The sequence below is a fragment of the Ranitomeya variabilis genome, chromosome 7 (genome assembly GCF_051348905.1).
Source record: "Ranitomeya variabilis isolate aRanVar5 chromosome 7, aRanVar5.hap1, whole genome shotgun sequence".
NCBI lineage: Eukaryota > Metazoa > Chordata > Amphibia > Anura > Dendrobatidae > Ranitomeya > Ranitomeya variabilis.
Window position 1 is genome coordinate 230828667 of NC_135238.1, and position 70801 is coordinate 230899467.

Genomic DNA, 70801 nt, shown 5'->3' on the forward strand with positions numbered 1-70801 from the left:
CGTCTGAGAGCTTCTCTTTAATACCTGGACAATGTAGAGAGAACTAATGAAGGCCTTGTTTCTACATATTTTGACTCCTTTACGTCTTAGACAGTTGGAGCTTGTGCCGCTCTACGTTCCAGCGCTGCCTAGATATCATTTCCTCATATTGTTACAGAGCTGCGGTTATTACGCTCCAGTGTGATATGTAATAACTAAGATATTTTTGTAATGAAATGGCTTCATAATCAGATATAATAAAAAGTTCTGCAAGTTTCTAATAGACTTTTGTGTTTCAATATCCAAACATTTTCAAGCTGTCGGTTTACGATCAGTGACTTAGAGAACCGGTGATCAGGATCAGGCATTATAATCAGGTGTGGGCATCGAGGCGCGGTGCTGCTGTTTAATAGGTTCCTTCCATGTAGAAGTCCGCACCCTCGTTATTCATTAATCAGCATTAGAAGTCTTGGTGCAATTAGCTGTTCATGCATCAGGGTGGGACTGTGGGCCGGGTCTTTATCTCAGACAGGACCCCTCAGTTGCCTCTGGTGTAAGTATCTACATAGTTTCCTCGTTGGCACCATCCTAGCCACGGACGACGCTTGCGCTGATCAATCTGCGTGCAGGCTTAAAATGGCGCCAGTGTTGGTGCATGAGCAGATTGAGATCTTGGCTCAATGATTAACCAACCTGCACATGCGCCGCCACCATTTTACCGAATATGAAGATAATGGTGCTGACTAGGGTTGAGCGACTTTTGCTTTTTTAGGATCGAGTCGGGTCTCGTGAAACCCGACTGTCTCGAAAGTCGGATCGTGTGAAATCGGCCGATTATTGTGAAAAGTCGGGGGCCAACCGAAACCCAATGCAGGTCAATGGGGATCTCTCTCTCTCTCCCTCTCTCTCCCCTCCGTCCCTGCAAAGTTTGTGTTTCACTGTGCAAATCTCTATACCCCAAACGTTAAGATGGCGGTTTTACCCCCTGTGACGCCGCACAAAGCAAGCCGGAACCTATGTCATCACGCTGCCCACACTCCTTCATTGGCTGAAAAAATGGTGGGGAAAGCGTCATATGAAACGCGACTTTGGCGCGAAGATCGCCGACCGCATGGCCGATCCCACAGTGGGATCGGGTCGGGTTTCATGAAAGTCGGCGACTTTTGAAAATGTCCGATCCGTTTCGCTCAACCCTAGTGCTGACAGATGGCCGTATTTCTCGAATCGCAATCCTCAGACTGACAGTCTGCTCTCCTGACCTGAGCGTGCCAGCGGCACAGAAATGTCACGCTGTCACACTCAGGTCAGGAGAGCCAACTGTCAGTCCGTGCACTGTGATGAGGTCATCACATGAGAAATACGACAGTCTATCTGCACCCTGTGTAATCCAACAGATTGTACCAGTCTTATTGAATGCTGTCAAGCAGCAGCGATCAGATAAATATGCCTTACCGCTCCGATTCGGTGGTGGTCTGACCTTTAGTGGTGGTCTCACCTGAAAATTAGGTGACCACAGTAATGTTCTAACTCCTGATCTTTTTCACCATTTTTCTTTGCGCAGCGGCGTTCCGACCACCTATTGTATGAGAACTCCAGCAAAAGATTCACTACAGTTTTTGAACAATGTCGCAGTCCCTTCTTTTTCAGTATCAGTTCGGGTCCCAGATGTTGGACCCCCATTGATCATAAAGTGAGGTAGTACCCTAGAGGATGTGTACAAAAATGGAAAGACCCCTTTTACTTCTGACTGAACCAACCCATTGCTAATTTTGTTTTTTTCAGGGACACTCAAGCTAGAAATAGCATTAGCTCCTACTGCAAGACATCGATAATCGCCATGAAAATGACCCCAGGCGACTATCAGTGTTGCACATGCCGTGCTGCGTGATCAGTACTAGGCTATTTGTAGCTACAGTGACCTGAGGATATTTAAAAGGGTCAAATCCTAAAAATTAATTGAGAATCCGGCTGTTCTGCTTTGCTGTGGAAATAGGGCAAGCTTCTTTATGGGAATGTAAGAGCTTGTCATCTATCAATTTCTGCTGCACAGGGGTCTTCTACAGCCAGGTTCAGAGGCTCATATTGAAAAATCGAGGTAGTCGCAATGGCAAATTGCGGACGTGACTGGCACCTTACTTACGTAATATCCCCCAAACACTACCACTGATGGGGCGATGAACAGGAACAAAAGGTCGTTGCTGGATTCCCTTTTGCCGTTTTTGGCCTTCTGCTCTGGAATAAACGTGACGGCACAAAAGACGTTTGACATTACAGATAATCCATTTTAATTAGAATTATACAACGGTACAAAAGATGAAATATACATTTCTATACAAAACACTGCAGATGTGTTAGTGGTGCACAATGAACCTATGTAAACCCACTGATCCTGTCCTATGTAATATACTCAATGAGCCGAAGCATAAACTTCTGCAACCGCTCTCATCGCCCCACAGAATCCAACATAAAAAATGTAGTAACTTTGTAAATGTTCTGAATGTTAAATATTGTACTGTTTTGTGTATACAGCTCCTGTGCAGACCTGTGTGTCTCCATGGTTAAAAAGGTACAAGCAAACCCTGTGTAGTTTGATCCTTGCTTTACTCCACGCCTTCTAAACTGGTAAGAAATGGAGACATCAAGATGAGACTACACGCTGGATTTGTGAGACACATAGCTCTGCATAGGAGCTGCATACAAAAAAAATAAAATAAATTGTACAATTTTTTTTTTTTATCAAGACTACTTGCAAAGTTGCTTTATTTTTTAACTGTTATTGTATTGGAGCAATAAAGAAAAATGGTTGCAAAAGTCCACATACCCATTAGAGTCTTATCATATAGAAGATCGTAAAAGAAAGTTTCTCCAGTGTCGAGATCCATTATATTTTCTGATGATGTCAGATACGGAAGAGACGATGAGCGATCCAGCCGATCCTTCATGATGTGCCATCTGGACACATCGCTGCTCTCCAAGTTCAGTGCAAATTCAGGAGCGAGCAAAACCATAATATATACATCAGTATTTACAGACACTGAAGGGCATACGGAGCCAGACTCACTTACACGTGGACTATGGACGGATACATGGCAGCCCGAAAGGAGAATAAAGCTTACACCTAAAAGGAAATTAAAAAGAATTTATTAAAAACACTCAAATAAGAGCACTTCTCCTAATAATACATAAGAAAAAAAACAAAGATTATTCCTCTCTAAACGGAAATAAATGAAAGAGGTATTCCAGTAATCAGAAGTGTGATCTAATACAGAGGAAAGGCAGCGATACTACATATTAGACCTGTGGGGGTCCGACTGCGGAGAGCCCACCAATCACCAGAAAGTGGGACTTTGGTCCCCAGTTTGATTGGAGCAGCACTGCACACGTTGAACACTGCACACGTTGAACACCGCTCTATTCACTCGATGGGACCTCCGGAGACAGCACCATGCTGTCCTCTTCATGGTGCCTGTGTTTAGGGAATAACTCATTACTAGTGATGAGCGAATATACTCGTTACTCGAGACTTCTCGAGCACGCTCGGGGGTCCTCCGAGTATTTTTTAGTGCTCGGAGATTTAGTTTTTATTGCCGCAGCTGAATGATTTACATCTGTTACCCAGCATAAGTACATGTGGGGGTTGCATGGTTCTAGGGAATCCCCACATGTACTTATGCTGGCTAACTGATGTAAATCATTCAGCTGAGGTGAGGAAAACAAAATCTCCAAGCACTAAAAAATACTCGGAGGACACCCGAGCGTGCTCGTTAAATCTCGAGTAACGAGTATATTCGCTCATCACTACTCATTACCAGAATACTTTTTTAAGAAAAGTGAACTTCCTTTTTTAAATTGGAAAAAAAACAAAACAAAAACACACAAATTCAATAAACACTTCCTTTTTTTTTTTTTTTTAATTAAAAAAAACAAAAAAACAATACTTCCCCTTTAAAAAAAAAAGACTACCTTTAAAATACAAAGGTTTTTTTTCCATAAAAAGACAAACACACATCGTGATTCAACGGCCACAGAATTCCTCTCTAGTGAATAGCTAGCAGGGTTTACATTATTTTCATGCACCAGGATGCCCTGGCTGTGCAATCCTCTAAGTCATATATTTGCGTGCTGGTGTGCTTTGGATTGTGTGTGGGTTCCGGGGTATCATTAGGGGTTTGCACAGGATTAGGGAAGAGTTAGATGGCTGTATAACTCGGGCGAGGATTGCAATGCAATGCTCGGACTTGCCGGCGGCTACCCTGACCCTGGTTTAATATCTGCATAGAAATACGTGCAGTCACGCTCGGGTCTGGAGAGCTGCCGGTCAGTCTGAGCATTGCGATCTGTGTCCAAGTGATACAGCCGTCTGACTGCACCCCAAGAAAAAGGAGATTTTTGTTTACTTACCGTAAAATCTTTTTCTCCGAGCCACTCATTGGGGGACACAGGACCATGGACCATGGGTGTTATGCTGCTGCCACTAGGAGGACACTAAGTAGACAGAAAGATTAACTCCTCCTCTGCAGTATACACCCCTTCACTGGATACAATTTCAACCAGTTCGGTAGTAAAGCAGTAGGAGCATGAACGAAGACAACTATGTCAAAACCAAAGAAGTAACAACAAGCCAAAACAGGCTAACAGGGTGGGTGCTGTGTCCCCCAATGAGTGGCTCGGAGAAAAAGATTTTACGGTAAGTAAACAAAAATCTCCTTTTCTCCTACGCCTCATTGGGGGACACAGGACCATGGGACGTACAAAAGCAGTCCCTGGGCGGGGAGCAATATGCTAAAACCCCAAGTACCACTGGCTTACGGCTTAAGGAACTGCCGCTTGCAGAATGCGCCTGCCAAGGGCGGCGTCTGCAGAAGAGATAGAATGAATGTGGTAATGCTTGGTAAAAGTGTGCAAACTGGACCACGTCGCAGCCTTGCAGACCTGCTGTGCTGACGCCTGGTGTCGAATGGCCCACGAGGCGCCCACTGACCGAGTAGAATGAGCCTTGATCCCAGCTGGGACAGGAACACCTTTGACACGATAGGATTCTTGAATGGCTGACCGAATCCATTTTGCCAGAGTGGCTTTTGAAGCAGGAGAGCCCCTCCTGGGCCCCTCTGGAAGTACGAACAGGGCGTCTGACGTGCGGAAGGGAGCCGTCCTTGAGACGTACCGACGAAGAGCCCTCACCACATCAAGAGTGTGTAGAGCCTTTTCGATGCGATGGACAGGAGCCGGGCAGAACGAAGGCAGAACAATCTCCTCATTGAGGTGGAAAGAGGAGACGACCTTGGGCAAAAAGGTGGGAGAGGTCCTCAATACCGCCTTGTCCGGATGAAAAATGAGAAAGGGAGGGCGGCAGGAGAGCGCAGCCAACTCCGAGACCCTTCTGATGGATGTGACGGCTACTAGGAAGACTACCTTCCAAGAAAGGAAGGTCAAGGAAACGTCCTGTAGCGGTTCGAAGGGAGTCTCCTGAAGAGCTCCGAGAACTAAGTTGAGATCCCACGGATCCAAAGGTGACTTGTAGGGAGGCGCCACACGGGAAACTCCCTGGAAGAAGGTTTTCACCGGCAACCTGTTGGCAATCTTCCGCTGGAAAAGGACTGACAATGCCGAAACCTGACCCTTCAGGGAGCTAAGAGCAAGTCCCGACTCTAGTCCGGACTGAAGAAACTCCAGTATGGAAGGAATAGAAAAGACTAGAGGAGATCGACCCTGTGCATCGCACCATGAGAAAAAAATTCGCCAGGTACGGTGGTAACTACGCATGGAAACAGGTTTCCTAGCTCTGATCATGGTGGAGGACACCCTGGAAGAGAAACCCGCTTGGCCTAGAATCCAGGACTCAACGGCCAGGCCGTCAAAGACAGGGCCCTTGAGTTCTGGTGGTAAATCGGGCCCTGCGAAAGGAGATCCGCGCGATCTGGAAGACGCCAGGGGACGTCGGCCACCAGCTGAACCAGTTCGGCGTACCATGCCCGACGCGGCCAGTCTGGCGCGACGAGAATCACTGGTACCCCCTCTGCCCTGATCTTTTTGATGACCCTCGGTAGTAGGGGGAGAGGAGGAAAAATGTACGGGAGGCGGAATTGGCGCCAAGGCAGGACCAGGGCGTCTACTCCGAGGGCCCGTGGGTCGAGGGACCGAGCAAGGAACTGAGGAACCTTGTTGTTCATCCTGGAAGCCATGAGATCCACATCCGGGGTCCCCCAGCGACGGCAAATCTGCTGGAAGACCTCCGGGTGGAGGGACCACTCTCCGGAGGCGATGCCCTGGAGGCTGAGGAAGTCCGCCGCCCAATTTTCCACACCTGGAATGTGGATCGCCGAGATGGGCGAATGGTTCGACTCCGCCCAATGGAGGATGTGAGACACCTCGAGCATGGCCGTCTTGCTGCGAGTTCCGCCCTGACGGTTGATGTATGCCACAGCCGTGGTGTTGTCGGACTGGATTCTGACTGGATGACCTGCCAGAAGTCGGTGAAAGTGAAACAATGCTAGCCTGATAGCTCGAATCTCGAGGATATTGATGGCGAGGCGAGACTCTTGAATGGACCACCGCCCCTGGGCTGTGTGATGGTTGAAGACCGCTCCCCAGCCTATGAGACTGGCGTCGGTGGTCACCACCAGCCACCGTACTGGGAGAAAGGACCTTCCCTGGGTTAGGGAGGACGTCAGCGTCCACCACCTGAGGGTCTTCCTGACCCGAGGGGACAGGATGAATCGGCGGTCGAGGGAGGAAGGGTTGCCGTCCCAAGCCGACAGTAGCGCATGCTGCAGGGGACGGAGGTGAAACTGCGCAAATGGAACCGCTTCCATGGTCGCTACCATCTGTCCGAGAACTCGCATGCTGGCGCGAATGGAGTGGGATACTGGACGAGAAAGACGCTGGGCTCCCTGCTGCAAGGCCAAAGCCTTGTCTTGAGGGAGTATGACCAGACCGCGGGAAGTGTCCAGTATCAGCCCCAGGAAGGAGATTTGTTGAGCCGGAATTGGAGAAGATTTTTCGAAGTTTATCTTCCATCCCAGGCGAGAAAGAGTATCCATCGTGAGAACGACGGACTCTTCGCACGCTGGGTAGGAAGGACCCTTTATCAGTAGGTCGTCCAAGTACGGAATTACCACCACTCCCCTGGAGTGAAGAATGGCCATGGCAGCCGCCATGACCTTCGTGAAAACTCTGGGAGCGGTGGCGAGACCGAAGGGCAAGGCCACAAATTGGAAGTGTTCCCCGCAAAAGGCGAAGCGAAGGAACTGCTGATGCGGAGGGAAGATCGGTATGTGTAGGTAGGCATCCTTGATGTCTATGGATGCCAGGAATTCTCCCTTTTCCATAGACGCGACCACAGAACGGAGGGATTCCATCCTGAAGTGTCGGATCTTTATGAATCTGTTTAGTAGCTTCAGGTCTAGGATCGGACGTAGTGATCCGTCCTTCTTTGGGACCACGAACAGATTCGAATAGAAACCCTTGAATCTTTGTTCTAGGGGGACCGGAATGATGACTCCGTCCCTTTGTAGTGCCCGTATTGCCTGGAGAAACGCTGTGGCCTTTGACCTTTGAGGGCAAGACTGGAAGAAGCGTGTAGGGGGGAGGGAGGAAAATTCTATTTTGTATCCGGTGGACACCAGTTCTCTGACCCACTCGTCGGAAACGACTGAGAGCCAGGCTTGACGGAACAAGAGTAGACGTCCGCCTACTTTGTTGGAGTCCACCGGATGATGCAAGGAGTCATTGGGCGGAGGATCCATGGGATGCGGATCCCTTAGGCCCGGGAGGTTTGGGCCTGGGTCTCCAGTTACGATTAGGTCTGTAAGAGACCTGGGTGCCTCGGCCACCGCGCGAACCTCGTCCTGATGTGGGGGTAGAGGATGTAGAAGACCAGTTGGTATTGGACCGAAAAGGCCGAAATGGAGGTTGCTGCTGGTACCGAAAGGACCGGGTGGGCTTTTGCTGGGGGAGAAATTTACTTTTCCCTCCGGTAGCATCCAAGATCATTTGGTCCAATTTTTCTCCAAATAGCCGACCAGCCTGGTAAGGCAGGGCTGTTAGAGAACGTTTAGAAGCCGAATCTGCTCGCCAATCCCTGAGCCACAGGGCTCTCCTGATGGAAATTGCATTGGCGGCTGCCTGAGCAGCGCAATTGGCTGCGTCCATAGAGGCGTTGACTATGAAGTCTCCGGCCTGCGCTAACTGGTTAACCAGGATGCTGGCTTCTGGAGGTAAATCACTGGCTTGGATGTTAGAGGAAAGAGTCTCGGTCCAAGAGACCATAGCCTTAGCCACCCAAGAGGCGGCGAAGGATGGGAAGAGGGACGCTCCTGTGGCCTCGAAGGCGGAGCGAGCCAGATAATCAATCTGGCGATCGGAGGGATTCTTAACGGAGGAACCGTCCGAAAGAGACAGGATGGTCTTGGACGCGAGGTGTGACACAGCAGGGTCAACCGAGGGAGACTGCAGCCAGTCCTTGACTAATTCCCGAGAAAAAGGGTATTTGGCCTCGATGGACTTTTGTCCTATGAAGCGTTTATCTGGGCGATCCCTATGTTTTTGTACGACCTCCTTAAAGTGAGGGTGAGTGACAAAAACATTTTTAACACGTTTAGTCTTTTTGAAAGACACCACATGTTCGGGTTCCGAAGTGGAGTCCTCAGTCACCTTCAGGGTCTGGTTTACCGCCTCAATGAGAGAGTCGAGAGACTCTTGGGAGGAGGGGGGGTCCTGAACGTAGGAAATGTCGGACTCATATTCAGAGTCATCCGAGTTTGGGGAAGGGGACCTGGAAGCAGAGCCTGCAGGCACTGAGGGACCTGCTAGCTCATGGTCAGGGGATGAAACGTGAACACGTTTTCTGGAGCCCCGGGTAGAAAGTGACCGGGTACGCCCCCTGCTGGTAGAAGAATCCATACCGTCGTCTGAATCCTCCACGGTCCGACCTAGAGGGGGACCCCGGAGGGAGTCAATTGCCCTGGCTAGGGAAGCCACAGATCGTGACAGAGAGGTTGCCCACTCAGGGGGGCTAGGCTCTACCGGGTCGACGGCTGCGGCATCGGAGACGGTACCGGCGTCGGCAAGGGGCGGCTGCACAGAGGGCGAGACGCAATCTGCACACAAATGGCTAGTGTGAGCTCGGGGCAGAGCCGCATTGCAAGTGGCACATACAGTGAAAAACACTGTGTGCTTCTTGTTACCCTTTTTTGTCTCCTTGGATTGAGACATAGTGCCTTAGGGACAGAGCGGGCAGTATACAGCAGAGAAAGGGTTAAGCTTTCTTGAAGCAGCTTACCCACGGTCCTGTCTGTGTCCCCAGAGAGAGATATGGCGGTTCTGTGTCCAGGAGTTCTCCTTGGAGCGCTGTAGAAGCGTGGGCTCCGTGCAGGGAGAGAGGAAATATGGCCCCCGAGATTTGGAGGGCGCCTCTCGTCCCAGACGAGAAGCACCGATGTAGGGGGCGGAGCTACGGCCGTGGGAGGAGATTTTTCCCCTGCGGCCTACTCCGGCTGAAGAAGCCGGGGACTAAATTTTTGAGGCCTGCCGACGATGTGCGGCGGCGGCCGCGACGGAGCGCCGCCGAGCACCGCCGACCCCCGGTCGGCGGTGCCTCTCCCTGGGGACCCGGACCGCATCGCTGCCGCTGAGGAGGGCTGCACAGAGGGCGAGACGCGCAGGGGGGAGTCCCCCAAAGGTACTTACAGCCACTGTCCCGGTTCTCACAGGTCTGCGCTTCTGTGAGGGTGTGACTCAATCCATGCACCCTGGATGGGGATGGAGAGGCCCCTGATGCATCATGCTGCTATAGCAGAGGGGGGCTGCGGCACAACATCCCCTCCGGACTGCATTCTTCTCCAGTTACATTGCTGTAATGCAGGGTCCTGGAGGGGGTTGGGGGAAATCGGGACCAAGAGGAACCGTTGCCCTGGCGCAAACTTTCCGTGCGCCATACGTCGCAGGAGAGGAACGGGGAGGTATACTCGCCGTGCTCGCCTGTTGTTGGTTCGGGGGAGAGCGGACCTTATGAAAAAAAAAAAAAGGACCCGTCGCCCCCTTCACTCCGTTAAATAAAAAATTTAAAATTTACATAAAATTAAAAAATCAAAAATTAAAATCAAGTTGGGGTCTGGGAAAAAAGACCCAAGTGCCTCCTAAGGCTACTTTCACACTAGCGTTAACTGCATTACGTTTCAAAACGTCTTTTTTCAGAAAAAACGCATCCAGCAAAACTTTTTGCTGGATGCGTTTTTTTCCCATAGACTTGTATTGGCGACGTATGGCGACGGATTGGCATACGTCGTGTACGTTTTACGACGGATGCGTCGAAATTTGGCGACACGTCGTCTCAAAAAAACGTAGATTGTAACGTTTTTTGTCTCCGCCTAAAAAACGTGTCGCGACGCATCCTGCGGCATACGTCGTTGGCTGCAATGGAAGCCTATGAGCGACGGATGCGTCGGGACACGTCGTACGACGCAATGCAGCGCTGCAATACGTTTTTTTTACACTGAGCATGCTCAGAAGAAGTATTTTGTTGCCAATTGGTCAGACACCCCCAAATCTATATAAACCTGGCCTGGGCCTTGAACCCCACATATGCCAGCAAGACACAGAGAAGCAAAGAAGCCTGCCAGCAAGAGCCAGCCTGCCACAAGACCCCAGCCAAGCACAAGACCCCAGCCAGCCTGTCACAAGACTGCAGCCAGCCTGCCACAAGACTCCAGCCATCCTGCCACAAGACTCCAGACATCCTGCTACAAGACTCCAGCCACCATAGCCAGTGTGAGTATTGCAATTTTAGTGTGCATCTGTGTGCCTGTGCATTTCTGTGTGTATGAGGTACTACTGACTACAGCAAGAGCTTAAAACCTGAAGAGAACCTGAGGCCTGCCATCGTCCTGCACCAGCCAGTGCCATGCTAGAGTCCAGATCCACCATGATGCCAGCCACTGTGAAGACCTGCTGCTTCAGCCAAAGGATTGTCAGCCTTTTGTATGTGTGTGTGTGTATGCGTCTTCTGATTGGTTTCACCTTTCTGCCTTTGTTGTACATATGTGTATTTGCATAAAGCTATGTGCGTGCATGTGTATGTGTGCATTTTTGGACGGCTGTGTGCTTTTGTACCATGTGCCTGCACCATATTATGCCTTTGCCAATTTTATGCCTGTTCATGTGGGAGGGTATGTGTCCATGTGCAGGATTGCATCAGGATGTGGTCAGGATTTTCCATCAGTATTTGTACGCCAAAACCAGGAGTGGGTGATAAAAGCAAAAGTGTGCCTGTTTTCGTATTATACTTTACCTAATTTTTACACTCCTGGTTTTGGCTTACAAATACTGATGGGAAATCCTGCCCAAATTCTGATGCGATCCTGAATGTGGACACATACCATGCATGTTTTTTGGGTACGTCTTGTTGATGGCATGTGCATTTGTCCATGCTGTATAATTGGTTATTTGCCTTTTTCTGATGTATTGACTGTATAGTGGTCTGTGCAGCATGTGGTTTAAATTTTTTTTTTTTTTTTTTTTTTTAAATCTGATGTGTTTTTTAAAAAAGTCTAGCGGTGTGCAGCTTGTGGTTTGAATGTGTGAGTGTGGGGTTTTTCTATTTAATAAAAGTGTTGAATTTTTTTTTATTACAGTTATAACCATTTGCAGTTGAAGTACTTGTATTTAAAATAAAGAGCATGTCAGCTCCTTGTGATTTTTAAAAAAAAAAGTGCAAAAAAAAAATTATAATAAAATGTTTATTAAAAAAATGTCCGTAGTATTATTTCATAAAGGTAAATTTAAAACTGGTGTATGTACCAATGGTTACACATGCAATACAGGGTTGGTTGAGGGCTCATTTTTTTTAATAAAGGTTAACCTGTAAAGTATTTTTTTTTTTTTTTGGGGGGGGGAGAGGTTATTTATTTTAAATAAAATGTGTCAAATATATTTTTTCATGGTGTTAACATTAAAAAATTTTGTTTTTTGGGACATGGAAATGAATGGTATAACGTGCAACTTTTTTGGGGGGGTTTTGGTGTTCACCTGTATGAACATTTCTGACATCATTTTAGTAGGGTGTTTATCATTGAACATTACCTAGTTCAGGGGGTGGTCTAACTATAGATCCATTATACATATAACAGATAAACCAGGACCGCAGCCGCTGCCCACCAGGACACAGCCGCTGCCCACCAGGACCACAGCTAAAGAGCTAGAAGTAAGTTTTGAAGACCCCAATCTGCTACTTCAATGTGTCGAGCAGATTGCAAGTGTGTCTTTAACTTACAGAACCACCAGGACACAGCCGCTGCCCACCAGGACACAGCCGCTGCCCACCAGGACACAGCCACTGCCCACCAGGACACAGCCGCTGCCCACCAGGACCACAGCTAAAGAGCTAGAAGTAAGTTTTGAAGACCCCAATCTGCTACTTCAATGTGTCGAGCAGATTGCAAGTGTGTCTTTAACTTACAGAACCACCAGGACACAGCCGCTGCCCACCAGGACACAGCCGCTGCCCACCAGGACACAGCCACTGCCCACCAGGACACAGCCGCTGCCCACCAGGACACAGCCGCTGCCCACCAGGACACAGCCACTGCCCACCAGGACCACAAAACGATGTCCTCTTCTGACAGCCCTCCTCCACAGCAACAGCGTGTATCGGTAAGTTAACACAAAATTTTTTTTTTTTTTTAAATTTCTTTAAATTAAATTTTTATGGATAACTACATGCATACATTATGTTTCAACAGGAAGCTGAATCAGATGAGGAGCTGTCAGAAGGGGGCGAGACAGGTGGAGAGATGCAAGTGGAGGAGGAACCAAGTGTAAGTAGTGGTGAAACAGTTGCTTCGCACATCACACTGCACCATACACAAAACAGATTACTAAACACCTGCCTACCTTAACTGAGAATTTGTTTCCTTCATTTCAGGCTGCTGCTGCTGCTCCTGCTGCTGCCGCTGAAGGCTCTCCCAGACAGTCCCAGAGTCGGCGGACTCGTCGCCACGGTCGGCCATCAGTGAGTTTTTTTTTTGGGGGGGAGGGGGATTCTATTGGTACTTTAGTATTTCAGTGTACTAATTTGTTTGTTTTCCTTTTTTTTTTTTTTTTTGACACAGGCTTCACAGCGTGCTCCCGCAGAAGAGGAGGATGATGATGATGACATTGACATCGATTGTCTCATCGAGGAGGTTCGCGAGCGGGAGCCGCTGTGGAACATGGCTGACCGCAGGCATGCTGATACCGGTGTCACCCGTCGGCTCTGGGACGAAGTGTGTCGCAACCTGTTTCCAAGGCGGGAGAGCCTTCATCCTCAGCAGCAGAGCAAACTAGGTAAGTATTCACTTTCCAGTGATGTTTTGAGCTGACTGTAATGTATTGCATTTACCAATTTTTGGTTTTTTCTTTTGATTCTTGTCTTCACAGTTGGAAAGATTAGGAAGCGGTGGCGGTCACTGAGGGATCGCTTTAAGAGGGAATTCAATGATGAGATGAAGGCCCCGAGTGGCTCTGCAGGAAGGAAGAGGAGCAAATATAAATATGGCCAGGCCCTCTCCTTCCTGAGGCGAACAATGCTAAGCAGAGTGTAAGTATTCTACAGCCCACTAATAACCATGTTAACCTGTCTACTTAGTTTGCTTTCAGTCAGGGCTTTTTCATTCCAATGTATTAATTTCATTTGTTTTTTCTTTCACAGCACCTTCTCCAGCCACCGGGCGCCTGCATCTTCCTCTGCGCCCTCTGGAGCGATCCCTCCTGAGTCCGCCACTGAGGGCCACGTCGGTAGGCCCCACACCTCTGTCCCCTCCTCTGACCCCTCTGTCCTCTCCTCTGACCCCTCTGTCCCCTCCACTTCATCCGCCCCAAGCAGTGGAGCATTATTGCAGGCTTCATTGCTCGCATCTGATGCTGAACAGTTAGCGTTCCCTTTACCCCACCCCTCTGATCCTGCCACCTCGACACCACCATTAGGTTCGTGGCGGCAGCGCCAGAGGGGTCAGGAAAGGAGCTATGCTCCTGAGTTCTTACACCTGAATGCATCCTTCCAAGGCTCTTTCAAAATTTTGGGAGAGCAAGTGACTGCTGGTTTCAACATGGTGCAATCACGCATCAGTGAAACAAGCCAGGAAACCAGCAGTCGCTTGGATAGGCTGCATTCAGCTGTAAGTCCCGATCCGGCCAACCTTTTTTTCCAATCCATGCTCATGAGCATGGAGAAGCTTTCTTTTGAGCAACAGATGCGGGTAATGAATACCTGCCATAATGCTGCACTGCAGGCCATTAATGAATCGACCCACACACCTCACCGCACCTCCACTCCAATTCCACACCAGGCCCCATTTTCACACCATACCCCCCATTACCAAACCCAGCCCCAATACCCACACCAGCAGCATTACCAAACCCAGCTCCAATCCCCACACCAGCACCATTACCAAACCCCACGCCACTCCCACTACCCTACCCAGTCACAATACCCGACCCAGTCCCCACAACAATCCCGGCCCCTAGACCAAATTACTTCCCCAATGTTTTCCTTACTGAACTTTTCTCTTCCACCTACCCCAACACCACCCCCCTCTGGTCAGCCTCTTGGTTTAACCCCCACTTCCACTGCACCCCAAACAAGTAGGGTTTCCCCACCTATCGACGTGGTCCAACCTTCCGGCACATCCTCCTCTCATATCTCCACCCAACACTTTGAAAATTTGTAAAGTGTGTAAATAAGATTCTAAAAAATGTTCTAATTTTTCTATAAAAATGTTGGAAAATATATATATATTTTTTTTGCAAAACAAAAAAAAAAAAAAAAAAAAAGAGTTAAAATAAAATTCGGATTACAATTCTACTCTTTGTGTGTGTGTGTGGATTTATTAAGGTAATATAATAAAAAAAGGTTTAATAAAAACAAACACCAGACATGTAAAGGGTATAACATAATGGTTTTACTAGCAAGAAAACCACGCTTTTGGGCCTTTTTTTTGGGGGGGGGGGCAGAAACACTTTTTTTACATAACCAAAACACATGGGAAACAGGTTACACATGGGAAACAGGTTACACAATCATGTCTTGCCACGGGATCCGCCCGACAGGTGAGACAAAATAATCGGCAAACTGGTCCCTCATCCTTGTAACTGAACTTGTAGAGCGAACCGAGCTGCTGCGGTAGTCCCACAAGGTGGTCTCCAACTCTTCATCATCCAAAGAAACGGGCTCCTTTGACAGGACAAAGTTGTGGAGCACCACACAGGCTTTAACTACCTCGTCTATAGTTGTTGTTTTCAGCTTGATAGCCGTCAGCAGAACTCGCCACTTCGCCGTCAATATGCCAAAGGAACACTCCACTACTCTTCGTGCTCTAGTAAGCCGGTAATTAAAGACCCGCTTGGTATGGTTTAAGTTCCGGCTACTGTACGGTTTCAGTAGGTGCAGCGACAGTTGAAAGGCTTCATCACCTACAAAGACATATTCCAGGGCTGGGTCATTTGTTCCTGGCAGTGGTCTGGCTGGCGGGAAATCGTAGCTCTCTCCATAAAGGCAACGACCCATCGGAGAGTTTTTAAACACTTGCGAATCATTGGACCGTCCATACGCTCCAATGTCCACGGCAAGGAACCTGCAGTTGGCGTCTGCAATAGCCATAAGGACGATGGAGAAATACTTCTTATAATTATAATACTCCGATCCTGTTCCTGCCGGTTTCGCAATCCTTATGTGTTTCCCGTCAACTGCACCCACACAATTAGGGAAATTGCAAATTTGCTGAAACTCTTCAGCACTTCGCAACCAGATTTCCGTGGATGGTTGGGGGATATACTCTGGTTGCAAAGTGGTCCAAACAGCCCGACATGTGTCCTTCACTATTCCAGAGATAGTTGAAATGCCCAGCCTGAACTGATAATGGAGCGAAGTCATAGATTCACCCGTAGCTAGGAAACTTTATAAAAAAAAAAAAAAAAAAAATGTTAAAAATTGTTTGTCTGTGCAATTTTTTATAATATGGCACTGTTAATTTTTTTTAAAATGACAGGAGACCCAATAAAACCAGCATGAATCCGGTGTAAAAAAACAGTGGAATGTCCGCCAAGAAAACCCAAATTACATGCTGCAGAAAATAGTGCGCAATATGTCAGCGCAGTATTGTCTGCAGCATGTAATATAACATTCAAAATGACCAATGACAGGAAAAAAGCAGTTGCATGTCATCAAACCCAAAAAACCCAAAAAAAAAAAAACTGCAGAAAATGCAACGCAATATTTCAGCGCAGTATTTTCTGCAGTCTGTTATCTAACATTCAATATGAGCAATGACATTTAAATAAAGCAGTTGAATGTCCGCCAAGAAAACACAAACTACATGCTGCAGAAAATAGTGCGCAATATGTCAGCGCAGTATTGTCTGCAGCATGTAATATAACATTCAAAATGACCAATGACAGGAAAAAAGCAGTTGCATGTCATCAAACCCAAAAAAACCAAAAAAAAAAAAAACTGCAGAAAATGCAACGCAATATTTCAGCACAGTATTTTCTGCAGTCTGTTAACATTCAATATCAGCAATGACATTTAAATAAAGCAGTTGAATGTCCGCCAAGAAAACCAAAACTACATGCTGCAGAAAATAGTGCGCAATATGCCAGCGCAGTATTTTCTGCAGCATGTAATATAACATTCAATATCAGCAATGAAATAAAAAAAAGAGGCTTACCGCAGGGTCACCATCAGCCGCTCCGCCGGTGTGATGGCAAGCCTCATCCTTGTATCCTGTCTTCGGATGACATCCTCCAGTTTTGCAAGCAAAAAATCAAAATGTTCAATCCTCATCCGCACGTAGTTGTGGAATTTGTGTGGATTGTGCCGCAACTCCAGGTACAGAGTGGACTGGACACCCCGGGTCATCCGTAGTTGATTAATCGGATGAATCCACATTCGTCTTCGTCTCCGTTGCTGCAGAAGCATCCTACGCCTTTCCGCTGCCGCCTCCTTCTCCCGCACTATGATATCCAGGCGATTTGTCTCAAAGATAACGTCGGTAACCAAACTAGCAATCCTCCCAAGAACACCTTCCATCGCTGCCACAAAACTAAAACCCACAAAGATGGGCTGTAAATACAGTACTATATAGTTTTTCAAATTTTCCAGTAGCCAATCAAATTTTGGGAGCCTCCCCTTTTAAAAACGGATCCGTCGGAAAAACGGATACAACGGATGGTAAAACGGATACAACGTATGCAACGCATACAGTATTTTCGACGGAAACGTTTAGCGGATTTGCGACGGATCCGTCGAAATGCTGGATGCGTGGCATACGTTTGTCACCGTTTTTCAATTTTTTGACGCATCCGTTTTTTCGGCAAAAAAACGGATTTGCGACGTAATGCAGTAAACGCTAGTGTGAAACTAGCCTAAGACACTAAGCAAGAACTGGTTGAAATTGTATCCAGTGAAGGGGTGTATACTGCAGAGGAGGAGTTAATCTTTCTGTCTACTTAGTGTCCTCCTAGTGGCAGCAGCATAACACCCATGGTCCATGGTCCTGTGTCCCCCAATGAGGCGTAGGAGAAAACATGGGTGCTTTCTGCTAAAACCAGCACCCCACCTGTGCACAGGTTGCGAGGTATCACAGCCAGTGCCATTCACTTTCATGTCACAGATCTGTAATACCAGACGCCACATCATGACAGGTGTGGCGCTGTGTGAAAGAAAGCAGCCATGTGTTTCCTATAGATGTGGTAGTCGTGAGAGGAGATGACGAGCAGAAGCCATGTGAGTATAGAAAACACAAACCTTCTGCGTTTGTGGTGGGAGCTCGTCTTCAGAGCCTTCCTCTGGCACGGTCTCCGGATGACGGCTGCTTTGAGTATCTTCGCTCCATCCACCCATGGGCTGGCGTGCCAAGTTAGATGGGGCTCTCTGCATTGATCCAAAGTCTGTAAAAAGTATATAAAAAAAAAAGAGACGATAATCAAAAATGTAAAGAGCCTGTGTCCTGAAACGCATTAGCTGAAGATCTAATTGCAAGACCTCATTTCTACACGATCCATACCTGTGCTGGCACTGAACCTATGGGCACTGATAGGCGGCATCCGATCCTCCCGCAGCATTGCAGACGGTGAGGGGCAGCTGGCAGAGGTGGGCAAGTTTGATGTAGTGTTAATTAGTCCGTCCCCCGACACACTGTCTCCGCTCTCATCGCTCTCCTGCCGGTGCCAGATGTGTCGGCCCGGTGCCATACGAGTGTGCTGCTGGTGTAACTAGCGGACAGAAGGAAAGAGTTCAGGAGTCTTCTTTGCACTGAGGGTACCATGCAGCAGTAGGGTGGGAGTAGGATCATAGCAGTCATAGTGTAGTGCTGTACAGGGCCGGACCAGGACCAACATTCAGCCCCAACAGTGAAGCCAAACAGGCCCACTTGTTGCAATTTTTCATCTTTTTATTGCATATTTTTCCAGGCCCTTAAGTGTTGGTTTGTGTACTGGTGTTACAACTCCGCCGGCATCACTGCATGGCCTCCCATCCCTCACACACCATCTTACTCACTGCTCCAGGTCATGTTGTGATTTCTGTCTGCTGCCGGCTCCATGTTCTGTGCCTCTGCTCTCTGCATGCTTCCTGGCTGTGTGCATAGGGGGACGGCGCCAGAACTCTCCGGTTCTTATGGAATCAGGGTGCACCTGTCTAATCTGTTCCTGACTAATTACCAAGAGGCCTCCAGTATTTAGGGCAGCTCCACCCTGTGGACTGGGCCTGTGCAATGTGTCTAAACTCAGTTAGGCTACTTTCACACTTGCGTCGTTTGGCCTCTGTCGCAATGCGTCGTTTTGGAGAAAAAACACATCCTGCAAAGTTGCCCGCAGGATGCGTTTTTCTCCATAGACTTGTATTACCGACGCATCACGACGTATGGACACACGTTCCATACGTCGTGCACTGGATGCGTCGGTATTTGGCGGACCGTCGTAGTGAAAAAACGTTCAAGGGCACGTTTTTTCGTATGTCGGATCCTGCATTTTGAACTGCGCAGGCGCGGCCGGAACTTCACCCCCTCCTCCCTGGGACTTCACACTGCGTCCGCTGCCCACGTTGTGCAAAAAAATCACCACTGTCCGTCAGTACGTTGCACAGACGCTTTGTGACGGCCCCTTACCGACGGAAGTGTGAAAGAAGCCTTAGTGTTTTGCTTCTGAGCTGCCAGGCCTTGCTCTGTGTTTTGCCTTCTCTGGAGGCTTTTTTCTCTTTGCCTTGCCTTGATCTTGTTTGTCTGCCCTCCAGGAGGCTGTATATCCTGCTCTCAGTGTCTTTGTTCTAACCTTGCTTTGTACTTGTCTGTCCGCCCTCCAGGAGGCAGAATATCCTGGTCCCTGTGTCTTTGTTCTTGTACCTTGTCTTGTTCCATTACCTTGTCTGAACTTTGTCCTAAATCTGTCTGCTTGTCTATGGCTTCCTTCCCTGCTGTGTCTTTCCTTGTGTTCTCTCTGTACCACTTTCTACCACTGCTCCGCACTCCTGCGGTTTTGCTCCAGTCCCCTCTGCTCCGCTCCTGCAGAAATCTTTTGCTACAGCTCCTCTCCGCATACCTAGCGGTTCCGCTCTGCTTAGCTTCTGTTGCTGCACAATCTCTTGCTGCTCTACCGCTCTTATCCGCAGCCTTGCGGTTCACCTCCTGTGTGAACAGGTCCCAACCCGTTCCGTCATACATCATACCTTCCTGCTTGTATCCGTATCTGCACCTCCTGTGTGAACAGGTCCCAACTAGTGATCAGCTGAATGATTTACAGCTACTAACCAGGCTGAGTACATGTGGGGGTTGCCTGGTTGCTAGGGAATCCCCACATGTAATTAAGCTGGCTAATAGCTGTAAATCATTCAGCTGCCGCGATGAAAACAATCTCCGAACACTAACAAATACTCGGAGATCACCCGAGCGCGATCTGGAAAACCAGAGCAACGAGTATACTCGCTTATCACTAGTCCCAACCTGTCCCTTCATACTTCACTCACTGTCTCTTCCAGTACTAGCATCTGCTGTGTGTCTCTACCTGTTCCTTCATACACACCAGCCTGCCCTGTATCTCGGCCGTGCCTGCCTGCTTACTCGTCCGAGTTTCAGCCGTGCTCTTCTGCCAGTCCTGCCTGTCGCCCGCACCTGTCCTAGTGTTCCTGTCTCCCAAGTGGGATCAGCAGCCACAGCCAGACACCGCCCTGGAGTAGCACCTGGCTGCTGTCTGCCGCACAAGCCTGACCTCACCATCAGAGGCTCCAGCGAACACCAAGGCAGCTGTCCTAGTCACGCCCCGACCAGGGTAGTTTGGTTTGTGGCACAGTGGGTCCACAAACCCCCTGGCTCATGCCCACCAGTCAGGGCGTGAGTGTGACAACTGGGGTGTCTGTCCTCGTGGGGTGCACTTATATAGTGCTGGGCAGTCCGCCTGATCTAATACTATGGGTGTCATCAGTAGGCTTTAGACACGATGCATCACACGTACCTGTGTGAATGGCGCCCTATGCAAGCCTCATCTGTGTGCAATTATAATACCAGACAGCCACCCCCTTCATGAATGATAGGGGTGCGAGTGTTTGCTTCATCAGTATTTTGTGCTGCCCCCGCTGTTATCATGGGGGTCTCCTACATGCTGCTAGTGCATTAGTAACCTGATCTGGTGTTGGCGAGGCTGTTTCTTTTTAGTATTCTACTTATCAGCAGCCGCCTTCAGCTTTTCCGATGCCGCTCTGATAGCAGCGCCATCTTGTGACTGCAACGTCTGACTGAAAGCCAGAGGTAACAGTCACAAGTGCTCAATGCACGTCTATAAGAGCCTCGTACTATTGGAGACGATCATATAAGAATCGGACGAGTGCTATAGCACTCAACTCCATGTTATTCTATGGGGCTGTGCATATGGACGATTTGCCTCTGAAAATCGGATGTCACTCGCCCTTTTAGGTTCGTGGGAAAAAAAAAAAAAGATGTATATGCTGGAGCGGTGCTGTAAGATTATATTTATCCAATGAAGAGCATTATTGCAAACTCAGCTCTATTAACATTACTTTCATCAAAACCTGCTGAACTCTTCTAGTCCATCACTGCGAATGTAACACAAGAGGCGAGACACCAGAGTCAGTGGCACATTGGAAAATGCCAGAATTGGCAGATGGCCAGTCCAGTACGGCCCTGGTACAGTAGAATAGTAGAGTAGTAATGTAATCATAGAAGTACACTCAGAAGTGCAGATAGAACAGATTAATCGTAGCAGTGCAACAGTAACACAACGGTAAATATGAAAATAGTAGTAGTGTAGAAACAGCAGTATTGTAAGTGCAGTAGTAGCAATTTGTGCATAAGTAATAGTCTTCTAGTAGAACTGCAGTTGTGGAAATATGGTTGTAGCTCTAAAATTGTAATACTGTAGTAATAAGCATTATAAAACCACTTACTTCGTGCATGTACAGCGCGTGCAGACTCATCTCCATTGAGGCGTATTCAGACAGGGGCCCGCTGGTCATAGGGCCCTCCCATAAACTGCTTCCGAAGCTGCCATTCCTAAGATCAAGGCTACAAGGACATAAGATTGGAACACACAAAACTTTACGATCAGATGATTCAGCCATAAAGGAGTCCATTATTTACCAAATTTAGGATTAGGGCTAATTTTTGCACAGATGGGTCTACAAGATGCCACAAGTACATAGATGGGTCTAACACAGGGAAATAGTGCACTCATGGAGCCATTATAACCCAGAGTCACCAGCCTGAGACTTCTGTACCGTTTGCTCACCCGCTCTGGTTTTGAGCCATGTGACAGGACTGCTGCGGTGACAGGGAAAGCAGAGCTGACGCCACCTCTGACACAGCAGAGACGTGTGGAGAGCAGAGGACATCCGTGTGTGGAGGCATCCCTGCCGGGGACATCCCGTGGAACATGTTCGCCTTCAGACTATGAGGCTGCAACACAGAACAGAAGAGCAGCGGATGCAGTGACATAGGATTCACTCAGCTCCAAATAATGGCATTTGCCCATAAATAAAAAATGGGCTCACTGCACCGATAAGCACCTCAGACTCAGACTGCAGAGACAACCCGGAGCCGAGCAGGGGGTATCCAAGTCCGGGGGGGTTTTTTGGTGTCGCTCCTCCGCTGTCTTTCTGGACTCGCTCTCGCAGGTGCGTCAGGAATGCAGAACATTCCCGCGGAGGCTGCCAGCGAGGATTGGTGATGGCGAAGTGCATGAGGGACAGCTCGGTCTTCCCATCCTCCGCCTGCTGGTAAACTGAAGCCTCGGTCTTGCCGGCAGACATCCACTGTAACACAGGACACACCCTGGGATTAGGTGCTTAGGTGACAAGTGCTTAGGTGACACAGACCGAGGCCAACTTCATGCGTTGCTTCTGCTGTACATTTTTGCTGCAATTTTCCAACCAAATTTTAATTTACGGTATATTAAGTAGATTGGAAAATTGTCACTATATTTTTCACAAAATATGAAACAAACTTTGCTTTTAGTCCTGATTAAAACTCTTCTACCGTTTTGTGTATGCAGCACCTGCACAGACCTCTACATCAGGATTAGTGGTAACTTTCCAAGTGCAAGTTGCCCTGCAGACCTCCTCCTACCTGCCAGCATCCCCTCTTCTGATCAGCAGGCCCAGTGCATGCCATCATTGTGCTGCACTTGTCATGGACTTACTAATTAGAAGAAGCGTCGGGGAATCCATCCAGTAGGAGAAGGGTTTCAGGGCTCTGGTTCGACAGCCACGGACTACCAATGTGCACGCTGGACAAGCCTTTTTGCTCAGCTCTAGCAGTCATTTCTGTACATTAGCCATTGACTTGCAAAAAGACATCCATCTGTGTACTTACTGCAGGATTGCCGTGCTGACGGACATCCATTTGTGCAAAAGAACAGGTGTCCCCGACTCCCACGACTTCGACTGTGAAGTTTCGGAAAAAGTCGATGATTTCCAAGGACTTTGGACGCAGTCGAAATATTAGTACGAGAGGCGTCAGCAGCGGACTCAGGAGCTCCTCCAGAATAAAGACCTGCACATAAGAAGTAATGGAAGAATTGGCGTTCACTAGATCTGAATGGAGTATAAGTAATTACCGTATGTGCAATATTCATTAACCCTTGGAGTCTAATATATGACCCCAGACCACCTGCGCGATCATAATATAAATATACATGTATATAGGACACTCATGCTCATGCAGAGCTGTATTGGTGAAAATCTGCCTATGTAACACTCACCGCTTTGTACTGAAAAAGTTGTGCAAACTCTCCGCGAGTTTCTGCCCGGTGAGCGCTGCGCTGCCAGTGGTCGGGCATGTAATGAATATGAGCCAGAATAACTTTTAGAAGCTGCTCTGGACAGAAAACCAAGTGCTGATCGGGAATGAACGACCTAAGGAACAGAGATGGCAACAGTGAGGATACGTTAGAGATTACATCATTTACAACTTGCACTCTTGCCATGCACCCGTAGAGAACGATGCATTGCTTTCTAAAAACTGTCTGAGACCACGAATAAATGATTTTAACAAAATCAATATTAATTACGTACAGAAGTATGGAAAGAAAGGGAGTGCATACTTCTGCAACCATGTACACTCCAATTTATACAAACACTTTGCACAAATTACCATTTATTGTGAATACAGCTTTTCTGAAGACCTATGTGAAACTTACCGTATATACTAGAGTATAAGCGGAGATTTTCAGCCCATTTTTTTGGGCTGAAAGTGCCCCTCTCGGCTTATACTCGAGTCATTGTCCCAGGGGGTCGGCGGGGGAGGGGGTGCGCAGCTGTCACATACTCACCTGCTCCTGGCGCGGTCTCTGCATCTCCGATGGTCTCCGGTAGCTCTTCCTGTGTTCAGCGGTCACGTGGTACCGCTCATTAAAGTAATGAATATGGACCCATATTCATTGCTTTAATGAGCTGTACGATGTGACCGCTGAACACCGGAACAAGCTGCTGGAGACCATCTGTCACTGACAAGCAGGGTCCGCGCCGGGAGCAGGTGAGTATAACGGGGGAGGGTGAGCATTGCGCAATATTCACCTCTCCCCTTTCCACCAACGGGCGCCGCTCCGTTTTCCACGTCCTCTGCCTGTGACTGTTCAGGTCAGAGGGCGCGATGACGCGATTAGTGTGCGCACCGCCCTCGGCCTGAACAGTCACTGCGGAGGACACGGAAGACAGAGCAGGGGAACGGGGAAGGTGAATATTGCAAGTGTCGGGGGCCTGAGCGACGAGAGGAGAGTATGTGATTTTTTTATTGTAATTGCAGCAACAGCATATGGGGCATAATGTATGAAGCATCTTATGGGGCATAATCTATGGAGCATCTTATGAGGCATAATCTATGAAGCATCTTATGGGGCATAATCTATGGAGCATCTTATGGGGCCATCAACCTTTGTGCAGCATTATATGGGGCACATGTTTCTGTGGAGCATCTTATGGGGCCATTTGCAACCTTTATACAGCATTGTATGGGGCACGTTTCTATGGAGCATCTTATGGGGCCATTCTTAACCTTTATGCAGCATTGTATGGGGCATAATCTATGGAACATCTTATGGGGCCATCAACCTTTAATAAATAATAATAATCTTTATTTATATAGCGCCAACATATTCCGTAGCGCTTTACAGCTTTGAGCATCATTGTATGGGGCAAATGTTTCTATAGAGCATCTTATGGGGCCATTATTAACCTTTGTGCAGCATTGTATGGGGCATATTTTAATATGGAACTGTCAAGGTGAAAATATACTTCCTTATATACTTTTTGTACTTTTATATCTTATACTGTAAAACAATAAGTTTTTCCTATCTGCTAGCTAATGCATATGTAATTGTATCTAAAGATGGCTGCCAGTGTTCATTCTTCACCTCAGTTTAGAATTTGAAGGGTTAAGTATATTTCTCCTGAAAAGATAACTCTGGAATGTGAAGAAAGAAGTAACCACCAGAAGACGTCCAGCGAATCAGGAGGAGATTGAGCACTAGACGTATGCTGCTTGAACTCCGCCTATTGCATTCCCTTTTAGTATTGTGTATTTTAAAATAAAGTTCAGTTGCTGTGACGGTTACACACATGTGTGTGGATCCACGAGCATGCACTAAGATTGAACCAGCTACCTGTCTGACTCATTCTTACCCGGTACCACATGCTTATAGTTTAATTTGGAATGACTGGTGAAGGAAGGGTATTTGTCGTTACGACCCCGACAGAACATCTTATGGGGCCCATCATGAACTGTATGGAGCATTATATGGGGTGTATTTTGTTTGGAGCATCTAATGGGGCCCATCATGAACTTTATAGAGCATTATATGGGGCTCCTGATTCAATATGGATATTCAAAAATACTTGACTTACTGATGTCTCAATTAATTTTACTTTTATTGGTATCTATTTTTATTTTTGAAATTTAGCAGTAGCTGCTGCATTTCCCACCCTAGGCTTATACTTGAGTCATTAAGTTTTCCCAGTTTTTTGTGGCAAAATTAGGGATCTCGGCTTATACTCGGGTCGGCTTATACTCGAGTATATACGGGTAGGTTACAGACTACAAACAAACACCGATACTGGTCCTCTCCGTCCGCAATGCGTCGCTCTCTTCCTCTTCTACTGGTTAAGAAAAAGAATGGAGACAGAGGGAATGGAGCAACACAAGACTGTATGATCAGACCATGCTCTGGGTTTGCACATAGCATTTATCCAAGACAATGAATAACTCTGCAGGGGAGCTGTGTGTGCACAATGCCTTTGCAAGTTTGCTTCTATTTGTTGCTGCAATTACAAAATAATAAAAAAAAAATTGCAGAAGCATGCACACCCTTAAAAAAAATTGAAGATGAATCAAAAAACTTGGCTGCTTACAAACAAAAAAAAAAAAAGAAAAAAAAAAGAAAAAGAAAATGTAATATGGTGTATGGTAACATTAGTGGTGCCGTTTAGAAAAAAGCTACCTGTTTTTATAATCTTGAACAACGACTTTAATTAAATTGTCGTCTATGTTGTTAGTACGGACCTGCTGACTGTCACCACCACTCCCAGGAGCGTAACAGCGCTCAGCACGTGCTCCACAGCCAGCACGTCCTCATCGTAGACCGTGAGCGCTATCAGTACTGCCAAGATGGATCCCGCCAAGAATCCTAAGTGTTTGGCAGCCACAGCCAGGAGCGGGGAGAGGAAGCAGTTCATGTACTTGCAGGCAGGCTTGTACGCTCGGCTTAGCCTCGCCTGCAGCTGATGATCCAGCTCATTGAAGTGGCGGAGATAGCAGCGACCATACAGGGACCAGCATCGGGCTCCGAGGCTCCCAGGCTCTCTGCGCAGGACCTCTGTGTAGCTGAAGAAGGCATAGAGAATCTGCCAGACAAGGACAAGTGGGCAAAGAACCAGGTTGGCGAGCCCTATCCAGAGAATTCGCTGAGACAGCTTCTCCGCCAGCTCCAGACGCGCTCCTGCTCTCTTGTACTCGGGCTTTAAATTCCACTCGTTCTGGAAGAGGCAGCCAGGACCCCAAAAGAAAATGAGTTGAAAGTTGTATTTGAGTCCGCGAGTGTAGAAGACTGTATCGCCCAGCAGAGGGAGCCGATGCTGAAGGGGCAGGAGGTTCTTATTGACCATGGCGACCATGTAATTCTTGAAGCGCAGGATTCGATGGGACACGTCCAGTTCTGACAACTCCTTCTTGTGGATGCAAATCTGATGCTCCTTCTGGATCTGGACGATTCGGCTCTGGATTTCCTCCCAGGTGTAATAAGGGAGATCTGCCTGCAAATGTTGTAAATAAAATTATATTTTTGCAAGTTCATGTTTAACAGCAAATAACTTAGTAAATAAGTCCGTCTGGTTATTTCACTCATGTAGACACCAATTATCGTATTTTTCAGATCAAGATGCACTATTTTCCCTCCAAATTTGGGAGGAAAATGGAGGTGTGTTTTAGTCCAAATGTAGCTTACCTGTCTCTGTGTGTGTGCTCGTGGTTGCTGCTGCAGGAAGCCAGCGGCAGCAGGAGTGGGGATATGCTGTAGGCTCTGGGCTTAGAGGAGGGGGGTGTCCTGGAGGCGGGGGCAACCTTACGGTCTCCAGCAAAATGGCGCAACTGCATGCACAGATCCCAGTCTGCGCATGCGCCTCCTTCAGTGTCATTTTGTTGGAGAATGCAGGGATGTGAATGTGCGCAAGTGCTGATCGATACATGGGAGGCGCTATTGCAAAATTTTAAAAAAGGATATCCATACAACAGCTGAGGGGCCACAGCAGAGACAAAGACCCTACCCACAGTCCCGCACCAATGCACGAAGAGGCCATTGCACTAAAACTTGTCCAGCTAGCCATTAAATCAATATTTAATTTTTTTCTTATTTTCCTCCTCTAAAAACTAGGTGCATCTTCTGGTCTGAAAAAAAAATGGCAAGTTACAAGCACTAAAATTAGAAAAAAAAAAAATGGGACCAGACTGGCACATACGGCAATATTTTTCCTCGTGGTCCATGTGCACTGCTAACACTGGCAGCACACGGACCGAAGATACGTTCATGTGAATGTAACCAAAAGATGAAGGTTAAAAAAAAAAGCAAGGATTGGATGCTATTCTCATCTTGGCTGTGACTTGGCAGCCAAGCATCAGCACATTCTCGTTCATTATTGATGCCTGGTACACACCATAGGGATACGCAGAGCTTGAATGTAGAAGTTGTAGATCTCCCAGTAGCAGCAGACATTGTAAATAAATTTAATGAGTCTGTGGATCCAGAAGACACCAGCGATGACCAGAAGAACTACGAGGAACCAGTTCCCTTCAATGCTGGAAAATAAAACATAAATAAGCAGATTTGTGAATTGCGGGGGGGAATCTGCACCTTAGGATTTTTAGGCCCAATAGACAAAAGATGATTGTGATATTAAAAGTTCCAAAACTTTCTAACAAACTTTGTGGACGATTACTAATAGACCATGGTGTGATAGGAATAATATACTGACCGGTCCCTGCAGACTCCGGGGGGCAGGAAGGCATCTGGCAAGGTCACCTTGTTGTTTTCACTCTGACTGTGATTCACCATCTTGTTTGCAAAAAGGATGTCATAATCCACACAGCTCACCAGGAAGGTGGTGAAACTGACAACGAAGATGAACTGCCTGCAAACCAATTGGGAATGGGGGTTATAAGAGGCCAAAGAGCAAAATCTAATAAATCCCCAAAAATAGAAAATGCATAAAACTGCCGAGAAACATGAGACATCAGTGTGCTTCTGTGGTCAAAGAGGGAATGAGACGATAAAAAGGTTTCCCAACAACCCTCCACTTTATGGAAGGCTTCAGGACATTTTTCCAGGCAAGTATGAGTTAAATGAACTCACAATAACTCGAAGATCTCCCCGATCAGCATGCAGGTGAATCCGTTCTTCTGGTGCAGGTTGTATACCTGAAGTGTCAGCGATAAGGAACACACACATACAGATCAGATGATCAGGAGCATAGCCCATTTACTTGACCGGAGGAAAAGAATAAAGGGTGCTGACACATTGTAACACATTGCAGCTGTGCGACAGTAGGACTAAGCCAGAATGTCTTTATCTAGGCTCGTCCTCTGTCACCAAAACACTGAAGCAGCACAAGTCCATTTCAGGCTCTGGGCTGATACACTGTAACAAACCAGAGAAGGAGAAGATTTAGTGTATAAAAAAGTCACATTGTGAATAGCTGCACGGAAAGGATACTCTAGAGAAGAAGAGATCCAGGTTCTCAATGTGATTCCACGGAGCTGAAGAGAGAAGAAGACACAGGTCATACGGTATAACATGGGTATTACCAAGTCATACTGGGGCCAAAATTAATCATTTAAAGATCCTCGTGTTGTCAGACACATCAAACATACTGGACAGGGGCAAGTAGTTATACCAAATCAGATGACTATACAGAACCTTCTGTTCAGGAACAGACACAGACTTCGCTAGGAAGTCCATATTACTGTTCGGGTGCAGCCCCCCGAACATAGGGTGTTTGTTGCACTGTTATGTGCATGACAGCGTGGCAAATACTGCTTCTGATTATCACCTGACAATACAAAAGGTGACATCAACACCACAACTATGAACCCCACTTGCCACCACTACAGGGCAAGTGGGAAGAGCCGGGAAAAGCACCAGAATTTTCTGGGCAGCTGCGGGCTGCCATTTTTAGGCTGGGTAGTGGCAATATCCATGGCCCCTTACCAGGCACCTGAGAATACCAGCCCCAACTGTCTGCTTTAGCTTGGCTGGCTGTCAAAAATGGGGGGGACCCACAACAATTATTTAAATAATGTAAAAAATATGGCGTCGGGACAATTCTATTCTTGATAACCAGCCTTGCTAAAATTGACAGCTGAGAATTGCAGCCCCCAGCTGTGAGTTTTGCCTGGCTGGTTATCAAAAAAAAATACAGGGGAACTCATGCCCATCGGCTGATGGGAACAGTAGTCTCATCAGCTGACACCAGTGACCAGAGGTAAACTTTAGGGAAAGTTCACACAGGGTGTTTTTGCCTGCTTTTGTATGCCAATTTTCAGCTGCTTTTTACAGTACCAGCAAAGCCTATGAGATTTCAGAAATCTCATGCACACACATTGTTTTTTTGTGTGATCAGCATTTTGTGCTTTGCTGTGTTTTTTGGACACAGAGCATGTCACTTCTTTCAGCGTTTTCCACCTATTGACTTGAATGGATGGTGAAAAAAAATGCGGCAAAAACGCAGGTTGACTTTACTTGCAGCGTATTTGCTGCAGAAAAGTAAAGGACAGCCGGATGTGACGTCATACTCGGCTCTGCTACATCTAGATGGCATTCATTTGAATGGGGGGGGGGGAGGGTCTGACATTACAGTGTTTGACACGCTGTCATATGCATGACAGAGCGGCAAATACCGCTTCTGATCGGCGGTGAATTCCTACCCGCCGGTCAGAGAGCCGCGGCTCCCACTCTGCCAGAAGACAGCGGGAGTGCTCAGCTGTGATCGGAGGTATAAACTGGTGTCAGCTGATGGGACTATTGAACCCGTCATCCAACACCTACAGCCGCTAATTACTGTGAGAGCAGGAGCGGCAGATAGGAGTTTTCATCTGCCACTCCTGCGCTATAAATAATAAAAAAAAACAACGGCGTAGGTTCCCCCCTAAATTTTGATAACCAGCCAGACAAAACTCACAGCTGGGGGCTGCAACCTCCAGCTGTCAGCTTCAGCAAGGCTGGTTATCAAGAATAGAGTGGTCCTCACACTTTTTATTATTTAAATAATTTAAAAAAAACGGCGTGGGGTCCTCCCCTATTTTTGACAACCAGCCTTGCTAAAGCTCACAGCTGGGGGCTGGTATTCTCAGGCTGGTAAGGGGCCATTGATATAGGCCCCCCCCAGCTGCCTAGAAAAGGCACATCTATTAGATGCGCCAATTATGGCGCTTTGCCCGACTCTTCCCACTTGTCCTGTAGCGGTGGCAAGCGGGGTAATGAGGGGTTAATGTCACCACCTTACTGTTGTAAGGTGACATTAAGCTGGCTTAGTAATGAAGAGGTGTTAATAAGAAATTCCCTCTACATCAGTTTTTATTAGCTCAGCCATTTCTTGGGAGTCTCCTGTGATATAATACAGGCATTATAGTAAGATCTTAGTAAGGTCTTAAGTTTATAAAATGGTGCATGTAAACCAAGACATGTAATGCAAGGCGTTCATGGGTTATGTTGCACAGTGACAATGAGGAATCACAGTCCTCGTAGATAAAATGTCGCCACCTTTCAGAAGTTACTAGAAACTATTATAAACAGATGGATGGTGCAGTATATGACACTGGACTACTCACATTTACTTCCCTCCGGTACATGCACCAGGAGGTCATCCTCCCCCAGAGGCGAATCCGTGTATGAGGCCTCTAGCCTCTGGTAGGGTGTGTCCAGGACCGCCATGTCCCCACAACCTCACATCAAGAGGTCAGCCTTCAAAACGGAGGACGTGCTGAACATAGAAGAACAAGAGGAGAAACTGTTATATCACATGCACGAGTGAGTACGGGATGACATTGATTCAGCAGCAATAATATCAGACGATAATCACTGCCAAGTCATCATACAATGAGGAGACGGATGATCCTGGAGCAAATGGGCAGCGGAGATAGGAAAGTTGTGTATCCAATGGTTTCACCAGACTCCGCTTTCCTAGCACTACTGCCTTGTTCTAGTGTTTGTCAGGGATGACAGTGACGGCAAATACCAGCTGTGGATGTAATACAGACAGAGTCCAAACATGGCGACTTACACGCAGACACTGCTTCCAAGACCCACAAAAAGGTCACCTTTTCCGCTATCATCTCCTTGGATTCACAAACAGAACAAATCTTGACAGTACTTGAAATTTACTTCTCAACACGGAAGAATGTGGAACATGAAATAAGGAAAGAAAGAGCAATTACAATCACTATAATACTGCTCCTATGTACAAGAATATAATTACTATAATGCTGCCCCTATGTACAAGAATATAACTACTATAATACTGCTCCTATATACAAGAATATAATTACTATAATACTGCCCCTATGTACAAGAATATAACTACTATAATACTGCTCCTATGTACAAGAATATAACTGCTATAATACTGCCCCTATGTACAAGAATATAACTACTATAATACTGCTCCTATGTACAAGAATATAACTACTATAATACTGCTCCTATGTACAAGATTATAACTACTATATAATACTGTCCCCTATGTACAAGAATATAACTACTATAATACTGCTCCCTATGTACAAGAATATAACTGCTATATAATACTGTCCCCTATGTACAAGAATATAACTACTATAATACTGCCCCTATGTACAAAAAATATAACTACTATAATACTGCCCCTATGTACAAGAATATAACTACTATAATACTGTCCCCTATGTACAAGAATATAACTGCTATATAATACTGTCCCCATGTACAAGAATATAACTACTATATAATACTGCCCCTATGTACAAGAATATAACTACTATATAATACTGCCCCTATGTACAAGAATATAACTGCTGTAATGCTGCTCCCTATGTACAAGAATATAACTACTATAATACTGCCCCCTATGTACAAGAATATAACTACTATAATACTGCTCCTATGTACAAGAATATAACTACTATAATACTGCCGCTATGCACAGGAATTATTAGAGATTTAGCGGCAGCGCGAAATGGCCGTCGTCTTGTGGAATCACGTTTTTTCCCTGATTTATCCTGCCTTTTGACTACATGTCACAATAAACAAGTGGATTTTACGGATGGTGAGTGCTCGCATTTTCTATAAGACTGTTGAACTTTAGGTTTTGATTTTTTCACTGTGAGCACCCGATATCCGCAAGGGCATTCACACATCTTGAGGACATTGCAAAGTGTGTGTGCAGGTGATACAAACCAGCTGTTGGTGCGGCTTCTTGCTCTCTTTTTTTAGTTATTATTAGAGATTTATAAGGGTATCAGCAGACATACTCACTGTGTGTGACCCCCGGGGGTCTTCCGGAGTCTTTAGCTGTATGATCTCTCCGCTTTCATGGTCAATGACATATCAGAGCTGCAGAGAAAATGAAACTAATCTGTAACCCCGTCTGAGTCACGCAGCTGCACCTATCTTATGTCAATTATTTCCAGTGCAGTTTTAAAGGGCCAGAAACTTTTCTTCTTCTCATAGTACAGGAACGTTAGAAGAGAAGCAGCTCATATCAATGACTCTTAAGGACAGAAATGTCTTTGTGGGTTTCTTGGCACTAAACATAAATTGTAACAAGGCAGGACACAGTAGTACAATCAGAATGTTATTCAGTGACAGCAAGCAGTGAGCTTGAAAACGATTAGAAACTTAAAAAAAATAAAAATAAAGTATATAGGAAAGTTGTAGAACTTATAAATTATATTTGATTATGAAGCTGTGTCATTATAAAAACATCTTCGTTATTACATAGAACACCGGAGCGTAATAACGGCACCCATGTAACGATACACATTATTACAGCACATATCACAGAGCAGGATCATCATGACACGGACGATGTCCTCACAGACGGATACAATGCACACTTCTCCGCTGTCCATGGTGATGAATTAATCACCAATTGTTGATACAGGATGTCTCTTCCCTCAAAGCAAACAAGAACATTCTCCCCCATAGTATAAAACAGAGAAGGTGAATATCATGGCGCGGACACACAAATCCAATATAAATGCACCATGTAAACACACGGCGGGATTATGCTGATAAAATAAAAATGCTGCAATCGATCCATATTTACAGTCATGGCCAAAAGTGTTAGCACCCTTGAAATTGTTCTAGAAAATGAATTCTTTCAGAAAATTATTGCAATTACCGTACACGTGTTTATTTCCTTTGTGTGTATTGGAACATGACAAAAAAAGGGCAAATTGGACAGGATTTCACACAAAATCCCCAAAAATGGGTTGGTCAAAATTGAGGCTAAACAACTTCGTTTCAAGCATGTGATGCTCGTTCAGACTCACCTATGGCAAGTAACAGGTGTGGGCAATATGAAAATCACACTTGAAACCAAATAAAATGGGGAGAAGTTGACTTTGCATTGTCTGTCTGTGTGTACCACCCCTAAGCATGGCGAACAGAAAGAGGAGAAGAGAACTGTCTGAGGACTTGAGAAAGTCCTGCGAATCGATTTGCAGAAAGTCAGTATTTGGCATCAGCATTTGTAGCCAAAACCAGGAGTGGGTGATAAATACAGAAGAGGTGACGGGTTTCTATTAGACTTTTCCTCTGATTGTTCCTCTCCTGACTTCGGCTGCCAAATAGTCATGTAAAATCCTGAATGTGTGAATGAGGCCATTGCCAAAAACCAGAAGTGTTTCCAAAGCAAGGAACAAGTGTCAGTCTTTCAATTGAAGTTTTACTCTGTAAATTCCACTCCTGCTTTCAGCTCACAGACACTGATGCAAAATACTAATGTGTGAAGGAAACCTTATGTAGTGCGAGTGATCAAATGATCGCAGGGTCAAGTCAATGCATAAATTCTGTATCTCTGCATCCATCGATGTCCAGTCTATGAAAGCATAAAATTATTTAGCCGTATATTAGGTAAAGATCAAGTAAGAGAAAACGCTAAATTCACTTATTTTTTTACGGTTATCATTGCCTTTAGCTAAAAACATTATACAGTATGTACCCAAAACAAAACCCATCAGCTCGCAACAAACAAGCCCCCGATGCCGCGCCAGAACGATAAAAAAGGGAAAAATAAAAAGTAATCACTAACAAAAAAAATTCACAAATTCGGTATCGCCGAAGAATCAAATATACAGCAAAATAAAGGCTGTAAAAAAAATGTAATAAATAAAGCGCCAAAAAATAACAGCAGAATTGCATTTTTTATTCACCGCACTGGGATTATTATTATTTTTTGCTGCATCGCATGATAAAGTAAATGGCGCCATTCGAAAATCCCAAGTTGTCGCCTTTATCCGGCCGCGCGGAAGGAAGAAGAACACAATTATGGCGCTTGGACGAAGGCGAGGAAAAACGGAAGGGGCGCAAAAAAATGAAAAAGGCTTGGACAGGAAGGGGTTAAGGGGTGCAGCCTGGCGGATGAAAAATGGCGCAAAAGTGATGAGGTAAAAATGGTGAAAATCTCATCGCCGTGACAGAGGACGGCGGCGAAGGTGACAGGGGCGCAAAAGGAATGGCGCTATAGGTGAATGTGCCCCAAACATACAGAATCCCATAGAGAGCTGGTAGTAAGAGAGCTGGTAGTGCCAGGCCTGTGACGTCACAGGACACACACACACACCAGTAGGGCCAGTGACACTCACCATTACCTCTGCTGCTCCCATCACCCGTCACTAGGGCTCCTCTCTCACCTCAGGCGCCCACACACTGTCTCCTCCGACCGCTCCTACACCTCAAGCAGCCTGGCCTGTCACTCTAATCAGCTGACAGGAGCAGGAGCCAATCACAGGGGGTTATGCAAGAAGTAGGTGTTTTAACCACCAATGGCAAGGGAGGACACTCAGCTTACTAACCAATAGCTACGCAGGTGGGCGTGTGTGAGGTTTGTTTTGGGTCAGCGTGAGAGAAGGGGTTGTGGCGAAGGCGGAAGTGACGTCAGATGAGGAAGTGAAGTGACAGCTGGTGGGAGCCACGTGAGCAGCATGGAGGGGTGAGGAAGGGTTCACCGGTTATTTACTGTCCGTCCTGTCTGTCTGTCAGCGTCTGTTAAGATTCTGAGAGGTGCCTAATTGTTTAGTTACAGAATTCCCTCCATAGATGAGGAGTGATGAGGGCTGATGGGAATTGTAGTTCAATAGCTATGATAGAAAGGTTTCAGGACACGCAGAGCATTGCAGCTATGATAGAAAAGTGTCAGGACACGCAGAGCATCGCAGCTATGATAGAAAGGAGTCAGGACACACAGAGCATCGCAGCTATGATAGAAAGGAGTCAGGACACAGAGCATCGCAGCTATGATAGAAAGGAGTCAGGACACACAGAGCATCGCAGCTATGATAGAAAGGAGTCAGGACACGCAGAGCATCGCAGCTATGATAGAAAAGTGTCAGGACACACAGAGCATCGCAGCCATGATAGAAAGGAGTCAGGACACACAGAGCATCGCAGCTATGATAGAAAAGTGTCAGGACACACATAGCATCGCAGCTATGATAGAAAGGAGTCAGGACACACAGAGCATCGCAGCTATGATAGAAAGGAGTCAGGACACGCAGAGCATCGCAGCTATGATAGAAAGGAGTCAGGACACGCAGAGCATCGCAGCTATGATAGAAAAGTGTCAGGACACACAGAGCATCGCAGCTATGATAGAAAAGTGTCAGGACACACAGAGCATCGCAGCTATGATAGAAATGTGTCAGGACATGCAGAGCATCGCAGCTATGATAGAAAGGAGTCAGGACACGCAGAGCATCGCAGCTATGATAGAAAAGTGTCAGGACCCGCAGAGCATCGCAGCTGTGATAGAAAAGTGTCAGGTAACGCAGAGCATCGCAGCTATGATAGAAAGGAGTCAGGTAACGCAGAGCATCTCAGCTATGATAGAAAAGTGTCAGGACACGCAGAGCATCGCAGCTATAATAGAAAAGTCAGGACATGCAGAGCATCGCAGCTATGATAGAAAGGAGTCAAGACACGCAGAGCATCGCAGCTATGATAGAAAAGTGTCAGGACACGCAGAGCATCACAGCTATGATAGAAAAATGTCAGGACACGCAGAGCATCGCAGCTATGATAGAAAGGAGTCAGGACACGTTGAGCATCGCAGCTATGATAGAAAAGTGTCGGGTAACGCAGAGCATTGCAGCTATGATAGAAAAGTGTCAGAACACGCAGAACATCGCAGCTATGATAGAAAGGTGTCAGGACAGGCAGAACACCGCAGCTGTGATAGAAAGGTGTCAGGACACAGAGCATCGCAGCTATGATAGAAAGGAGTCAGGACACGCAGAGCATCGCAGCTATAATAGAAAAGTGTCAGGACATGCAGAGCATCGCAGCTATGATAGAAAAGTGTCAGGACACAGATTTTTGCAGCTATGATAGAAAGGTGCCAGGACATGCAGAGCATCGCTGCTATGATAGAGAGGAGTCAGGACACGCAGAGCATTGCAGCTATGATAGAAAGGAGTCAGGAAACAGCATCGCAGCTATGATAGAAAGGAGTCAGGACATGCAGATCATCGCAGCTATGATAGAAAGGTGTCAGGACATGCAGAGCATCGCAGCTATGATAGAAAAGTGTCAGGACATGCAGAGCATCGCAGCTATGATAGAAAAGTGTCAGGACACACAGATCATTGCAGCTATTGTAGAAAGGTGTCAGGACACGCAGAGCATCACAGCTATGATAGAAAGGTGTCAGGACATGTAGAGCATCGCAGCTGTGATAGAAAGGGATCAGGACATGCAGAACATTGCAGCTATGATAGAAAGGAGTCAGGACACGCAGAGCATCGCAGCTATGATAGAAAGGAGTCAGGACACGCAGAGCATCGCAGCTATGATAGAAAGGAGTCAGGACACGCAGAGCATCGCAGCTATAATAGAAAAGTGTCAGGACATGCAGAGCATCGCAGCTATGATAGAAAGGTGTCAGGACATGCAGAGCATCACAGCTATGATAGAAAGGAATCGGGAAACAGCATCGCAGCTATGATAGAAAGGTGTCAGGACATGCAGAGCATCGCAGCTATGATAGAAAGGTGTCAGGACAGGCAGAACATCGCAGCTGTGATAGAAAGGTGTCAGGGATGCAGAGCATCGCAGCTATGATAGAAAGGAGTCAGGACACGCAGAGCATCACCGCTATGATAGAAAGGTGTCAGAACACGCAGAACATCGCAGCTATGATAGAAAGGTGTCAGGACAGGCAGAACATCGCAGCTGTGATAGAAAGGTGTCAGGGATGCAGAGCATCGCAGCTATGATAGAAAGGAGTCAGGACACGCAGAGCATCGCAGCTGTGATAGAAAGGGGTCAGGACACAGAGCATCGCAGCTATGATAGAAAGGTGTCAGGACATGTAGAGCATCGCAGCTGTGATAGAAAGGGGTCAGGACACGCAGAACATCGCAGCTATGATAGAAAGGTCTCAGGACACGCAGAGCATCGCAGCTGTAATAGAAAGGGGTCAGGACACACAGAGCATTGCAGCTCTGATAGAAAGGGATCAGGAAACGCAGAGCATTGCAGCTATGATAGAAAGGTGTCAGGTACATGGGCATAGATGAGATCCCTGCCAGTCACATACATTTTGTAACACAACAGTTGGCTCTTCAGCCAGTGCCCAATATCTTCTGATAATTTTGTCATTAACCTCTTAGGTCTCCTGGAATACAAGTTGTCAGTCTGTTTGATCTGAGTCCGTCCAGTCCAGAGTTGTCAGGCCTGTCCATCTATAATAAAACTCATGGAAAAGACAATTCTTTGGAGAATGTGAAGCCTCCAGGTATAAAATCACAATCAGCGATGAGGACGCCGTTCTTGTTTGGTTTTGAACAGCGATAAGGGGCAATGAGCCACTAATCAATTAAAAGGGTCATGCTAGAACTCTGCTGCTGATTGGGAAAAAAAGTGGAAACCATCGACAAGCAGGTTAGCTGTTGTTGCTGGATCTTGTAGAAAACATCCGAGGATTAGTGATGAGTGAATATACTCGTTACTCGAGATTTGTCGAGCACGCTCGGGGGTCCTCCAGAATATTTTTTAGTGCTCGGAGATTTAGTTTTCATCACCGCACCTGAATGATTTACATCTGTTAGCCAGCATAAGTACATGTGGGGGTTGCCTGGATGCAAGGGAATCCCCACATGTACTTATGCTGGCTATCAGATGTAAATCATTCAGCTGCTGCAAGGAAAACTAAATCTCCGAGCACTAAAAATTACTCAGAGGACACCCGAGCATGCTCGGGAAATCTCGAGTTACGAGTATATTTGCTCCTCACTACGAGGATATGTCATTTGGGAATGGCACTACGGGACCTCTGGGCCCAATGAATAAGGGGAGTGAGGGACGTCGATGCCGCATTGCAGGGGCACATTGCAATCTGTCATATATGATTGTTTTTCCCTAGAAATAAATGTCAGAGAAGCAAAAGTGGCAAATGTCCTGGAGATTTCTGATCGTATGAACTGTTCGACATGTCAGTGCAAATTTGACAGCAGGGAGGAACAGGTAATTTATGTCTACAGTATCAATGCATGGTCATCAATCTGATCAATAGCTGCTGTGTTAATTATGGCGGAGGTCAGAACTTCTTATGATGTTCTACCAAGTCTGTATATTTTGACAAATATAAATCGATTTATGGCTTCAGAAGATTGAACTTTGATTTCTGTGTTAAAGAGAGAACATTACACCTTGGACTGGCATCGATTTAACCTGAAAAGGAGAATCCGAGGAGCAGAAGTGTTAAGTGAAGAGGACTTCCAGGAGAAGACACGGGCAGGTGAGGGAAGAGCAATAAGGCACGAGCAGGTAAATGGGTCCTGAACAGGACAAGACATGGAGGAGAGGGTTGTGAGACTACACATGGGCTGCTGAGAGGTCGAGGGACAAGACATCCTCTACTGAGTCAGTCGGGGCATGAGATTTCCTCTGTTGAGCTGCTGAGGGACAAGACGGTTTCCTGAGAAGTTGAAAGGCGAGGTATGGGCTACTGAGAGGTCAAGGAAAAAGACATGGGCTGCGGGAAGGTCAAGGAAAAAGAGACATGGGCTGCAGAGAGGTTGAGGAAAAAGAGACATAGGCTGCGGGAAGGTCGAGGAAAAAGACATGGGCTGCTGAGAGGTTGAGAAAAAAGACATGGGCTGCAGGAAGTTGAGGAAAAAGAGACATGGGCTGCGGAGAGTTCAAGGAAAAGGAGACATGGGCTGCGTGGAGGTTGGGAAAAAAGAGGCATGGGCTGCGGGGAGGTTGAGGAAAAAGCATGGGCTGTGGGGAGGTCGAGGAAAAAGGCATGGGCTGCGTGGAGGTCGAGGAAAAAGAGGCATGGGTTGTGGGGAGGTCGAGGAAAAAGGCATGGGCTGCGGGGAGGTCGAGGAAAAAGAAGCATGGGCTGTGTGGAGGTCGAGGAAAAAGAGGCATGGGCTGCGGGGAGGTCGAGAAAAAAAGACATGGGCTGCGTGAAGGTTGATGAAAAAGACATGGGCTGCAGAGATGTAGAGGAAAAAGAGACATGGGCTGCTGAGAGGTTGAGGAAAAAGAGGCATGGGCTGCGGGGAAGTCGAGGAAAAAGAGACATGGGCTGCAGAGAGGTCAAGGAAAAAGAGACATGGGCTGCAGAGAGGTCAAGGAAAAAGAGACATGGGCTGCAGAGAGGTCGAGGAAAAAGAGACATGGGCTGCAGGGAGGTCGAGGAAAAAGAGGCATGGGCTGGTGAGGGCTTCCACATTTCAGGACCTTCACCTCTGGTATAAGAATCCTTTTCCATCTCCTCCAGGGGACGTATCCAGCATCTCTGGTTCAGACTCGGAGAGCTCAGATGAATTGGAGCCCAGGACAACCTCGGAGCCCGGAGACAGTTCATCTCCCAACATCGCTCAGTCCATCCGAGCACAGAGAGTCTTATTTCGGAATGGAGAGCAGCAGCTTCTGTCTGTTTACCGCTGTGTTTTGGGGGCAGCGAAGGTAATAGGTCTATAAATGCACCATATAACCAATGTGAGGCCCCTGTAATACAACATTACTGTATCCTGCTCCAGGACCTGGAGGTGACGGCTCAGCAGCTGCTCAGTTGGGTGAAGCGTCTGCAGGAGCAGCCGCCGGTGGTGGTGATTCTCATGGCTGGTGGAGGACATTTTGCTGGAGCTGTTTATCAGGGGTACTTTTCTATTTTATATGCATTTATATATACATACATATATATTTCTTGTTTCTGTCGCCTCCCCACCTGCATTACACTACCTGGGTTATACGAGGCGTTATGTGTAAGATCATGTCCTCCAGCCTCATTTGTGTCTTCTATACAGAAAGGAGGTGATAAAGCACAAGACCTTCCATCGTTACACAGTGAGAGCCAAAAGGGGGACCGCACAATCCGTCCATGACTCCCAGAATCACGTGGCTAGGTCTGCCGGGGCGGCTCTGAGGAGATACAACCAGGCGGCTCTGATGGCGGTGAGGCGTCTACATCTTATTACTGCGGCAGCTATTAGACGACTTCATACAATCTCCAAGTATTAATATTACTGATCTTGTTTTGCTTTTACTTCCAGGACATCAATCAGTTATTACAGAGCTGGACAGATCACATTAAAGAAGCTCAGGGGGTCTATCTCCGAGCCCCTCGTTCTGATAAATCTCCGTTCTTAGGACGTAATTCTCCCATTACAAGGAAAGACCCGCGAGTTTTCGGAATTCCATTCTGCACAAGGAGAGCCACTTACAGGGAGGTCCAGCGGGTGCACACACATCTCTTCACCCTGCAGCTCTATGGTAAGATGGCTCTGAGGTCACTGCGTACATACATTACATTACTGATCCTGAGTTATATCCTGTATTATACTCCAGAGCTGCACTCACTATGCTGCTGCAGTCACTATGTACATACATTACATTACTGATCCTGAGTTACATCCTGTATTATACCCCAGAGCTGCACTCACTATTCTGCTGGTGCAGTCACTGTGTACATACATTACATTACTGATCCTGAGTTACATCCTGTATTATACCCCCTCACTATTCTGCTGGTGCAGTCACTGTGTACATACATTACATTACTGATCTTGAGTTACATCCTGTATTATACCCCAGAGCTGCACTCACTATTCTGCTGGTGCAGTCACTGTGTACATACTTTACATTACTGATCCTGAGTTAGATCCTGTATTATACTCCAGAGCTGCACTCACTATTCTGCTGGTGCAATCACTGTGTACATACATTACATTACTGATCCCGAGTTACATCCTGTATTATACCCCAGAGCTGCACTCACTATTCTGCTGGTGCAGTCACTGTGTACATACATTACATTACTGATCCTGAGTTAGATCCTGTATTATACCCCAGAGCTGCACTCACTATTCTGCTAGTGCAGTCACTGTGTTTATACATTACATTACTGATCCTGAGTTAGATCCTGTATTATACCCCAGAGCTGCACTCACTATTCTGCTGGTGCAGTCACTGTGTACATACATTACATTACTGATCCTGAGTTACATCCTGTATTATACTCCAGAGCTGCAGTCACTATTCTGCTGGTGCAGTCACTGTGTACATACATTACATTACAGATCCTGAGTTACATCCTGCATTATCCTCCAGAGCTGCGCTCACTATTCTGTGAATTAAAATCTTGCTTGAATATTTGAAGTCTGGGAAACTTCATCTTTACACCAAGCACAGCACAGTCGCCCATTGTAGCAAAAATGTAATACTCTCTCCATTATAGGAGTTCAGCTGTGAGGGAGTGTGTGATGTCCTGTTTGCTGACTGTTTTCTATAACAATAGCAGAATTTTGGCATCTAACTCTCAGTATAATTCAGGCTCTTACTCTGACTTTCTCCTTTGTGGTTTAATTTGGGGGCTTTATATCTCTCAAACATTTGGTGCTTGTGTTTTATTGTTCTGAATAATATAGATATTAAAGGTTTTTTTTTTTTACAGAAATGGCGGTGGCCTCATCACTGTTCAGTAGAACACAAGTGAAAACCTTAAGGCCTAGAAAGCCAGGACGGACGGAAGTGAAAGAACAGAGGACGGGTAAATATACGTGTCTGGGGTGCGATGGAGACCGTGGTGGTCCGCAGCTTCACCAGATGCAGATCGTTACCCCTCCCTTATTCTATTATCGAGGATCATTTGCAGCCTTTTATACAGAATGTATCTATAGAATCCACCGCAGATGTTTGTGTCTTGTGTCAGATGCCGCTGATGTGTCAGAAGAGGAGTCTCCCGCATCTGAAGAGTTAGTGGAAGAGGAGCTGACAATCAGCACATTGGATCTGAGGGAGCACGAAGTGGAGCCAAGGAGGAGAAGAAAAAAGAGAAAGAAGCGGGAAGGAACGAGTGCGTGATACATTAGTGTTATATATTACACAAGGTGGTGTAACGTATATCTGTTTATGACCGCGGGGCTTTGCAGCTTCCCTCTGGCATTGAGAGCTACGCTCACGTTCTCTGCCATATTGGGGTGAAGAGGACATTTTGATCCCATTTCACTTTTTGGGACTGTTACCTGCACTGTGCAGAGGTCATCATGGTGGAAGGATGTCTGCTGTGAGTGTTGTCTGGGTTTTCTAGGTGTGACTGGGCCCAGTGTCACATCTCGGAGGACCGAGCAGGACCGTGAGGATGAAGATTCAGCCGCCGAGGAAACGGAGAACTATACACCTCAGCCATCATCTGCACTGGAAGGTAAAGCACTGACGCCAGGGTCGCCCTTTATATGTTGGCTCATACACAGATCAGTCAGGACTATAGAGGCGCCGGTCTGATATTGTGTAGGTCTCCTCCCTCTGGCAGCAGGATGTTATTAGCCGGTTCTATACGACGCTCGGTGCGGCCTCCGTGGATCGGACTCTGCACTCCAGCACGTCCCACAGATAATGGATCGGACTAGGATCTGGGGAATTGGAGACGAGTCATCTCCTTGATCTTTATCATGTTCCTCGGACCATTACTGATCTGCCATTATCAGAGGAGCTGCCATTAGGGAAACCCACAACCATGGAGGAGGTACCGAGTCTGTACCATATTAAGTCAGGCCCACGTGTCACAGGACCCGAGACTTCCGGCAAAGCATCGCCCCCTCATTTCCTGCGCCAGCTCCTGTTTACTATCCTAGTGTTATCTCCTCCCTGGTGAGTGATGCAGCAGCCGTCCATGTGATATAAACTGTCATTCATCACACCTGATGGGCTTCTTCCATCACTCTGGTCGAGTTCTGCTGCCTATATGCCCATTATAGGGTTTATAGTCTTGTACAGGGATAAGAAGAGACACTGAGCAGGTATACAGCCCCATACACAGCAAGGAGCAATGCTCTACGTGTTCGTGTTCTGCATGCACAGCAAGAAGCAATGCTCTGCGTGTTCTGCATACAGCGAGGAGCAATGTTCTGCATGCACAGCAAGAAGCAATGCTCTGTGTGTTCTGCATACACAGCGAGGAGCAATGCTCTGCGCGTTCGTGTTCTGCATACACAGCGACGAGCAATGCTCTGCATGTTCTGCATACACATCGAGGAGCAATGTTCTGCATGCACAGCAGGAGCAATGCATGTGTATTACCCCATGTCTCCGGCAGTGCCCCCGCAGCAGAATATGCGACTGCCCGTGTGTTTGCTGATATATGATGAATCCTTTTGTCTCCTGATCAGGTGATGAACTCTCCAGGACACGTAACGTCTTATTCACGTGCTGCAAGACCGGAGATGCTGAGACCGCTAAGCAGATGCTACAAGATGTACTTTCCAGCTCTGACGACTCCTCTGGACCCAGACTTTGCTCCCCGGGGGTCGTGCCGATGCTGGTGAATGAGCACCTGCCGGTAGAGGGACGCACGCTGCTCCACGTGGCGGCTGCTGCTGGACACGGGGAGGTGGCCTGTCTGCTCATGGACGCTGGCTGGGACCCTGCTCTCAGGTCGGTGGATACAATTAGGGTCCAGATCTGTAGTTACAAACATTCATTTATTTTTACATAACTGATACATTTTACAATTCTTCACCTCTTTCAGGGACACAAACGCCCAGACACCATATTCTGTGTCTGCGGACAAACGGACCCGTCTTCTCTTCCGCAAGTACAGAGTGGAAAACCCTGACAAATACAACTACAGCAAGTCTCAGGTGTGTAGCTGCCACCGCCGAGGTCTCCAACCTCAATATTCCAGTCCTAGACAATGCCTTTAAGCCCTTAACCTTTGACATGCATTTCATCACGGGTCACATGTAGAGTGTATGGAGCCGGTTAAGCTGTGTTACACAGCCGGCATCTGTCTCTTAACAGCAGTGACCAGAGCTAGCCCTGACTGCTGTGGTTTAACCATTTAAATGTTGATGATAATCTCTGACAGCGGCATTTAATTCGCCCCCCTTCCTCCTTAGGCCTCTTTCACACTAGCGTCGTGCACTGCACGTCGCTATGCGTCGTTTGGTTGAAAAAACGCATCCTGCAAAAGTGCTTGCATGATGCGTTTTTTCACCATTGATTTGCATTAGCGTCACAGCGTGCGACGGTTGCGCCGTGTTGTGGCGGACCGTCAGCTGCAAAAAACGTTCCATGTAACGTTTTTTGCCGCCGACAGACCGCCATTTCCGACCGCGCATGTGCAGCCGGAACTCCGCCCCCACCTCCCCGCACCTCACAATGGGGCAGCGGATGCGTGGAAAAACAGCATCCGCTGCCCCCGCTGTGCGGCGCATTCACTGCTAGCGTCGGTATGTCGGCCCGACACTCTGCGACGGGCCGAGTACGACGCTAGTGTGAAAGAAGCCTTAGTCCTGTGAAACCGAGCCTCAGGCCGTGCTTCAAGGAACATCAGGCATACTATAGATCGCAGTACATAGTATGAGCACTCAAACATTTACAGGCTCATGTCCTCTAAAAAGGACAAAACAATAAAAATTAAAAAGTAAAAAAAATCTAAAAAGAAAAATTTAAATCGCACTTTTCCCCATTCAAATTTTTTATTTTTTTTAGAAAATAAACTTATTTGGTCATAGAAGGTCGAGCAATCAAAATATAGAATTATTTAGACCGCAAGTTTTAAAAAAAAATTAATACTCCAGAATTTGTTTTTCCTGCAAAATTGCAATAAAAAGTGATCAAAACATCCTATGTATTCCAAAATGGTATCAATCGAAACAAGCCCCCTCGCAGCTTCATGGATGGAAAAGTGAAAATGGCGACACAAAGTTGTTTTTTTTACACTGTTAAGAAGTTTTATTTAACCACTGAAATATGGGGGGGGGGGGGGGGAAACAAACTTAAGTTTGGTATCGCGACAATCGGCTCACCTGGAAGGATCAGTTTTATGTTTCCGTTACATCAATACCGGACATTGATAAATCTTCTCTTATTGAATTTAGATCCCTGGACCAATATCGGAGGAGGTGGAGGCTCGTAAGGCGGAGAAGAAGCGCGTCCAGAGGGCGCAGAGGAAGCAGAAGGAGAAAGACGACAAAGAGGAGAGGCTGAGACGGGAGGCAGAGGAGGCCGAGAAGAAGAGATTTGCAGCTCTGACTGAGCGTGAGAAGGTGAGGTCTTCCTGTGTCCGTACACATCACTGACTATTAACCCCTGAATATCACTTATGTTTGGAGCCTTCTCCCTCAGGCCGTTTTTAGCTGTTGTCGACACGACCACTTTAGTAATGAAAATGGCGACTGCAGTTATTCTGCTATACTGCATGGAAATTTTCCAAGACAATTTTTTTTCTTGATTTTGAGCTCCAATGATTCCAGGTAGTGCGCTGCCAGGACCTTCTTCCTCAGTGCCGTCACTTACAGTTACTGTTCCTTGCTGCGAATAATACGGACCACCCCTGATAGGAAGCACAAGGGGAGCAACAATAGGAGGGAATAAGAAGAGGTAACGTTCAGCAAAAAGATTCAAATCAGGGCCGTGCGAACTTAACGGCTGGAACTCGAATGCTGGCTTCCTACGTGCCTCTTGTGATTGCAAGGCCCCACTGATTTACTGATGCTCATGGGCTGGAGTAATCTTAAAGGGAACCTGTCAGCAGGATTGTGCTCAGTAACCTGCAGACAGTGTCAGGTCGGCTCCTTTATACTGATTACACAGGCTGCCCCGGAACACGAGCATATCATTTTATTTATATATTATTTTTTTTTAACTCAAATAGATTTTTATTACGTATAAAATCACAATAAACATTTTACAACAATACAGGGATTTTGAAAAGATCCCCTCCCCCCACAATATATCCCAACATTACCAACCTCCCCCCCTTCTCCCCATTTAGACGGCTCACGCTATTCCCTTAGCATATCGTATACCAGCATATACTTTAGTTTTTTAGTATTATGTGATGACTCCTGCTGTCCCCTGATAAACAAACATCCCAACAGGAAAAAACTTCCCAAAGCGTTCTTCCCTCTTCCCTCCCCTACCCCAATTCTAGCCAAGGCGTCCACAGCTTATCAAAAAACTCCACTTTCCCTCTTTTCTGGTAAACTCCCTTATCTAGGGTAATAACATGTTTCACATACTTAGGGTATGTGCACACGTCAGGATTTCTTGCCGAAGTTTTCCTGACAAAATCCGGACATTTCTGCCAGAAATCCGCATGCGTTTTTTTGCGCGTTTTTTGTGCGGTTTTTTTTTTTTGCGGATTTTTTGCATTTTTTTCCTGACACTCCAATTTCATGGGAAATCCGCAAAAATAATGAACATATTGCTTCTTTTTCCGGAATGCGTTTTTTTTGCGGAAAAAAACGCAACATTTGCAAAAAAAAATACGGAATGCATTCTAAATGATAGGATGCATAATGTATGCATTTTTTATGCGGTATTATAGCGTTTTTATTGGGGAAATCCGCAAAAAAAAACACAAATTCCTGAAGAAATCCTGACGTGTGCACATACCCTCAATGTATTCTCCTCTCGAAGGTGGATCGTCTTTTATCCAGTTTCTTGCTATGACCTTCCGAGCCATGTACAATAGTCTAGCAATTGCTATCTTCAAATTGTTATCTACTCTGATCTCCTCTACATATCCCAACAAACACACCACCGGTTCCCTTGGGACCAGGCATCTAGAAGCCCCCTCTATTCCACTGATAATCACCAACCAGAAAGCAGCCAACCTCGGACAGCCCAGAGCATGTGAAGCAGTCCAGCATTGTCATTCCTACACCTAGGGCATTCCGAGCTGAGACAGTCTATATGGTTCATTCAGTGACAGTTTTGGTATCCATTCTAACAGACATCCATGTTTCATCCTCTAAATGGCCCAATTCTCTTTCCCATTTAGGCTTAGCACCAATTGGGAAACCCAGTAAATGAGTATGCAGTAGGTCTCTGTACAAGGTCTCCACACACATACTCCAACACTAAATCACCTTGAATTTTAAAACAGTCCCCCCTGTTCTGAGCACTAAACGCATGTCTCACCTGTGCATATTGATATCCCCCAGAAGCCCTAATACCAGACTCCGATTGTAGCTGGGAAAAGGATTTCAGCTCTCTCCGCTCTAGAATCTGATAGACATATCGTATCTCCCTGGCCTGCCATTCTGGTAAACATCCCATTGCCATAAACTCCGGTAATTTGTTATTAAACCACAGCGGGGAGAACCTGATAAGACAGGTGACTCCACGAATTTGTCCAACTACTAGCATATCATTAACTCAAAACTGAAAATAAAGATTACACAACAACCACAAGACGGATTTCATCACCAGGTATCAGTGTAATCAGTATAACGGCGCCGACCTGACACTGTCTGTATGGTACTGTGCACAATCCTGCTGACAGGTTCCCTTTAAGAGTCATCCAGGATGCTGATATTCGAGTGTTGGCTGCAGAACTTCGCACTGCCCTAATTGTGCTGCTACGAAGTACCAACGTGAACGCCAGATCTGGGTCCTGCAAATCTTTTTGCTCAACTCTACGGAGGAGGAAAGTTCAGGGAGCTTGTAGGTAGACCATTTAGTCCTGTATGCTGAGAAGATGACCATGAGCTGCATAGTCTTATAGGTTGAGAAGAACATGAACCGCATAGTCCTGCAGCTTTAGAAGATGACCATAAACAGCATAGTCCTGCAGCCTAAGAGGATGACCATGAACAGCATAGTCCTGCAGCCTTAGAAGATGACCATGAACAGCATAGTCCTGCAGCCTTAGAAGATGACCATGAACAGCATAGTCCTGCAGCCTTAGAAGATGACCATGAACAGCATAGTCCTGCAGGCTAAGGGGATGACCATGAACAGCATAGTCCTGCAGGCTAAGGGGATGACCATGAATAGCATAGTCCTGCAGCCTTAGAAGATGACCATGAGCAGCATAGTCCTGCAGGCTAAGGGGATGACCATGAGCAGCATAGTCCTGCAGCCTTAGAAGATGACCATGAACCGCATAGTCCTGCAGCCTTAGAAGTTGACCATGAGCAGCATAGTCCTGCAGGCTAAGGGGATGACCATGAGCAGCATAGTCCTGCAGCCTTAGAAGATGACCATGAACCGCATAGTCCTGCAGCCTTAGAAGATGACCATGAGCAGCATAGTCCTGCAGCCTTAGAAGATGACCATGAACCGCATAGTCTTGTAGGCTCACAGAGATGACCATGAACAGCCTAAATTGTGATTGTATTTTCACGTAATATCCCTGTATTTCTCATGCAGAGAGCGATGGCAGCAGAGCGTAGACTGGCCGCACAGCTCAACCTCACCAACGAGACGGCTGGGACTAGCGTCCGGTAAGGAGGATTTCCTCTTTGAGTTACATGTTTTCTTCTCCATTCATGACTGAAGCTACATTCAGCTCTAGACAGCAGAGTATTGCGGCTGCACGGGGGGTAACTGAACTCTTGGGACACGTGACTGACCGGTGCGGGAAGGTAAACCGCCGTCTGTAGCCAAAGGCGACCGGCATAGAGCTGCACAAAAGGGGAAAAAAGACATAACTAACTCAAAATCTGCACAAAGGTGGTAAAAAACGTTCTGTAAAGATCCTTACATTTTCCTCTATTTGGTAAGTTTGGTGTTTTGCTTTGTGTTGCAGGCGCTGCTGGCAGTGCGGAGAATTGCTTTTAGGAAAAATCCCATTTGAATACCTCGAGTTCTCCTTCTGTAGCACACGCTGTTTACAAGAACATCGACGTAGCCAAGTCGCCAAATCTCAGAAGTAGCCGCAGTGGCCAAGTCTGGGCCGTGCTACAAAGCCAATGCTCCAGCCGCCACTTACCTCTCTGGGACCATCTGATCGTCCCCGATTGTGGAAGATTGTACTGAACATGAGAGATCCCGTCCTCGGCTCCGTGGACTATAACCGGCCTGGCGTATGCACTGAGGATTCCTGGACAGTGGCTGCAGCTGCTAACCGACTGCAAAGTCAAGGGTGCTCATGTGCAACATATTGCTTTTCTTAAAGCCTGTGACTAGATTTACCATGAATCCAAACACAGCGCCACCCCTGCCTGAGGTTGTGTGCGGTATTGCAGCTCCGCCATATTCTCCGTAATGGAGCTGAGCTGTAATACTGGCCACAATCCATGGACAGGGGGTGGCTTGTTTTGGAAAACTGCAACTAGATCTATATATAATATATATTGTTTTTGTTTTAATCCTGTACAACCCTTCTAATGATACCCTAGTTGACCATGCCATCATGTATGTTGCGTCTGAGCTTTTCATGGGCCAGACCTAATGGGAAGACTTCAAGCTACTCTCTAGGCCCACCATGGCAGATGATTGCCATAGGGAAAAAAAACAACATTTCATGCCATGTGATATTTAGGGACTGTTCGATGGCCTCCTGTTTTGGAAAGTGCAGTTTAACAGATTAGATGACCCAACAGAACCCAAACATTACATCCACACGAATGGAAAACAAAAATCTGTGGCCAAATCCACACAAAGTTTCTATTGCAGATTCGCATGATGCAAAGGGTAAGGGTATGTGCACACGTTGCGGATTCCATTGCGGATTTTGCAGAATCCGCAGGTAAAATGCCCTACGTTTTACCTGCAGATTTTGTGCGTTTTTACACCGGTAGATTCCTATTATGGAATTTTCCGCAGCATGTCCACTGCGGATTTGGTTTTCCATAGGTTTACATTGTACTGTACACCAATTGGAAAACTGCTACGGACCCGCAGGGCCAAATCCGCAACGTGTGCACATACCCTAAAAGTTTGCAGCAACACTTGACATGTCACAGACTTAAAATACGCAGCATAGGCAAAGGCCAGTTTCTGCGTATACTTTTTTACAATCTCTAAATTTGCTGCTGTTATATGCTGACAATTTTCTACCCACAAAATCCAAGTATTTCAGCCCCACAACAAAAAAAACAAACCAAAACACCCTTCTGGCCGGTGTATGGTAAATAATGACCCAAGTATGCGATTAAAGATGTTGTCCCAAAAGCTGAAGGTATCCTCCATGCATGGGTATAGGTCTTTTAGAAAGGAGTCCTGTTTTTTTGGGTCGCTGGGGATGCCACCTGTCACACCCCTGCATTTGGTACATTTTCTCTTGTCCTGTGGATAGGGAATCACTCTGAATTCTAAGAACGCCCCTTTAATGTTCGCTCCAGAAGCTTTTCCTGGCTTATATACTGGAAGTAAGGCTCAGATGCCACAGACACAGAACAAGAACCCTTCCATCGTTAGTACAGGAAAAGCGAATGTCACTTCTTTAATTTTTTACCAAACTGACATTGTAATTGCCGTCTGCCAGTAATCAGGATGTCACATTATTATTGCCTTAATGATTTTCCATAATGAAATAAACTTACAATACATCAGTGCTAGTTATAGCGTCAGTACTATAGCTGGACACGGCTCTAACAAATCCTTCTTTTATACAGTGCTGTCCACAGAGCGATTACTTACCAAATTCTTTTGGTCTCTCCCTCCCCGGCTGCCATGAATCAGCAGATATCATCGATGCGTTTCTGTGCAGTCCAGGTGACAAAGGACCCTCATCATGGCAGGTGTCCTGTAGCACAAGGACGATTACTGCCGGGACTAGAAACTGTGGATTGAGCAGCAGAATTCCATATCTACCATTGGTGCAGTAGAAGAAGGACCAGTCACTTCTTTTAACAGCTTTACGGCTACTAAAGTCTGAAATGTTTAAAAGAAGTGACAAACGTTGCAACATGTGCACAGCAAGTCGGTTTTTACATTGCAGCGCGGAAGTTAATTCTTTTTGGTGTATTTTGTTTGGGTTTTTTTCCAAAGTTGGTTCCAGGCAAAATCTTTTTTCAAAAGACCCGGAGTACTCATACCCCCAAGACGGATTTAAAGGGATTGTTTTCCGATTCTCACTTCGGCAGCAGGAAGTGCGCGGTGCCAATGTTGCATCCGCCTGCTGGGATGCAGGAGTGATCAGCGGGTATCTTGCATGTGCACCATGCATTAGAATTGGTCACATGCACAAACCCTGTTGATCCCGATGTGGTCATGATCAGCGGTAAACGGGACCATTCAAGGGGATTTTTTTTTGCAATTGATAAAAGTTTGCAATTCACTTTTCTTTATCCCTTCATTGGGGGACACAGGTAACCATGCTGTGTCCCCCAATGAAGGCTCCAAGAAAGAGATTTTACGGTGAGTACCAAAAATCCTTTTACTCTGTCACCTCATTGGGGGACACAGGACCATGGGTGTTATGCTGCTGTCCACTAGGAGGCGACACTATGCATAATCTGAAAAAGATTAACTGTGGCTCCTCCTGTGCAGTATACACCCCTGGACGGCATCAGCCTTTTCCAGTTTTTGCTTAGTGTCGCATAGGAGGCACACCTAAAAGATTTTTACTCCGTTTTTTCCGACGGGATTACAGATGAAGATAAGAGGGTCTCCTGTGAGACTCTCGGCATGGCTCCTTCCTCAGCCCCCTATTACGGGGTGCCCAGTTGAAGTAGAGATGGCTATTCCCCATGTTGCTCCTTCCCCAGTCCCTCGGGTGCTGGTTCGAAGTCGAGACCCCCTCCTTCCCCAATTCCTTTTGGTTTCTGGGTTGAGGTCGAGGCGAGGATAAAGGCTCCTGAAGGTGACAACAGCACCCTCCCTATCCCCCTCTGGGGGTATTAGGTTGAGACACCTCAGGTAGGGCCTGTACAGGCAGCATTCTACAGCTCCCAGCAATGGGCCAGCACACTGCGCCTGCATCCAGGGACCCCAGCTGCGGGCTCCTGTTAGGGCTGGGGGGAGTGCAGGCAGGCATGGCACATACAGACACAGGGCTCCCTGCACCCCTGTCTCAGCGGCAGCACCAGCTCTATACTGCCTCAGGGAGACCCCAACCGGGTTCCCCCTTCCGCTTACAGCCCCACCGCCATCCTGCCTTTAAATCCGGGGGGGTCCGGTTCAGATCCAACCCCCTCCTGGACTTTCGCGCCGGCCTGGAGCCCTTCTGGGCCTCAGGCATAGCTCCCAACCGTCCCTCATTGTGCGGGACTGTCCTGGATTTGATGCTTTGCCCCGCTGTCCAGCGCAGGACGCTGTGATCCCGGAGACAGCAGGAGAACTGCCGTCGCACCCCCTTTTGTTAGGCCACGCCCCATCCCCTTCGTATGTTCCTGAGTCTCCCAGCGTCACTGTCCAGAGAGGGAGAGAGAGGGGACACTTCTAGTTTGAGGTACGTAACAGCCGAACACAGCCTGGGTGCCGGCGGCAATGTAAGCAGCAGACCAGTGGACTGGAGCTAATAATGCCTGGCTAGTATAATCGTGTGTGGAATGAGTGGGGCTGAGCAGGGAGGGATGGACACACTCACAGCCTCCCTCTGTTTGCCTCGGCTGCTCAGTGCTCACTGCTGTGTTATTGCAGAGCGACAGATGCAGATCAGTGAGTGAGTAGTGGATGTCACAGATCGATGACTCACTGACACTTCTGTCTCCAGTCAGTACATTTGAGGAGGAGCAGCTGCAGCTCCCTGGGAGAGGGTGACGACGCTATTGTGGCTGCTTTTTTTCCCTACGCATAAAAGGGCTAAGCCAAAGCCCCTGTAACAGTCTGACACTGTATCATCGTGCTATAATGAGACAGCAAACCATGGCACAATTAAGTTGTGTGTATGACTGAGGTGTATGGAGCGGAGCCGTGTGTGTACCAGGTGTATGGAGCGGAGCCGTGTGTGTGCGAGGTGTATGGAGCGGAGCCGTGTGTGTGCGAGGTGTATGGAGCGGAGCCGTGTGTGTGCGAGGTGTATGGAGCGCAGCCGTGTGTAGGAGTAGCTATGTGTGGCCATTATATGGTACGAAGTATCATGTGCGGCCAATATACAGTATGGAGCATCATGTGCGGTCATTATACAGTATGGAGCATCATGCGGGGTCATTATACAGTATGGAGCATCATGTGCGGTCATTATACAGTATGGAGCATCATGTGCGGCCATTATACAGTATGGAACATCATGTGCGGTCATTATACAGTATGGAGCATCATGCGGGGTCATTATACAGTATGGAGCATCATGTGCGGTCATTATACAGTATGGAGCATCATGTGCGGCCATTATACAGTATGGAGCATTATGTGCGGTCATTATACCGTATTCAGCATCATGTGGGGTCATTATACAGTATGGAGCATCATGTGTGGCCATTATACAGTATGGAGCATCATGTGTGGCCATTGTACAGTATGGAGCACTGTGTGGCCATATTTTTTTGTTTATAATTATTGTATATGAAACAATGTGATCAGCAGTGCTAAATGGGTGTGGTTGGGACATGGATATGGGCGTGACTAATTATGAATGGGGGTGGTCAGAGGCGTGGCCTAAAATTTGCCGCGGCATTGTCCCTCTTTCCCATCTTCAAAAGTTGGGAATCTAATTTAGGCCCCAGCTTCAGCCTAGCTGAATCTGCCGCCTCCTCTCCGTCCCCCGGATGACAAATATGACACTCTATAGTGTCATAAAGGGGGTGGATCGAGACAGAAAGAGCGTTTTACACAGCTTGCCGCCTTTTTCCAGCTCTCCGCCCCCTTCCTCTCCTTCTCAGCAGCCATTTTCTGCTGCAGATTAACCCTGCATCTCCCGGTCTGCAGGACCAGGCAGCCAGTCTCCGGGGGGGGGCACAGGACTGTGGATCTTCGGCGCTAGACCTAGGGGCACACTGGTGGGGTAAGATCACAGCTGGGATTTTTACTCAGCTATGAATCCATATTACCTATAAGGCTCCCCTATAGGTTTCTCTACCCCTGTAAGGTCCTCTGCAGCCAGCCCTTCTGCACTCTGGGCACTATACCGGGCTCAAGGTCCAAGAGAACCAGGCAGAACTGCTATTATGCATTCTGCACAGCCTGCGGGACCGCTCTCCCCAGTGGCAGCACGTACCCGCATTGCCAGAACTGTATACAAACTAATGTGTCGGAGCCCCAAGAAGCCCCTGCCAATGCCTCGGTGTCTAATGCCACGCCGGAATGGGCTACTCAGATAACGCAATCTATGATGCAGTCTATGGATAACCTAACCTCCACATTGCTTCAGGCTCTGCAAGGTCATGCCCCGGCTATGACCGTTACCCAGCAAAGGGAGAGCTTGACTCAGGAACAAGATGACCCTGGCACATCCACGTCTAGGTCAGGACGCAAGCAGACCCATAGATCAAGTCCATCTGCGTCATCCCATAGCACACGGTCATCCCCCTCTAGGGAGAGACACCGTAGCTCCAGGTCATGTAGACCGTCCCATTCCAGGGACAGACAATGCAGATCTCCGCAATCCCCGACCAGAGAAGGCCTCCTCCCCGGCTCACTCAGCAGGGGACGCCTCAGTGATACACAGGATTCGGAAGGCATCTGCGACTGACTCAGGGAAACGGAGGGGTCCCTGATCACAATCCCTTCTAGCAATACAGCGCTAGTTGAGGACATAATCTCTTCCATCCATCGGGTGCTGGACATTTCTGATCCGCCACCAGAGGCCCCAGAACATAAGATTTCCTTTGAAGGACCTCTGAAGCCGCCTAAGGTTTTCTCTAACCACCCAGAGTTTAAGGCGATCCTTAAAAAGCAGCTCTCACAGCCTGAGAAAAAAATTTGCTAATCGCAAATATCTGGAGGCGAGGTACCCCTTCCCACAGAAGGACACCAAGGAATGGACAGATCCACCCAAAGTGGACCCCCCCAGTCTCTAGGCTAGCAGCACAGACCCTCCTTTCACTGCGAGATAGCTCAACCCTCAGGGACGCAGCAGACCGGCAGGTAGAACGCATGGCTCGTTCAATTTTCGAGGCAGCAGGGGCATCCTTGGCTCCCGCGTTCGCCTCAGTTTGGGCTGCCAAGGCCATTCTGGCCTGGACAAAAAAATTTACAAGCTCTCCAAGCATCCGTTCCTGAGCTGTCGGACCAAGCGGTTCAAATAGCAGTCGTAGCAGACTACATGCTTCATGCAGCTCTGGATTCAGCAAGGGGAGTAGCGGGGATAGCATCAAACGCCATCACGATTCAGCGTATCCTCTGGCTGCGGGAATGGAAAGCGGACGCAGCTTCAAAGAAGTCCCTCGCGCACCTCCCCTACCTCAGTGGGAGGCTTTTCGGTGAACAGTTGGACACTAAGATATCCAATGCTACCGGGGGTAAGAGTACTTCTCTTCCCCAACTCAGACCTAAACGCACTTACAAGAAGCGTAACCAAACTCGATTCCGATCCTTTCGGAATTCCTAGGGCTGGTCCGTCTCGTGTCCAGCACAAAATCGTAACCGTTCCCCACGCAGGGACAACTCACGATCGACGCAAAGGTCGGACAAGACCTGGCAGTCAAAAGCAGGCCAGCCTAAGCCCATAGGAGGAAAATCTCAGACTTTCTCCTCATCATGACTCACGGACTCCGGAAGACACCACACCAGTAGGCGGTTGACTTTTGTTCTTTCATCAAGTCTGGCTGCCTATTACAGAAGACAGGTGGGTCAGGGAACTAGTGTCTTCCGGATACAAAATAGACTTCACCTCCAACTCACTGGACCGATTCTTTCTCTCTGTCCCCCCAAAACCGCCAGCCAAGGCTCGTGCCTACCACCAAGCAATCTCCTCGCTTTTTCAAGCAGGAGTCATAGTACCGGTCCCCACGACCGACCGCTTCCGAGGGTTCTACTCCAATCTGTTCATAGTTCCCAAGAAAGGAGGCAACGTACGGCCCATACTAGACCTAAAACGGCTCAACAAATATGTACGGGTCCGTCACTTCCGCATGGAGTCCCTTCGGTCCATCATTGCGTCCATGGAGAAGGAAGAATATCTCGCCTCCATAGATATACAAGACGCATACCTGCATATACCCATTGCACCTGCCCATCAGAGGTTTCTCAGGTTCGCAATAGGCCAGGACCACTACCAATTCGTGGCTCTCCCTTTCGGACTCGCCACGGCTCCCAGAGTGTTCACCAAAGTCATGGCAGCCACCATGGACGTCCTGCACTCCAGAGGCATAGTAGTCGTTCCATACCTGGACGATCTACTCATCAAGGCTCCCACCTTCAAGGACTGCGAGCTCAGCGTCTCCATCACAACCGATACTCTCAGTCGCATGGGCTGGTTAATCAACTTACAAAAGTCATCACCAACCCCGAGTCAGTCCCTGACCTTCCTGGGAATGTTATTCAACACCTCCAGGGGTCTAGTGCTCCTTCCCAAGGACAAGGCACTGGCTCTCCGCCTAGGAGTTCGCACCCTCCTCCGCAAACCCTCTCGATCTCTCCGATTTGCCATGAGAGTCCTCGGCAAGATGGGGGCAGCAATAGAAGCGGTCCCATTTGTCCAGTTTCACCTCAGGCCTCTCCAACTAGCGATTCTCAAGTCCTGGGACAGGAATCCCTTTTCTCTCGACAGGGAGTTCCGGCTAACGTTGTCAACCAGGAGGTCCCTGCACTGGTGGCTCAAGCCAACCTCGCTAGCAAAGGGGAAATCCTTTCTCACAGGTCAATGGAAGGTTCTGACCACCGACGCGAGCCTGACGGGTTGGGGTGCGGTGCACCTACACCACAGGGCAAGTGGTCCCCAGTGGAAGCGACCATGCCCATCAATATCCTGGAAATTCGTGCCATCCTCCTGGCATTGAGGGCCTTCCATCACTTACTGGCAGCCTCTCACATCAGAATACAGTCGGACAATGCCACGGCCGTGGCATATGTGAATCACCAAGGGGGGACCCGCAGTACCCAGGCGATGTGAGAAGTGTCACACATCCTCCGCTGGGCGGATGACACAGGGTCGGTTCTTTCGGTGGTCCACATTCTGGGTGTGGACAACTGGGAAGCAGACTTCCTCAGCCGACAAGGAATAGACTCGGGAGAGTGGTCTCTCCATCCCAAAATTTTTCGCCAGATCTGTCACCGCTGGGGGACCCCGGATGTGGACCTAATGGCATCCCACTTCAATGCCAAGGTCTCCAACTTCATGGCCAGAACACACGATCCGCGGTCGCTCGGAGCAGACGCTCTGGTTCAGGACTGAACTCAGTTCCAGCTTCTGTATATTTTTCCACCTCTCCCCCTGATATCCAGAGTGGTGAGGAAGATCAAACAAGAGGGAGTTCCAACCATCCTAATTGCACCAGACTGGCCCAGACGTACATGGTACGCCGACATCGTACAACTTACAGCAGACGCCCCCTGGCGTCTCCCCATCCGCCACGATCTTCTATCACAAGGCCCGTTCTACCACCAGAACTCAGGGGCTCTCAATTTGACGGCGTGGCCCTTGAGACCTGGGTTCTAACCCAGGCAGGGCTCTCGCCGGACGTCATTGGAACCATGATCAGGGCACGGAAGCCAGCCTCTGCCAAGATTTATTACCGTACCTGGAAAGCTTCTTTACCTGGTGCGAATCTCGTGGCCAGACCCCACTCCCTTATTCCCTACCCAAAGTACTTGGTTTTCTCCAATCGGGTCTGGAGGCCAGGCTGTCGTTGGGCTCGCTTAAGAGCCAGGTGTCAGCCCTCTCAGTGCTTTTTCAAAGGCGCATTGCTACCAAGCCGCAAGTAAGGACTTTCCTTCAGGGGGTTTCCCGATTGGTTCTCCCCTACAGACGACCACTAGAAATGTGGGACCTCAACCTGGTCCTGACAGCATTGCAGGAACCACCCTTCGAACCCCTGAAGGAGGTCCCGCTCCGCCTTCTCTCCCAGAAGGTGGCTTTCCTGGTGGCAATCACCTCGCTACGCAGGGTGTCTGAACTGACAGCACTCTCCTGCAGATGGCCCTTCCTGGCTTTTCACCAGGACAAGCCGGATTACTCACCGGTAATGCTCTTTTAATGAGTCCACGACAGCACCCCACATGAGAGAGAGGGATCCGCCCCATAGGAACAGGAAACCTACAGAATAAAAGGAGGCGGTCCCCTCTCCTCCTCAGTTTAGTTTACAGAGTACAAAAAGGGAACCGCAAAAGCTTTAGTATTAATTCTTATTCAGCAACATAAATATCTTAAACTCTATACAACCATTATTTGTGAATTTAAAAGGAAGAGCTGTGCATAACTTAGGGAGGGTAGTAAATGGGTGCTGTCGTGGACTCATTAAAAGAGCATTACCGGTGAGTAATCCGGCTTTTTACCCTTCGCCACGACAGCACCCCACATGAGAGATTTTCAGAGATTCATTATTTGGGTGGGATTACTGTATTAAGAACAGCTCTACCAAAGGTCAGATCAGAAGATGTAGATAGATCAAGTCTATAATGGTTGTAAAAGGTAGAAGGTGTAGACCAAGTTGCGGCCTTACATATTAAATGGATCGGTACATCTGCTTGTTCCGCCCAGGAGGAAGCCATGGCTCGTGTTGAGTGCGCTTTAATACCCGCTGGAGGAATCTCGCCTTTTGATGTATAGGCCAAGCAGATAGCATCTCTAATCCATCGAGATATGGTAGCTCTCGTGACCCCATGTCCTTTCTTGTGGCCCTGAAAGGAGATAAACAGAGCCCTACTCTCCCTCCATGTCTGACACCTTTCTATATAGGTCAGGATGGCTCTTCTGACATCTAAGGTGTGGAATTTATGCTGTTCTGGAGTTACAGGTGAATCAAAAAAGGAAGGGAGAAATATCTCTTGGGACCTGTGGTAGGTGGACGCTACCTTAGGGAGGTATGAGGGGTCTGGTTTTAGGACTATCCGATCATGGAATATCAGTAAGAAGGGTGGGTCTACTGATAGGGCCTGGATGTCGCTAACCCGTCTAGCTGAGGTTAGGGCTACCAAGAGGGCTACTTTATATGTCAGGATTTTTAAAGGTATTGAATCTAGTGGCTCAAATGGGGAGCTGGTTAAGGCCTCTAGCACTAGATTTAAATCCCACGGGGGTAGACGGGGAATATGGACCGGTTTACTACGTTCACAAGATTTTATGAATCTGGAGATCCACCTATTAGCTGCTATATTGCATCCATATAGGGCTCCTAATGCCGAGACCTGAACTCTTAAGGTGTTTACAGATAACCCCAACTCTCGGCCTTTTTGCAAGAACTCTAGAATAGGTGTGACTGGAACTTGCTTAGTGAACGGTACCGTGTAAAAGTCTAAGAATTTATTCCATACCCTACTATATATCAGGGTGGTAGATCTTTTCCTGCTCAATAAGAGGGTGTTTACTAGTTCTGTTGAGAACCCTCTTGATCTTAGTAGTTGCCTCTGAAATTCCACGCCGTCAAGTGAAGACCTTTCACTTGCGGGTGGAAAAAGGGGCCTTGGGACAGCAGCTTCTTGTCTGATGGGAGAATCCATGGATCGCATAGGCACATGGTCTGGAGACAAGAGAACCATGGTCTTTTCGGCCAGAATGGTGCAATGAGGATTACTCTTGATTGTTCCCTCCTGATCTTTCTGATCACTAGTGGAATCAGAGACATCGGAGGAAAGGCGTATGCCAGCTGGAACCTCCAAGGATGGTGGAGAGAGTCTAACATATCTGGGTGATCCATGGCGTTCAGGGAAGCGAACTTTCTTACTTGCCGGTTGTCTCTTGTGGCAAATAGGTCGATTTGTGGTATCCCCCATGATTCTGTTATCATACTGAATATGGATCTGTTTAAGGTCCATTCCCCTTGACGTAACTCGTTTCGGCTGAGGTAGTCTGCCCTGATGTTCTCTACACCTCTGATGTGCAGGGCTGTTAGGGATGTTAGATGAGTCTCTGCCAGCTGGAAGATGTCTGCAGCTATGGTCATTAGACTTCCTGATCTTGTACCACCCTGACGGTTCACATATGCCACTGTGGTGGAATTGTCCGAGTAAATTCTTACATTTGCTCCTTGAATCTGCGGAAGAAAGTGATTTAAGGCATATTCTACCGCTTTTAACTCCTTCGAATTGGAGGAACATGACAATTCTGCCTGGTCCCAAGTATCTTGGGCCAGACTGTCTTCCATATGTGCTCCCCACCCAATAGGGCTGGCGTCGGTGGTAATTATTTTAGACGGGTCTATTATCCATGGCACACCCTCTGAGAGGTGGTCCATGTCTAGCCACCAGGATAGTGATTCTAAGACATCTTTGGAAAGAGATATTCTGCTTTCTAGATGTCCGTCTTTTCCCTGAGCCGACAATACCTCATACTGTAATTGACGAGTATGAAATTGTGCCCATGGTACAGCAGGGATACATGATGATAATGACCCCAGTAAAGACATGCCCTTCCTTAGTGTCATGTAGGGGTTGCGTATTGCGTCTGATACCCTTGATTGTATAGTCAGTTTCTTTGCCTGGGGGAGGAAGCATCTCTGACTTACGGAGTCTAGCTGGATTCCTAGAAATGTCTGGACGGTTTCTGGATTCAGCCGGGATTTTTCGAAGTTGACGATCCAACCTAACTCCTGTAGGGACGAGATCGTATTAGATAGACGAGTTTTACACTGAAGCATAGAGTTTCCCACCACTAGAAAGTCATCTAGGTAGGGTATTATCAAGGTATCTCGTTGACGTAGATGAGCCATCACTTCTAATATCACCTTAGTGAAGATGCGGGGAGCCATAGAAAGCCCAAATGGCATTGCAACATACTGAAAGTGACGAACCTGTCCTTCCAGGGTGACTGCTACCCTTAGATACTTTTGATGTTCGGCATGTATGGGAAGATGATAATAGGCATCCTTTAAGTCTATTCCGGCCATGACACACCTAGGAAACAAGAGTTTTATGGTTGAACTAATGGATTCCATTTTGAAGGTATGATTACGTAGGAAGGCGTTTAATCTCTTGAGATTTATGATGGTTCTAAATGAACCATCAGGCTTATTGATCAAGAATAAAGGGGAATAGAACCCCTTCCTTTCTTGATCCTGGGGAACTTCTATCAGGACTTTTTTAGACAGAAGAGATAGGATCTCTGATTCCAGAGCCCTTTGTTGGTCTTGACCTTTTGGAGATGTTACTATAAAGGAATCCCAAGGGATTCGGTCAAATTCCAATTTTAGGCCGTATTGTACAATGTCCAGAATCCACTGGCTGGATGTTATTTGTTTCCACCTGGGGAGGAAGAATTTTAATCTGCCGCCCACCTCCTGGTTAGCGGTATTTGCGTTTCGGGTTATGGGACCCGCTAAAAAAGGCACCTTTTTGCTTCGTGTCCTTCGACTCCCATCGCTCCCTTTGTTCGAACGGCTTGTTCCTGGTAAAGGGACGTCTTCTGAAGGCTCTCCTGTAGGATGGAAGATACTGGTTAGGGAAGCCTTTTTTCCTTTCTCCTACTTTACTCAGGAGTTCGTCCAGCGCTTTTCCGAAAAGGAACTCACCCTGGCAGGGGATCGCACAAAGTTTTGCTTTGGCCTGTGCGTCCCCTTTCCAGTTCTTTAGCCAGAGCGCTCGCCGGGCTGTGTTCACTAGGCCGGCTGACCTGGCTGCAAGGCGTAGCGAATCCACAGAGGCATCAGCCAGGAATGCTACTGCTTCTTTGATTAGAGGGAATTTCGGCAGGATTGACTCTCTCGAAGTTCTACCTCTAATTTGTTCCTCCAGTTGCTCCATCCACACTAGTAGTGACCTCGCAGTGCAGGTACTAGATATGGCGGGCCTGAACGCCCCCGTGTTGGCTTCCCACGACCTTTTTAGTAAAGCTTCTGCTTTACGGTCCAGCGGGTCTGTCAGGACTCCTGAATCCTCCACCGGTAAGACTGACTGTTTGGTTGTGGAGGCTACAGCGGCATCAACCTTCGGCACCTTTGACCAGGTATTTAGCTCCTCGTCGCTGAAGGGATAGCGTCTTTTAGAGGATGATGGTAGAAAACCTCTATTTTGCTTATCCCACTCTTTTTTTACTATTTCTTTAATAGTTTTTATGACGGGGAAGGACCTACGTTTCCTCTGTCCTAACCCCGCGAACATGATGTCCTGAGCCGATTTACTTTCTTTCTCATCTGAGCACCCCATCGTGCTTCTGACAGATTTTATTAAATGGTCCATACTGCTGTTGGGAAGACAAAGTCCCCCTTCAGTCTCGGATGAGCTCGGCTGGGATTCCGCTTCACCTGAGGATATACATACATCCTCTGACTGTGAACTGACTGGAGACTTGGACCTACTAAGCTGACGGGTACTGGTGGTACTTGTCTGCGCCAACCCCTGCATTTCTTCCCGGATTATAGCTCTGACATCTGATGGCGTCATTATGTTTTCCTGCCGTAAGGTTTGCATGATACACTCCGAACACAGTTTTTTAACATAATCATCCGGGAGGGGCTGCGTACATAAAGCACATTCTTTGTGCTTGGACTTGTGTGTCCTTTTCTTAGTCTAGAGGAAAGATACAGGAGGAACATATATCAGCATATAGGAAGAGACTCTTTCAAAAACTCACCCAGTGAAGCTGACAGGTACCGGTTCTGGAGGCGGATTTCGTTTGGTGGTAGAACCCTTCTCTGGAGGTCGACCACCACTCTTTGTGCTGCTCTTAGCGCTTCTCTCCTTGCTAGGAGAACGCTGTTGCACTGCGGGCAAGTGCGCATCGTCGGCCGGTGAAGCCATCTTACACACACCGGCCCGACGCTAGCGCTGCATTTTTGAATCTGCCGCTCATTCTCCTGCCTCCCTGGACCAACCCGGAAGTGCTCCAGCGACTTCCGGGTTAGACGCGCCGCTCTCACTCACCATGCGGCGGCTAGGGATATTAAGCCGGCCGCAGCAGCGCGCGCGTCCTCACGGTGCCGGGCGGACCCACGGTGACCGGACCCGGACCGTGGATGCTTGGCCAGACAAGGGGGGAGGCTGCAAGCAGGGGCTCCCCCGCCGCTGCTTCTGGAACCGCAGCCCCTGCCGTTCCCTTAGATACCGACGCAGGCGGGTGCATGGCCCAGGGATTCCTCTTCATCTGTAGGTAAGCTGGGTCCCTGTAGGAACAGGAAACCTAAACTGAGGAGGAGAGGGGACCGCCTCCTTTTATTTTGTAGGTTTCCTGTTCCTATGGGGCGGATCCCTCTCATGTGGGGTGCTGTCGTGGCGAAGGGTAAAAAGGTAGTTCTTCGTACGGTACCATCCTTCCTTCCGAAGGTTGTGTCCAACTTCCACCTCAATGAGGAAATTTCACTACCATCCCTTTGTCCGGTTCCGGTTCATAGAGTGGAGAAGGCTCTGCATACGCTTGACCTCGTCAGGGCATTGCTTCCGGAAGGCGGCCACAAGGGTCTGCCAGCTTCCAAAGCTACCCTTGCCAGGTGGATCAAATCCACCATACAAGAGGCCTCCCGCCTTAAGAATTCTCCTCTTCCAGCCGGTATTACGGCACACTCTACACGGGCGGTAGGGGCCTCCTGGGCTATTCGGCACAAGTGTGTAAGGCAGCCACTTGGACTAGCCTACACACGTTTACTAAACACTACAGGGTTCATACCCAGTCCTCAGCGGACGCGAGCCTTGGTAGATGTGTCTTGCAGGCGGCGATGCCCTAAGTATAGGGGCCTTTCTGCACAATATTCGTCCATTGCTTCCCACCCAGGGACTGCTTTAGGACGTCCCATGGTCCTGTGTCCCCCAATGAGGCGACAGAGTAAAGGAGATTTTTGTGTACTCACCGTAAAATCTCCTTCTCTTAGCCTCTAATTGGGGGACACCGCTCCCACCCTGTTGCCCTTTTCGGGCTGTTGTTACTGTTGAGTTCTCATATTGTTCTTTGAGCTTGTACATAGTTGCCTTCTTATAGGCATGTCTATATTATTCATGTTACGTTCCTCCTACTGCTTTTGCACAAAACTGGAGAAGGCTGACGCCGTCCAGGGGTGTATACTGCAGAGGAGGAGCCACAGTTAATCTTTTTCAGATTATGCATAGTGTCGCCTTCTAGTGGACAGCAACATAACACCCATGGTCCTGTGTCCCCCAATTAGAGGCTAAGAGAAAGATTTTACGGTGAGTACATAAAAATCTCCTTTTCTCCCCCATTGCAGTCCTTAGTCTGCAATCCTATGGATTTGATAGGACTCGCAGTGGTCCTCAGTATATACCTTTTCCATTTGTTTTTTTTTTTTTTGGGGGGGGGGGGGTATTAAAGATGGTCTTTTTTAATCAATTCTACAGTGCTGGATTTCGATTAAAAACATGTCAGCCAACATTGATTTGATGATGGTTTCCAATTAGCTACAGGGAGGTATTTTCTACAAAGCAAAAACAATGTGAAAAAGCAACATCATAAAAAACAGTTGAGAGGTGGGCATTTCACTTTAATGACCTCGGTCTGTATACATTGGGGGGGTGCGATGTGATCCCATAAAGACCAATTACAAATCAGAAGAAGAGTGCCAAGATACCATAAGAAAATCTCTGAGGATCAGAGCGGGTTGTGTAACGCGATTCACATTCATGTAATATAAATGTCGCTACCGCCGGGATTATCCTGCCCCCAACTCATACAGTTCGGGGTCTCGTCCCTGCGGAGCTGGCAGCAGCGGCTTCATTATAAGACTCATTTTCCGCTGCTGTCATCATTTCACAGAACGCAGGTTTTAGTCCAATCAGGAAACTTGTAGAATCGTCCACAATGTCACCACTTATTTTCCCACATGAGTCCCATTCAGTATGGGCCTGTCCAGAAACATGACAATAAGCTGCTGTGGCGCCTCCTCCAGCTCCAGCACCGTGATGTTATTCACCTGGGAAGTGCTTAGAATACTGCCTGGTACATAAAGGGTTACTTGTGGCCCTCGTATGGGCCAGTATCGTCCAAGATTGAAGCCGTTTATCCACACCTGTCCCTGCAGAAAATAAAACAAATGCTATGTTACATTACATATCCTGTATTATACTCCAGAGCTGCACTCACTATTCTGCTAGTGTAGTCACTGTGTACATTACATTACTGATCCTGAGTTACATCCTGTATTATCCTCCAGAGCTGCACTCACTATTCTGCTGGTGCAGTCACTGTGTACATTACATTACTGATCCTGACTAACATCCTGTATTATACCCCAGAGCTGCACTCACTATTCTGCTGGTGCAGTCACTGTGTACATACATTACATTACTGATCCTGAGTTACCTCCTGTATTATACCCCAGAGCTGCACTCACTATTCTGCTGGTGCAGTCACTGTGTACATTACATTACTGATCCTGAGTTACAGCCTGTATTATACCTCAGCGCTGCACTCACTATTCTGCTGGTGCAGTCACTGTGTACATACATTACATTACTGATCCTGAGTTACCTCCTGTATTATACCCCAGAGCTGCACTCACTATTCTGCTGGTGCAGTCACTGTGTACATACATTACATTACTGATCCTGAGTTACCTCCTGTATTATACCCCAGAGCTGCACTCACTATTCTGCTGGTGCAGTCACTGTGTACATACATTACATTACTGATCCTGAGTTACATCCTGTATTATACCTCAGAGCTGCACTCACTATTCTGCTGGTGCAGTCACTGTGTACATACATTACATTACTGATCCTGAGTTACCTCCTGTATTATATCCCCGAGCTGCACTCACTATGCTGCTGGTGCAGTCACTGTGTACATACATTACATTACTGATCCTGAGTTACCTCCTGTATTATACCCCAGAGCTGCACTCACTATTCTGCTGGTGCAGTCACTGTGTACATACATTACATTACTGATCCTGAGTTACATCCTGTATTATACTCCAGAGCTGCACTCACCATTCTGCTGGTGCAGTCACTGTGTACATACATTACATTACTGATCCTGAGTTACATCCTGTATTATACCCCAGAGCTGCACTCGCTATTCTGCTGGTGCAGTCACTGTGTACATATATTACATTACTGATCCTGAGTTACATCCTGTATTATACCCCAGAGCTGCACTCACTATTCTGCTGGTGCAGTCACTGTGTACATTACATTACTGATCCTGAGTTACAGCCTGTATTATACCTCAGCGCTGCACTCACTATTCTGCTGGTGCAGTCACTGTGTACATACATTACATTACTGATCCTGAGTTACCTCCTGTATTATACCCCAGAGCTGCACTCACTATTCTGCTGGTGCAGTCACTGTGTACATACATTACATTACTGACCCTGAGTTACATCCTGTATTATACCTCAGAGCTGCACTCACTATTCTGCTGGTGCAGTCACTGTGTACATACATTACATTACTGATCCTGAGTTACATCCTGTATTATACCCCAGAGCTGCACTCTCTATTCTGCTGGTGCAGTCACTGTGTACATACATTACATTACTGATCCTGAGTTACCTCCTGTATTATACCCCAGAGCTGCACTCACTATTCTGCTGGTGCAGTCACTGTGTACATACATTACATTACTGACCCTGAGTTACATCCTGTATTATACCCCAGAGCTGCACTCACTATTCTGCTGGTGCAGTCACTGTGTACATACATTACATTACTGATCCTGAGTTACATCCTGTATTATCCTCCAGAGCTGCACTCACTATTCTGCTGGTGCAGTCACTGTGTACATACATTACTGATCCTGAGTTACCTCCTGTATTATCCTCCAGAGCTGCACTTACTATTCTGCTGGCGCAGTCACTGTGTACATACATTACATTACTGAGTTACATCCTGTATTATACTCCAGAGCTGCACTCACTATTCTGCTGGTGCAGTCACTGTGCACTACAATGATAACAGAGCTCCAGTGCAGCAGTAGAGGATTGTGCTGATTTTGTTGGAGGCAGTAACCTGTCCACATGTGATAATAGTGAGGACTGAGCGTCACATAATGGGGGGCGTATTTCGGGAGGATTGTGCAGGGACTCTATATACTGCCTATTTCTCACCTTGGTCCACTTGGGCAGTTTCAGGTACGTGTCTCCGATGTCGGTGATTGTCATGGTCCCGCTGTAGATGGCCGGACCCGTCCTGCTCTCGGTCTGCGCCGTCTTCAGCATGTGATCGGCCATGTGAGGCCACCCCTGGGAAATGGGGCCGTCCAGATTTAGGGGATAGACCGCCCAGTTTTCCAGCAGGTCGTTCCCCAGCGTCAGGTTCCCTATTAACCCCTGAGGGAGTGAGATCACATATGAACATCCCTTTAATTACTCGGCGTGGCGATTATCTCGCTCCTCTCCGTCGCCGACTTTACCTTGAAGTCTTTCAGATCGCTGCCATAATTTATTCTTCCCATATTTTCAACCAAAACATCCAACCATTGTCCCTCCTTCCCTGTCACATTCACATTGTTCAGGCTTTCCCTTTCCAGCACGCCGTAAAAGTGCTGCAAAATAAACACAAAGTGTAAACATGACAGCGGCGACATTATTCCCCTTATTCACAACGTGTGAACGAGGCCCGAGAATCCGGTGTAACCGACCGGCTCTTCCCTGACCGATAATGTCTGAGGAGAGAAGGATCCGGTGAGCGGAATCTCAAGACACAACTCTGAGCTACTTCTCCTCTTCCCTCCTGATCTCGTGATTTACTGCAAAACAACTGAAAGCCATCCTACTCCAAACAAGACAGACTGTCATCTCACTGAGGGATCAAATTACAGCTGCCTACTAAAGTCCATGGAGAGGAAGGAGGAGCAAAGTGAAACAACGAAGCAAAGAGACCAGACACACAGGCAAGTCTTTCTGCGGCTTTCTAGTAAATGTTTTATCTCACAACATTGCTGAATTCACAGCTACACTGCTCAGTACTGCTGTATAATTTACTCCATGCTGCTGCTTCTAAGCAAGTGTTTCTTATGCATAGGATTGGATTCACAGCTACACTGCTCAATCCAGTAATGTGTTCTATGCTGCTGTTTTCTAGTAAGGCTATGTGGTCACGTTGCGGATTCATGTGCGAATATTTCCGCACCGTTATTGAAAAATCCACAGGTAAAACGCACTGCGTTTTACCTGCGGATTTCCTGTGTTTTTTGTGCAGATTTTACCTGCGGATTCCTACTGAGGAGCAGGCGTATCCGCAGCAAAATCCGCAACGTGTGCACATACCCTAAGTCTTTCTTACACCTAGGGTTGGATTCACAGCTGCACTGATCAATACTGCTATATAATGTGCTCTATGCAGCTATTTTATCGTGTTTCTCATGCCTAGGGTTGCAATCACAGCTACACTGTTGTATAATGTGCCCCATGCTGCTGTTTATCGTGTTTCCCACACCTTGAGTTGGAGTCACAGCTACACCGCTCAATACTGTTGTATAATTATTTCCATGCTGTTGATCTAGAAAGCGGTTCTCATTTCTAGAGGTGGATTCACAGCTACACTGCTCATTGCTGCTGCCTCCGAATATGTGCTACATAGAAACAGAAGAACATGAATCTATCTATTCTGTGACATCATAGCAATTTGGACCAGCATCTCCTGAGCTCCGTCACTTCCTAGGCCTCCCATGATGACGTGAGAAGTCTAGTGACGAGGCCTCACACAACATCATGGGGGGGGGGGGGGTATTGAGGTGTTCAGGAGATGTCGGGCAAAGTACAACCCCATACACAGGACAGAGGGGCAAACACCTAAAATACATGGGTGGGTCTGGACTCTTCGCCAACAGCTGATGTCATGGGTGAAGGAGGATTGGGCATCTAGGATTTTAACATGGTCGATCCTTTGTTCCTAATGGGGAGTTTGCAGCCTGTTCCCTATTTTCCTATTGAACACATGGATGCTCAGTAAATCTGAGCGTGCTCATGAAAAAGGGCTGGTCAGGATAACAGAACATCAGGAATCAAACATCTCTTACCCCGCCGACTGAAACATAACCCCGGTCATGGACGACATTTACTACTGATGAGAGAGGAGTTTGGTCAGGGACGTCTCCGGTCAGTCTGGTCCGGTACAGCAGAAATCCAAAATACTGAAGGAAAAAATCATAATGTCACAGTCCTGAGAAATAACGATATTGACGGCTTCGCGACTTGTATAGAAGTCACCTGCTTCACATCCTCAAAGGTGATTGGGTACTGAGTGACGAACGGGTCCGAGGGTGACACAATATCCAGTAGATCCACGAGATCTCCAACCTGAACCGGAACACTACATCAGTGATCTCATGTTGCTGTGGGCGGCCATCTGTACCAGACATGTTCCAGGTACTCACCTTACTGAGTGTGACTAAACCGTATGAAAACTTTGGAGTTGGTGGCGGGACGGGTCCTTCCGGCACAGACTGGAACTAAGAAAAAAAAAAATAGTTTTAGGCTTTATACTGAAATTAACGTGATAAGGAAAATCAAGGCTGTTAAAAAAACAGGATTTTTGGTTGCTTACCGTAAAATCTGTTTCTCGGAGCCTTCATTGGGGGACACAGGAACCATGGGTGTATGCTGCTGCCACTAGGAGGCTGACACTATGCAAATAAAAAAGTTAGCTCCTCCTCTGCAGTGTACACCCTACCGACAGGAAGTAGGATATTCAGTTAGTGAGAAAGCAGTAGGAGAAACAACGTGTAAATGAGAAAGAATAATAATAATCTTCAATTATACAGCGCCAAAGACTGTAAAGCGCTGCTTAAGTTTGAACAGTTTCAAACCCTCAAAGAGCGTTCAAAGAACACAAACTTTAACAGTATAACACAATAAACAGAGCTGTTCAACATGGGAGGGTGCTGTGTCCCCCAATGAAGGCTCCGAGAAACAGATTTTACGGTAAGCAACCAAAAATCCTGTTTTCTCTATCGCCTCTCATTGGGGGACACAGGAACCATGGGACGTCCCAAAGCAGTCCCTGGGGTGGGAACAGCAGAAAACTCCATTCAGGTCAGAGGACACATCACTGCCGCCTGCAGGATCCTCCCGCCTAGGCTGGCAACTGCCGAAGCGCAGGTATATAACATTTGGCAAACCTTGGAGGCCGACCGGCCTCTTGGCGTGCCGTCTGGAATGACAAATAGACGGTCCGTCTTCCTAAAGAAGGCGATCCTAGATAAATAGATCCTCACCGCCCTGACCAGGCATAGCCTGCTCAGCGAACGACCCCAGAGAATCGGTCGGAGCAGGACAAAGGTGGGACGGACGATCTTACTAAAGTAGAAGGAGCGATGAAGGCCGTAAAACTACCCTATCCTGGTGAAGAATCCAAGAAGTGGGGCGACAGGAGAGAGCCACCAACTCCGAGGATAATGGAGGAAAAGGCCACCAGAAAACGCTACCCTTCAGGACAGAAAACAGACAGTGAGACCTCATGGGGGGGGCTCAAGGGGGGAACCCCACTGAGCCTCCAG

The 70801-nt window shown here is 47.4% G+C and overlaps 4 protein-coding genes across 7 annotated transcripts in view; 2 read left to right on the forward strand and 2 right to left on the reverse strand.

The window, feature by feature from the left end:
- Positions 1-2240: 2240 nt before the first annotated feature.
- Positions 2241-34976, reverse strand: ATG9A (autophagy related 9A). 4 transcript variants are annotated; one of them, XM_077273111.1, is made up of 17 exons: positions 34839-34976; positions 32506-32583; positions 31277-31376; positions 30825-30976; positions 28711-28754; positions 28351-28415; positions 27974-28129; positions 27656-27797; positions 26010-26758; positions 23215-23368; positions 22827-23006; positions 22022-22267; positions 21745-21911; positions 21404-21521; positions 18015-18222; positions 17756-17898; positions 2241-3097 (listed from the first exon to the last, which is right to left on the reverse strand). In XM_077273111.1, exons 4-17 carry the CDS (start codon positions 30925-30927, stop codon positions 3092-3094), a joined length of 2481 nt encoding a protein of 826 aa, XP_077129226.1. In that variant the 5' UTR covers positions 30928-30976; positions 31277-31376; positions 32506-32583; positions 34839-34976; the 3' UTR covers positions 2241-3091. The 4 variants fall into 4 exon arrangements, with proteins under 4 accessions (XP_077129226.1, XP_077129227.1, XP_077129228.1 ...); XM_077273112.1 differs by having other exon boundaries at positions 31277-31379; XM_077273113.1 differs by having other exon boundaries at positions 32502-32583.
- LOC143784629 (uncharacterized) lies at positions 12563-14815 on the forward strand. The gene is made up of 5 exons (XM_077273110.1): positions 12563-12791; positions 12899-12985; positions 13086-13299; positions 13393-13552; positions 13664-14815. Exons 1-5 carry the CDS (start codon positions 12705-12707, stop codon positions 14679-14681), a joined length of 1566 nt encoding a protein of 521 aa, XP_077129225.1. The 5' UTR covers positions 12563-12704; the 3' UTR covers positions 14682-14815.
- Positions 34977-35047: 71 nt separating the features above from the next.
- Positions 35048-50539, forward strand: ANKZF1 (ankyrin repeat and zinc finger peptidyl tRNA hydrolase 1). The gene is made up of 16 exons (XM_077273116.1): positions 35048-35185; positions 37863-37987; positions 38615-38715; positions 38887-38989; positions 39983-40170; positions 40245-40363; positions 40512-40659; positions 40758-40977; positions 42158-42253; positions 42416-42559; positions 42794-42907; positions 43872-44136; positions 44231-44342; positions 45585-45752; positions 48865-48938; positions 49244-50539. The coding sequence occupies exons 1-16, from the start codon at positions 35178-35180 to the stop codon at positions 49368-49370; spliced, it is 2112 nt and encodes a 703-aa protein (XP_077129231.1). The 5' UTR covers positions 35048-35177; the 3' UTR covers positions 49371-50539.
- Positions 50540-64820: 14281 nt separating this feature from the next.
- The window catches only part of GLB1L (galactosidase beta 1 like), a 23920-nt gene continuing 17939 nt past the window's right edge, over positions 64821-70801 (reverse strand). The window contains exons 11-16 of the mRNA XM_077273117.1: positions 69680-69754; positions 69513-69602; positions 69323-69436; positions 67715-67846; positions 67410-67631; positions 64821-65372 (exon numbers count right to left, since the gene is read on the reverse strand). Coding sequence (XP_077129232.1) covers positions 65169-65372; positions 67410-67631; positions 67715-67846; positions 69323-69436; positions 69513-69602; positions 69680-69754 — 837 coding nt within the window. The 3' untranslated portion in view covers positions 64821-65168. The remainder of the gene's footprint in view (positions 65373-67409; positions 67632-67714; positions 67847-69322; positions 69437-69512; positions 69603-69679; positions 69755-70801) is intronic.

Bases quoted from the DNA above. Each gene is read 5' to 3' on its own strand.
- LOC143784629 (XM_077273110.1), top strand. From the start codon at position 12,705: ATGTTTCAACAGGAAGCTGAATCAGATGAGGAGCTGTCAGAAGGGGGC. The intron at 12,986-13,085 runs GTGAGTTTTTTT...TTTTTGACACAG, and splicing joins GTCGCCACGGTCGGCCATCA to GCTTCACAGCGTGCTCCCGC. The intron at 13,553-13,663 runs GTAAGTATTCTA...TTTCTTTCACAG, and splicing joins CGAACAATGCTAAGCAGAGT to CACCTTCTCCAGCCACCGGG.
- ATG9A (XM_077273111.1), bottom strand. From the start codon at position 30,927: ATGGCGGTCCTGGACACACCCTACCAGAGGCTAGAGGCCTCATACACG. The intron at 21,522-21,744 runs GTGAGCAAACGG...ATGTCCTTGTAG, and splicing joins ATGGCTCAAAACCAGAGCGG to CCTTGATCTTAGGAATGGCA. The intron at 18,223-21,403 runs GTAAGTGGTTTT...TCTGTCCGCTAG, and splicing joins ACGCGCTGTACATGCACGAA to TTACACCAGCAGCACACTCG.
- ANKZF1 (XM_077273116.1), top strand. The intron at 37,988-38,614 runs GTATAAAATCAC...GTTTTTCCCTAG, and splicing joins GGAGAATGTGAAGCCTCCAG to AAATAAATGTCAGAGAAGCA. The intron at 48,939-49,243 runs GTAAGGAGGATT...TTTGTGTTGCAG, and splicing joins ACGGCTGGGACTAGCGTCCG to GCGCTGCTGGCAGTGCGGAG.